General features: G+C 38.4%; 1 protein-coding gene and 1 long non-coding RNA gene across 4 annotated transcripts; one reads left to right on the forward strand and one right to left on the reverse strand.

The window, feature by feature from the left end:
• Positions 1–16995: 16995 nt before the first annotated feature.
• Positions 16996–22643, reverse strand: LOC136847126 (uncharacterized). Of its 2 annotated transcripts, XR_010855625.1 has the most exons (4): positions 22316–22616; positions 19799–21850; positions 19329–19495; positions 16996–19039 (listed from the first exon to the last, which is right to left on the reverse strand). XR_010855625.1 is itself a non-coding variant. In XM_067118483.1 (2 exons), exons 1-2 carry the CDS (start codon positions 22527–22529, stop codon positions 21297–21299), a joined length of 768 nt encoding a protein of 255 aa, XP_066974584.1. In that variant the 5' UTR covers positions 22530–22643; the 3' UTR covers positions 21164–21296. The 2 variants fall into 2 exon arrangements, 1 of the variants encoding a protein (XP_066974584.1); XM_067118483.1 differs by lacking the exons at positions 16996–19039; positions 19329–19495 and having other exon boundaries at positions 21164–21850; positions 22316–22643.
• A 17950-nt stretch (positions 22644–40593) lies between these two features.
• LOC136847127 (uncharacterized) lies at positions 40594–42958 on the forward strand. Of its 2 annotated transcripts, XR_010855627.1 has the most exons (4): positions 40594–41763; positions 41951–42002; positions 42096–42191; positions 42304–42958. It is a non-coding gene; the product is annotated as an uncharacterized lncRNA (long non-coding RNA). The 2 variants fall into 2 exon arrangements; XR_010855626.1 differs by lacking the exon at positions 41951–42002 and having other exon boundaries at positions 41438–41763.
• The last annotated feature ends 29131 nt before the right edge of the window (positions 42959–72089 follow it).

The following is a 72089-nucleotide window of genomic DNA, read 5'->3' on the forward strand; positions in this document are numbered from 1 at the left end:
ACATATAAAAATGGCGACCTGACCAGTGATTCTCGTAATGATTGCATCCCCCTCTTCCCCTTTGTTGTTTGTGTTGCAATTTGTGAAATCAGCAATTAGCTCAGCTAAGCTGGATACGAGACAGATTACGAACCTTTGAAAAGCCAGCGCAACAGGCCAAGGAAATTCTGCGTAAAGTAAACTGTGTTTATTTAGCGTAGGACGCTGTAGAAAACGTGACTAGTCCTAGGAATTTTTTTATAGTAGGGCGCATGTCCGAGGAAAACGAGAGAGAGAATCGCCGAAAACTTAGCTTTGGAAGCCTTTTGCACGCGGCTTGCATGCCATTCAATTAGGTTATACAGGTGATAAATCATTAAAGGAATAGTGCGCATATTCCTCCTGTAGAAACGAGTGATTTCGAAACCGAATCATTAGATATAGGCGCGAGATCTCGACGTCAACCACGTGTTCGAAAGTCAGATTAGCATTGCTGACGCATTTTACCCTCTCTCTCTCGTTTTAGAAATAGGAACGAAAGCGTATATTATACTCCCAGGACGAAAAGGGTCAACAACCGTGTTTACGTCGTTCATTCATTTGGCGCAGACGGCCTTGACCGTCCATTCCATGGCCCAGTTAGGAAAACATTTGTTTGTTTTTGATTTGCTTCGCTCTACCAAATTGTTTTGCATTATTGGGGTCTGACATTATATGTTCTGTGTTCTGTTTTTTTTTTGTGTGTTTGTTTTGTGCTTTTACTACGGCTGCGTGTGTTGCCTATCTGTTGTGAATGTGGGATGGCCACCCACCTAACTGTCCTTGAGAATAACACTTCTCCCATAAGTCATTAAAACTAGCGCCCTCGCTGATCAGACGTCGTTTGTGCGGAAATTCCTGGGCGCCTATATATTCTATTCTTGTCCCCAATAAATCCGTGTCGTCGGTCCGTTGGTGAGACCGATTCATTTTCCATTCAGTCCCCAAGTGAGCCCGTTTTGTCGGTAATTCGGGAGACCTAAATATATATCCCAATCTAGTCCCCAAGTAAGCCCGTTTGTCGTTACCTTGGGAGACCAATCATTGCTAATTCATCGTCCCCAATCAGCCCGCTTCGTCGGTAAATAGGGAGACCAATCATCGCTAATTCATCGTCCCCAATCAGCCCGCTTCGTCGGTAAATCGGGAGACCAATCATCGCTAATTCATCGTCCCCAATCAGCCCGTTTCGTCGGTAAATAGGGAGACCAATCATTGCTAATTCATCGTCCCCAATCAGCCCGCTTCGTCGGTAAATAGGGAGACCAATCATCGCTAATTCATCGTCCCCAATCAGCCCATTTTGTCGGTAAATCGGGAGACCAATCATCGCTAATTCATCGTCCCCAATCAGCCCGCTTCGTCGGTAAATCGGGAGACCAATCATCGCTAATTCATCGTCCCCAATCAGCCCGCTTCGTCGGTAAACCGGGAGACCAATCATTGCTAATTCATCGTCCCCAATCAGCCCGCTTCGTCGGTAAACCGGGAGACCAATCATTGCTAATTCATCGTCCCCAATCAGCCCGCTCCGTCGGTAAATAGGGAGACCAATCATCGCTAACTTATCGTCCCCAATCAGCCCATTTTGTCGGTAAATCGGGAGACCAATCATCGCTAATTTATCGTCCCCAATCAGCCCGCTTCGTCGGTAAATAGGGAGACAAATCATACGTCCTTTGAAAAAGTCTCCAAGATTCCCACAGCTCTGGGAAATTAATTCTGTGTGTTACTAGCGTCCTCTCCCGCCTGCAAAATGTCGACACGGTCTCAGCAGAGCGAGGATTTCAAGTTCTTCATGTCCTCAGGGAAGGAACTCGGCCTTTCCGGGAGAGAACTAAGAGACTGGGTACAGGAGAGGATGGACGCCATACAGGCAGAAAGACAGGCTCAGGAGAGACAAGTAGAAGCAGAAAGACAGGCTCAGGAGAGACGAGACGAAGCCGCACGGCAGGAACGAGAAGCAGAGAGACAGGAACGGGAGGCAGAGAGGCTGGCTCAGGAGAGACGGGAAGACGCAGAGAGACAAGAACGTGAGGCAGAAAGACTAGCCCAGGAGAAACGAGACGAAGCCGAGAGGGAAGAAAGGGACAAGCAGCGTGCCCATGAACTCGCAATGCTGCAACAGAGTGGCCCTTCGCCTCCACCTGCCCCCCAGGGGATGAGTGCCTTCAGCCAGGCTCTCGCCTGCATGCCGAAGTGGACGGAGGCTGAGCCCGAGTGTGGCTCGACAGCACCGAGACAGTGCTAAAGGCCTGCCCCTGAGTGCCGCCGAACTCTCCCCTGGTGTTGGGCAAGTTCCTTGGAGGAAGGCCCTGATTGCCTACAGGCCCTCCCGCCGGAGGAGCAGGAAAATTGGGAGGTCGTGCGCCAGACTATTGCCAAGGCGTGCGAGATAACCCCTGAACGCTGGAGGAGTGCGCTGGCGCCGGCTAGTGAAGGAGGCCAATCAAACCTGGGCAGACTGGGCCTACAAGTCCGAGCGTGCCCGTGCCAAATGGTTCGAGGCCGTGGGGTTTACGACCCTCAACGATGCCATCGAACAAATACAAATAGAGAACTTCCTACTCTACACCCCGCCGGCCCTCGCCACGCACATCGCCGAGAAGGAGCCCCCCACCTTAGCTGATTGCTGCCGAATAGCGGATCTATGGGACACCCATCACCCCCAGGAGAGCTCGCTGCAGCGCAAAATTACGCCACCCGCCTACCTATCGGGTGCCCCTCCGCCGAAGAATGGGCAATCACAGAAGCCCGTTGTGTGCGGGTTCTGTAAAAGGATCGGGCATGCCAAGGAGCAATGCCGCAGTAAACCACCCGAGTCTCTCTCTCCCGGACAGCCCCCTAATAAGTCGCCTGCGCCCTCTGCCGGGGCAGTGCGAAGAGATTTCAGCCAAACCTTTTGCACGGCGTGCAAGGTTTATGGCCACTCTTCCTCATGGGCAAAATGCCCTAGAAATAATAAGGCAGGAACTCCCGCCGTCGCCCTGGCAGTAACGAATCCCGAGTCCTTAGGCCCTCCTGCCGAGGGTCCCATCTATGTGGCACCTCCTCGCGGTAAATACTCAGCACGCCAGGTCAAGGCATTTGACGACTCTGGCGCGCAAATTTCCCTCATAAGGAGGGACAAAGTTCCCTATGGAGCTATAATAGACCGACGCAAGCTCGTCACCATTGAGGGCATTAACAATTTTAAAATGATCCTCCCTACGGTCCAACTGAGGGTCACCCGACCCCACAGAGCCAGGACCCTTCGTCTCGCTGCCAGCGAAAACACATTCCAGGAGACTATGACGTCCTCCTGGGCCAAGACTTTACGTCCCATTTCAAGCCACCACCATTCCGGGGTCCCCATTCCCCAATAAATCATCCAAATCCGAGTCCAGTGCCCGCACGGCATCCGTGCCAGTGCCGAGGCCTCAGCCAGATCTCCTTCAGGAGAATCTCGGCCTTCAGCTCTCTGCCAGTGCCCTTCGGCGCACTGAGCAGTGCCAGTCCCCGTCCGTCCAGACAGACGAGACCACCACCACATCGCCACCAGCGCCAGTGCCAATGTCAGTGCCTGAGCTGGTCACCCCCTGCAAGCAAGTCGACCCCGCCCCCTCCGGCCGTCCCCTCTCTCGCCGCCCCGCCGCAGATTCCTCCGCGAGTCATGATTCTGCCCCGCCTTCCTGGGCGATGAACTCTGCGATCTGCGCCGGTTAATGTCCGAGATGGCGAACAAAATTCCTGGGTCAGTTGTCGCAGCAGCTGACCCAGATGGCACCCCTTGCCGCCCTTTGGCCTCGGGCCCTCCGATTCCCCGGCCAAGGACAACGGTCCAAGGAGGAGAGGTTCGCGGCGGAGTTACCACGGGTGTGGGCGATCGCAGGTAGTCCACAAGGAGCCCCGAGCTCTTCTGGGCCCTGTGCAAACTTGGCATAGGGCCCCCTTCTTCATCTTTGAACGTCTTGGCACCTATCATCCAGGAGAGGATGCCAAGGCCTTCCGCTATCTTCTTCCTTTCCTTTGGAATTTCTATCCCTCATCCTTCTCTATCGATCTTCCCTCCACACTTTCCCTTACCACCGCAAGCGGCAGTTAACATATGGGATATCATCCCCTTTTGAAATGTATAAATAATTTTATTTTGAAGCAGTAAGAGAGACAGAGTGGGAAGTGGCACGCCCTTACGCCCGTCCTTTGGCACAAGGCAGGCGTGTCAACTCTTCCTGAAGGGGTCGCGCCCTTTGGGTTTCCTTCCCCGCCCTTGGGCTGAGAGTTAGCTCTGACCGTCGTCTGTTGGCGACGGAAGTTAGAAAAGAAGTAAATCATAAATACCTCACTCTGTTATCCTTTATTTTCTACGTATATTATTTACTTTTGCATTTAATCTTTTCTTTTTTTTACGAATCTTGAGTCACAAGACTCCTGCCCTTACGAATTTTAACGTTGCCTTTTTAATCACCGTGGTGCGGCCCGCCCTTTAGTATGAAGTAATATCCTTCGTTGTTGTTCTGTGTAGTTTCCTTTATTTTTATTTACATTTCTTTTTGTTTTAATTATCCCTGTGGAGAATGTTATCCTTGTCCATTTTCCCCTTCATTTGTTTATCCTCCCATTCATAAGTCGAGTAGTCTATTTTTAGCTTACACCCGAGTTGTAAGCTGCAGACGTAAAAATTTAGCGTCATTTAAGTTGGCGAGTTAAAACCCGCGAATAATCTCTTTGCCTCACAGCTGTCAAGTTCTTGCCCCTTCAGATTAGCGTTCGTGGGAAATATTAGTTATGCTCGTCGAGCTTGTGAACAATTGGAGGTCGATTGAAAAGAAGAATTGAATTCTATTATTACAATTTTGGTAAAGGGATATTATTTAATACCTACAGTGTATAGTCACGAATGCCGCCTCTTCAAGGCACAAGTAATAGCATGCCTGTAATTCCAGGATAGCATTAAGGAATCAGTGGGTCTACATTTGTTTCCTTTTAAATTCTGCCTTGTATGTTTTATTTTGTTGTTGTTATTTTGAAATTTTGAAGTGTTCTTTGTTTATTTTCTTTTTGAGCGCCTTATTACCCCAGTAAAGTAAATCGAATAAAGAATGGGTAGAAACAGTACCTAGGAAGTATTTGAGCAATAATTAATTTGCAAGCAAGTTTACCCTTTTATTGTATATTCTAAATTGCACTCTGCTCCTAAAGTAAATCTTCAGTTTGTTATTGATTAGTGTGGCATCAGAGTTTTACAAATAAAGTAGAGTAAAGGTTGTAGCAAAGTAAAAGATAGAATAAAGTCGAACGTTTTCTTCGCTCATTTTTGCTTTTGTCAATATTCGCACCCGTTTATAGGTGTGAATATTATCTTGCCAGGGGAGCTGTAAAGAGTAGCGCCAAAATAAGCTAGGAAACTCTTCTCCTTCCCTGCTTTGGGTTGGTTTGAACCTTTGAAGGTCGGGGAAATAAGGGCTCAGAGAAAATATAATAGTTTGGGGACAGTAAACTGGCTTTGCACTGTTTTCTTTGGTACAGGGAAAGAAAATCGTTTTCTATGATATCCGGGTCGGCGATCTGGGTCAGGACATCGCCCCCCCCCTACCCCTGTCCAGAAGCAATAAAAGGTCAGGGCCAGGATAGCTCTCCCCCACACGCGCTCGCTAGTTTAAGCCGAGAACAAGTCCAGTCTTGGGCCGTTGCCCCTGCCCTCCTCTTCCGCTCGCCGCCACGTGGATCCCATCGCCGCCCTGTGTGCCCCATGTTCCATTCCACGTGGCCTTAGAAGACTGCAAGGGGGATTGCAAGTCTTCCAAACGCGAGCTGACATTAAACGGCGGCCTTTTCATCATCCCAAGGGCGCCCTTTTCCGCCCCAATCTACGACTTGAAGAAATACCTTGGAGAGGGAGGCTACCATTTGTCCACGCTCCCACACGTGTTTCTCGGCAGAAGACGTCGTCATCCCTGCGCCCCTACAAATGTGGTAATGTACCCAAAACGAGTTGCTAGTCACGATTACTTAGCCCTTTTGCATTTATTAATCTCTGGGCCTATAACTTTGTGTTCCCTGATATTCCTTGGTTCAAGCCAGGCCCACGTGTTCACAGCTTCTTTCCTCTGAGTCACAAGTAACGCCTCAGGGGAGTCCTTGGCGCCTTCAGTGCACCCCCGAGTAATTCAATCCCAAATTCCAGCATTAGATGTGTAACGTGGGTCCAAATATCGTTTCAGAAAGACGCCTGTAGCAGAATTATCCTTGGTCCGTGTTCCTGGCATTCCCAAGCTCCCCCTTCGGGAGGACTTCTACGGCAGTAATTTACCGTATTTTCAGTTAATTTTCCTTTTGACCTTGTGTGCTATCAAATATAACTATTTTTATATCCACGTGTTTCACGCACTTCCCCTAGTGAAGAGCCCTCCGCTCCGTGTACTTCTTTTTTTGTTTGTGTTTTATATGTCCTGGGTATCTTACAAGGCCATTTTCGAGTAAAGTAATAATTGTGGAGTCATAAGATCCACCTGCACCAGGAAACATATAAAAATATATATATATATATATATATATATATATATATATTTATATATATATATATATATATATATATATATATAAATATATATATATATATATATATATATATATATATATATATATATATATATCTATATATATATATATATATATATATATATATATATATATATATATATATATATATATATATATATATATATATATATATATATATATATATATATATATATATATATATATATATATATATATATATATATATATATATATATATATATATATATATATATATATATATATATATATATATATATATATATTATATATAATCGTTCCTTTTATGCATGTTTGGTATTATGCCGTATTCTTGCTAATGGATCCTTTTTTAGCAATCAACGCTAAAATTACGAAGATACGTAATCTGGCCAGACACCCCTTTATAAGTGGGTGTGTACTGAATATTATTGCGAATCTCCTGAGGGATTAATTAACTATATATATATATATATATATATATATATATATATATATATATATATATATATATATATATATATATATATATATATATATAATATTCTGCTGTTCGCCCTCTATGCATTTTATTGTAGGAATATCATTCTGACTGTTACGGGTTCTTAATGATAAGCTGAGGGTAGTTAACATTAGTTTAATAAACAGGTTACCAATTTGTCATACAGTGTTGACAAGCCAACATTTTGGAGAGCGGGTGAGATGCGAATGCTGTTCTGGTCACGTGACTTGCCAAAACATAAACAACAGATATGACTCAAACTTAGACAGCGTACCCAAAAATATTCATACACTGATTACTTATAAAATCTAGATCACAACATTCACATATTGTTACATCTCCCTTCTTTTACATTTTCTCAACAAAATTTGGAAGAACTTTTCTTCTACATAAATGGTCCCTGCAAAATACATCTAATCCTACATACCTAGTTGGCTCTCTAAACTTATTACAAATAATCCTGAAGATATTGAGGTTTCCTTACAACACGACCACTGCTGGTTCTTTGTGATTCTAAGTTATCACCCTGAGGATGTACACAAGATTCATTTGGAACTTCATTTGTATTTACATCAGTTTCAATTTCAATATCAGAATCAATATAATTATCAGTTACTGTCTCTGATGTCTTTCTCAGAAATTTGCGATTTCTAAAATATACTTTGCCTTCTACTTCTATTTTGTATTTCCTTTTTGAAACCTCTTTTATTACCTTACCTTTCTTCCATTCGTTTTTTCCTGGAACTGGCTGTACACGGATGACATCACCTGGTTTTAATGAGACTAAATTCTTACACGGATGACATCACCTGGTTTTAATGAGACTAAATTCTTACGTGATCTATTATAATATTTAGCTTGCCTAATCAATTTCTTAGTTTGAATTTCTGGTACCCTATCAACAATCTTGGGTTTGAGTAAATTTTCTGTTATAGGCAATTGACTTCGAGTTCTTCTACCAAAAAATCTTTGAGCAGGTGAAGAGTTAAACCCTTCAGTTGGAGTATTTCTCCATTCAAGAAGTGCTAATAGTGGATCATGGCCATCCTCCTTTGATTTTTTGAACAACTGTTTCATGATTTTTACTGCATTTTCAGCTTTCCCATTTGACTGGTGGTGGTAAGGGGAAGATTTTACATGTTCAAATGACCATTTCTTTACAAAATTTTGAAATTCGATTGATGTAAATTGTGAGCCACAGTCACTTACTACTATGCCCGGTATACCATAACGTGAAAAATGACTCCTAACCTTGCTTACAACATTTGACGCTAACATGTTTTCCAATGAATTTATCTGAAAATATGACGAATAATAATCTACCAAAATCAAATAGTTACAATTACCAACACTAAAAATATCCATTCCAGTTTTAGACCAAGGCCTAGAAGGAAAATCATGTGAATTTAAGGATTCCTTGGTTTGTCTACTACCATACTTATGACACACCACACAAGACGAAACATAATTCTTTATATCTGCACCCATGCCAGGCCAGAACAATATATCTCTACCATACCGAACAGTAGCATCAATCCCATTGTGAGCATAATGAATTTGTTTCAGCATGTAAGACCTTAAACATGATGGGACAACAATGCAATTATCTCTAAAAATGATATCATTATCAACAGTAAGTTCATCCCTAAATTTAAAAAAAGAGCTTATGATTTCAGGAACCTCTTTGCAATGAGTGGGCCAACCTTTTAGAATTGTTTCTTTTAACGTTTGCAATGCAACATCACTTATGGTCTTTTGTCTAATATCCTCAAGTCTTTCATTTGTCACAGCCACATGTTCTGTCATATTTACATTACTAACCTCTTTAAATAATGCAATTACATAAGATTTTTCAGTACCCGAAAATGTATTCGACAAAAAATCTCTACTCAATGTATCTGCTATATACATTTTACTACCTGGTTTATGCTTAACATTCAAATTAAACTTCTGCAACTGCAACAACATGCTTTGTAACCTTTTAGGACATTTCAGTGAGGGTTTCTTAAAAATACTTCCCAAAGGTTTGTGGTCAGTTTCTACAATAACGTCTTTGCCATAAAGATATTGATCAAAATGTAACGCTGCAAAAACAATGGCTAACATCTCTTTTTCTATTTGTGCATATCGCTGTTCTGTTTCAGTTAACGATTTAGAAGCATAGGCCACTGAGTGGCCATTTTGCATTAGGACAGCACCTAATCCTGACATTGAAGCATCACACTGTAAAGACACATTACAATTACTGTCAAAATATTTCAAACAAGGAACTTCAACAATTAGTTTCTTAATCTTGGAGAATGCTTCATCATGAGAAGAGCTCCACTGCCATTCAACATTTTTCCTTTCCAGATTTCTTAATGGCTGAGTTATTTCTAACAACCTTGGTAAAACTTGCATTCGTCTCTGGTACTCTTCTGGTGCCGATGATATGCCAAAAGGCATTCTCTTCCATCTATATCTACCGAAAGGCGTATTAAATGTAGTCAAATAACTTGACTCTTTGTCAAGCTGCACTTGCCAAAACCCATTCTTTGCATCAAGAACTGAAAATATTTTAGCTTTACCCAATCTCGGTAAAATTTCTTCAATTGTTGGAAGTGGATAATGGGGTCTCCTGAAAGCTTTGTTCAGATCTGTTGGATCTAAACAAATCCTTAAATATGAATTAGGTTTTGTTACTAAAACCATGCTAGAAACCCAATTTGTAGGTTCCGAGACCTTTTCAATAATGGTACCTACTTAACTGCTTCTTCAATTTTTTTCTTAAGGGCAAAAGGAACTTTTCTTGGAGCATGGATCACTGGTGACACTGTATTATCAATATTTATCTTACATGGAGGTCCTAATTCTCCCAAACCTTGAAATAAATCAGGAAAATCAGAAATCATCTTCTTTTTATCTAACACTTTTGAAGAAACTTCATTTATTTCTTGCTTAGCACTAGGGTTATCATTCACAAGAATTTTTATCAATTTCAGTCTCTGTCCATCCTCATAACCTATTACAGAAGAAACATTTTCCTTCACTACATAAAATTTAAGTTTATACTGTTTTCCTTTTCTTTCACACATTAGAGTTTTAATTCCAATAGTTTTGATCACTTTATTATTAAACACTTCAGTTTGATGCTATCATAAGTATCTACCTTATCACTACCAATCAAACGCTTCAATTCTTTAACACTCAAAACATTGCATGTAGCACCCGAATCAATCTGAAAACTTATTTCTTTCTGATTTACCATCATGGTTACATAATGTTTTCTCTCATGAGACATAGAAATGTTTCCTATAGAGCCATTTATTGTGCTAATTTGCTGAAAATCACTCACTATCTTCATTCTCTTCACAAGCTTTCACTTTTTCAGAGTTCCAATTAGTTTTACACTGTTTAGCATAATGATTTCTTCTCTTACATTTGGCACACACTTGACCATATGCTGGACACATCCTAATTTTATTGGTTCTGCCACAATATCTGCAGTCTTTTATTTCTTTGGCATCATTGGACTTAGGCTTATTTTTAGGATTTGTGTACTTATTTTTCTTCTTCCCAACGACATTAACTTCCTCTTCTTCAGTATTGCTACTAGTCATTTGCTGAACTCGCATTTCATAATTTTTTACAAAATTCACAGCCCTTTCTAAGGTCATTGGTTTTGTATCCATCTGCACATGATCCAGTAATTTCTCTCTAGCCTTATCATCATGTAAATTAAAGATGAATTGATCCCTGATCATTTCTTCTTCATTATCATAATTACAAGTTTTGCATAAAATTCTTAACTGAGTTATGAATTGGTCACAACTTTCATTAGTTTCTTGTTTTCGCTTGAGAAATTTATATCTTTCCATAATTATATTTGATCTGGGACTGCATTCTGCATCAAATTTCTTCAAAACCTTATCTGTCTTATATTTATCTCCATCTTGATCCCAAGACAATATATTATATTTCTCAACCCCTAACTCTCCTATGACATGCAAGAAAGTTGCTACCCTTCGTCTGTCAGCTTCCTTGTCTAAACCTATGGCAATTTCATAGTTAGCAAAAGCTTCTTTAAATTTCTTCCATTTGAGGGCTACATTAGTACTTGCACTAAAGTACATAGGACTCGGTGGGGTTAACTGTATATTCATCTTTATGGTACAAAACTACCTTAATTATGATGAAAAGAAAAGCATTAACCCATTAGGGAAAATTATGCATGTCGGCTAACGGCTTAGCCTAGTACGTAAACAAACTGGTCCAGTAACTTGTAAGTCGTCACTTACCCTCACTTCTTCCTTAATCCAGCTTATATGTAGATAAGAACCACTCCTGACACCATGTTACGGGTTCTTAATGATAAGCTGAGGGTAGTTAACATTAGTTTAATAAACAAGTTACCAATTTGTTATACAGTGTTGACAAGCCAACATTTTGGAGAGCGGGTGAGATGCGAATGCTGTTCTGGTCACGTGACTTGCCAAAACATAAACAACAGATGTGACTCAAACTCAGACAGCGTACCCAATAATATTCATACACTGATTACTTATAAATTCTAGATCACAACATTCACATATTGTTACACTGACAAAGACGAGAAGGCGGCTTTGTATCGGCCGGGGTAGTGCAGGGATTTCAAAAGTAACGTTTTTTTTTTTGTAGTTAGCATTAAGGCCTAAACCCATAAGGAAGGTTTCACCAAGTAACCTCTATTGAAGGTGGTCTTAAGCTTCCTTTTCCCTGTTCTACATTCGGCGATGTTTTGTCAAATTTTCAGTCTGGCCCGAGGCATAAATACATACTGGGGCGCTCCCAGCACCTTGTTTTGACGGAAGGAGGTCAGAGAGATTCACGCCGCGACTGAGAATGCACGTCGTGTTCTAGGCAAAACGGTGTCCTTTGTCCCCCGTCTCTTTATTAGTGAATTGGGAAGACTGCTATTATCAAGACTTCCGATCGTCCGTTGTATGCGCAAACAACTAGTCATCCAGGGTAAGTGAAATTTTGGCAAAGTTTCGCCAATTTACTAGTATCTTCTTCTGTATTTCCAGTTGCCTTTGTTTCCTCCTTCCCCGCCATCTAGATATACCATATAAACAATTTGCTTTTATGAAGTCTAGATTAAGAATAATTTATATTGCTTAGCGACACTCAACTATTCCCGTGAAGTAACTAGGAATTAGGGAAGGTTAAACAAGTCATTTACAGTATTTAGACAGCCTTGTGTCTCGATCCCATTGTCCGGAAGAGGATAATCTTTTACCAGCGCTAACTGGGTATGCTCTAAACCGTTGTGTTACAAATATTACTGAAGCGAAGGGAAAATTGGCTGCGTCCAAAGTTGGGCGACTGTTAAAGTAAATTCCTTAGTTATCTGCACATTCTTTGTGTCGAGGGTTCTCCTTGACTGGCGACCTTATTTCATCAATAAACATCTGTCTCTGAGGTTAATTTGTAGCTTCAATTGACAGGTTACGTGTGTCCTTGGCATTCAGGGCCTTATTAATTACGTTAATCAAGTAATAAACTCATCAGCCAAGCCCCATACATATAATACATATATATATATATATATATATATATATATATATATATATATATATATATATATATATATATATATATATATATATATATATATATATATATATATATATAAACATTAAGCTACAAATATCTTTTAATATCCAGTTCACTTTACCTCGAAATAATACTGAAGGGGAATTATAAATGATAAGTGGTTCGTGGAGAACCACTTATCAGTTATAATTCCCTTACATATCATTTGTAGTGTAATGTTCATGTATAAAAATCAAGGTGATGTGATAAACATTCGTTCATACGCACACAAACACACACACATATATATAATATATATATGTATATGTATATATATATATATATATATATATATATATATATATAAATATATATATATGTATATATATATATATATATATATATATATATATATATATATATATATATATATATATATATATATATATATATATTTCTCACAACAAAACAAATTCACTGTGCATAAAGTTATTACTTCCACAGAAGACCTGAATAGTACTGGAGGTTCAAAAGTTGAGGGTTTTTTTTTATTACCAAGGTTTCAGAGGTGCGTCTACCTCCATCTTCAAGGACCCAAATATTTGGGTCCTTGAAGATGGAGAAAGACACACCTCTGAAACCTTGGAAGTAAAGAACTTACTCTTTGAACTTCATTATTATTGAGGTCCTCTGTTTTATATATATATATATATATATATATATATATATATATATATATATGTGTGTGTGTGTGTGTGTGTGTGTGTGTATATCCTGTCAAATAATGTTAACAGAAAAGTAAATTGAGTGTACATACACACACCACACACACACACACACACACACACACATATATATATATATATATATATATATATATATATATATATATATATATATATATATATATATATATATATATATATATATATGTATGCATCCTTATTTTATAATGAAATTTTCTATTAAAGTTGATTGTATATCTAACACACCTTCAATAATCATCATTTTTGCCCCCCCATTTTCTCTCTCTCTCTCTCTGCTCTTCTCTCTCTCTGGACCTGGTTGTTGTTTGTAAGAAGATAAAGAAATTATTCCCTCTAATCATTTTACTGATTATAGTAACCTTTTATTTTCCTTACCACAACGGACAGCGATTCATACTGCAAGAAAACAGAAAGATAGAGGCTAAGGAACTGACTGATTTCAGAAAGCCAGATCCTCCATCTATACGTGGATATAGATATAGCTATAGATCTCTGACATCTATATATAGACAGTAAGCAAATATTATTATTTTTATATATATTCGTGAACGATAAGCAACGGAAAGGATCAAACAGAAACAAAAGAAGTGGGATTTAGAACGAAGATTGAATATCCTCGAGATTTCAGGGGGTAAAAACGAAGGGCTATCCCCTGCTTGGGCCGGTTGCTGGGAATGGAATCAAGTAAGGAATTTTCCCCCAAAACTGAATTTTCCCTTCTCCCCTGTCTCAGTGTTCGGCTGTCGATTTCGCATATTCTGATATATACCAGAGTAATCAGGAGTTAGTGCTCTTTTCAAAGCATGTAATGTAACGAAATAATCACTTTAATTTCTTTTTCATTAAACCTTGCCGTTCTGGCAGAGAGATACTTTGTGGGGGTACCCGCGGTGAACTGGTTAATAATTCGTCCATAAAAGGAACTATTAATAGATAGTAGCATTTCGGCTGTGTTAGAAGGTTATTAGAGAGAGAGAGAGAGAGAGAGAGAGAGAGAGAGAGAGAGAGAGAGAGAGAGCTGACACGTAACGCACAAAACCACCATCGGTATGAGTAGCTGCGATGCACATAACATATACAGAATATATTTTATTTGCCTCTAATCTATTATGTTCATATTTCTTTCTTTACGTTTACATTTTCTATTTCTTCCCCTCTTGCACCATGCATTAATGACTTCTTTTCACAAGCGCTCTTTCAGTGAATAGCGTGCCGTCTCACCGTGGCTTGGAGACCACGCTGCCACACAGACCACTCTCGCTTTTGTCAAAAACGTTTTGTCTCTAGCAGAAAGGAAAGCGGATATGAACACATGTGGGTGAAGAACACAGGGGAAAGGTCCTCTTTCTTAGATCATGACCTTTCCCAGGAGCTGCTTCAAAGGCAAATTCAGACTACTACTACTAATAATACTACTACTAAGGATCGCTTCCATAGGAGCCGCTTTAAAGGCGAATCCATACTACTACAACTACTACTACTACTATTGAGACGCGCTGCTAGAGGAGCCGTTTCAAAGGCAATTCCGGACTTCTACTACTACTCTAGGTGTGGCCTGCATCTTAGTAACTTGTCAGACGTGCCTCATTTTCGCTGATAGTGAGTAGTATAGATTCTCCGTTGGCTCTCAGTGGAATCATTTACTTCATCATATACAAATTTACGAGGAAAAATTTAAAAGCCGTCAGCTAGTAAAGGGGGTGATCTACAGTAACAACGGGTCTCGGCTTCGTTTGCCTGAGCAGAGCGATACGTTTTGGCTAAAATGAAGGAGTTTGCGCTGCCCCTTGGACACTTGTCGGGATTCTTTTGCCCATCAGTGCCTTTTTTTTGGGGGGGGGGTTCACTAAGAAAAGTATCCTCAAATGTCTGAAATATCAAATTAACGAGATTCTGGTAAAAGTTAGGTTCCACTCTCAATATCTGCCATTATTTGGGGGTACCCGTGTTGAATTGGTTAATAATTTGCCGATAAAAGGAACTATTAATAGATGGCAGCATTTTGGCTGTGTTAGAAGGTCATTATAGAGAGAGAGAGAGAGAGAGAGAGAGAGAGAGAGAGAGAGAGAGAGAGAGAGCTGACGCGTAACGCACAAAACCACCATCGCTGTGAGTAGTTGCGATGCCAAATTTTCCTTCTTCTGAATGATAGCAACTTAATTAACACATGAAACTGGAAGCACATGGGTATGGCCTGCATCTTTGTAACTTGTCAGACGTGCCTCATTTTCGCTGCTAGTGAGTAGTATAGATTCTCCGTTGACTCTCAGTGGAATCATTTACTTCATCATATACAAATTTACAAGAAAACACGTCAGCAAGCAAAAGGGGGCTTTGTTTGCCTGAGCAGAGCGATACGTTTTGGCTAAAATGAAGGAGTTTGCGCTGCCCCTTGGACCACTTGTCGGGACTCTTTTGCCCATCAGTTCCCGGTGGGGGCGGTTGGTTCATTAAGAAAAGTATCCTTAAATTATGAAATATCAAATTAACCAGAATCTAGTAAAAGTTAGTTTCCACTCTCAATATCTGCCATTATTTGGGACTAATCAGATGGTCATTGTTCCGTATGTCATCCCTGTAGAATGTTGTATATATACAGGTCAGAATTGTCGTCAAAGCGGTTAAAGAATTACTGCAATCTCCAGTAGGAACATGAATTAGGAAATGAGGAGGGAATACTCTAACGATTAAGTTATAATGGCGTAAGGTATGACTTACAATAGGATCCACATACACACAAACACTCACAATATATATATATATATATATATATATATATATATATATATATATATATATATATATATATATATATATACATATACAGTACAGTATATACATATATATATGTGTGTGTGTGTGATTTTATATCACATTACTGTAACATTTTGTTTTTCACAAACATTATGCTAAAATTGTCGTTTGATATCCAATTCGCTCTACTTCGGGAATATCACCGAAGGGGAATTGTAACTGATAAACGATTCGGTAGCCGGGAGACTCGAACGCCCGACAGTACGTATCGACGACTTACTTCGACGTCGGTAACTATTTTTGACAGCCGAATGGTTACCGACGTCGACTGAAAGTCGTCGATAAGGGTTCGAGTCCCCCAGGTACCGAATAGTTTATCAACTATGATGCCCCTTGGGTGATATTCCCGAAAGTAGAAAGATTTGGGTATTAAACATATAGCCTAATGTTTGTGATATATATATATATATATATATATATATATATATATATATATATATATATATATATATATATATATCTTCTTCGTTTTAACATGCTTTTTTTCCCATTTTTGTATGGAGTAAGCACGATGCCTTCTTTTGAAGGACTTTGATTTGGCGTTGGGGTAGGCCGTAGCCTCGATCGGCTGACCTGCCTGACATCGCTTATATATATACACACACATAAATCGAATAACTTACAATATACATCTATACATACATAAATAATGTGTATACATACTTGTGGGATACGTATGCTCATAGTTTCTGACTGGTTCGTCAAAATAATCGTTAAGGAAAGGAAGGAACATTAATTTGACAGGATTGCAAACAAGATTACATTGAGATTCGGTTTGTATTCTTGAAATGATACAAAAAATTCATTGTTAAACTGTTCGTTAAGTTTATTTCAAGCATATTGTTATACCCAACCAAGGTAAACCATTAATTTTCTCTATGTGCATAAATTTTTGTAAATAAATGTTTATGTTGCAATGACACCGTACAAAAAAAAAAAAACCAATAACTTGATTTAACAAAAATATATTGAAAGATATTAGGCTTACATCAATCAGGGAAATTTTCGTTCAGATCAGTTAGCCACCTGACGTTAAATATCTTCAGCCGAAGATTACGTCTTGCTTCTTATTGGCCGATGTATGTCAGCTGTAATCTCTGATTGGAGGTCGTTAGCAAGAGAATCCTTGAATTACGATCAACTTCCGTGATATTGGTTGCGGATATTTAACGTAAGCTAAAAAAATATTGTAAATGAAAAACTTAAAGATAAAATATCGGTTGTTAAATCATTGCTATGGAGACCAGTCTGGGACAGAGCCATGACACAAATGATGCATGCTATCCTTTGTTACTTGTCTTTGTTAATGGAAATATCTACAATAACTCTCGTCGAGACACGTCATTCTTTTCAAGAGTGTTCCATTAATGTCGCTATATGGTCGCTTCATCTGGCATCTTTAACATTCGGATATTCACAGTTACTTTATTTCAGTTTACTGCCACGTGACTGAAAACATTCTCTCGGAAATTTCGTGAAGGATTGTTCTTATTTTGTGCAGTCTTTGTGATCTCCTGTGCATTCACGTTCTCATGTTGTAATAATATTTTCAGACTTTTGTGCCTAATATTCGACGTAATATGTTATATCTTTCACTCTTTTCGCAGGCTTTCCTATATAACAAACACCAAACAACACTTAAACCTTTGAAGCTCGTCTCAGTCTTGGTTATTCTTTATGAGGGCCATTAACTAACAGAGAAAGAAGGTCCCAGGGTGAATAAAGTAGGTGCAGAAATGATTGAAATTTGCTTTGGATTTAAACCCTTGGAATCAGGGGAAGGATTTACTTTAAACCCAGTGGATTCAGGGGAGGGATTTACTTTCAAGGTAAGTGAAAAAATGATTGAAATCCGCTTTGGATTTAGACATAATGGAACCAGTGGAGGGATTTACCTTCGAAGCAGGTGACAAAATGATTGAAATCCACTTTGGCTTTAAACGTAATGGGATCAGTGGAGGGATTTACATTCAAGGCAGGTGAAGAATTGATTGAAATCCGCTTTGGATTCAAACCTAATTGTATCTGTCCATGGATTTATTTTCTCCATTCTTTTGTGTGTCTGACCTCCTCCAGTGTCCTAAACCAAAACTCTCACGTTCATGGTTGCTAAAACATTTCTCGTGAGCAAACCTAGATGGCCACATTTAACACTGAAACAACAACAACATGATTGCTGTACTCGGACACTCAAATTATTTGCTGCAACACACAAGAAATTCGTTGACCTTTCCACGTCAATAAAAAGCAAAGTTTTGTATTTTTCTAAGTTGCTATTTTAAGTTTCTGGTATCAAGCATAAGGCATGGGCTTAAAATTCATTTTTGGTTTTTCAAATACAAAGGACTACCAGACCTGTATATACAAAGGAGGCTCACTGAACACAAAATCCAAACATTTATTCTTTTTCCAAACAGCTTGACATTGTTCTGTCAGTTCCTTTGTTAGATCACTGACTTTGAACTTAACACTTACTCACCGTCTTTGACACCATTTTTGTATCTACTTTGCCCTAGTGCTTTATCACAGAGAAAGGGAACGATATCTTATTTTCGCTGCACTCTTTGTTTTTTCACTTGCTGTCACTGTGTTGATTAAACAAGCAACAGTGCTCGGAAAATCTTATTCTCCATCATCTTATATCCATGCAAATGCGAAGCTTCGTCTCTTGAATCATGTAACTTCCTTCACTTACGTGTAAACATTTCAATGAGGACATTGTCCATGAGACAACGGTTGCTGGAAAAGGATTCTGGGGTGTTTCACTGCGGCATTTTCTCTTGTCGTCGTGGAGAGGAGACCAATTTTGTCACACTGTTGACGACCGCAGCCTTATTTCCTTGGTCTGTAATGGTAGAGAAGTTAGGTGGTTATCCGACAATATGTAGAAATTCTCATCAAAACGCATTAGCATGACTTTCAATTAACTTTCTAAAAACAATACATTTTCTTTAATGATAATGCTGTTTGATCACTAGATCTAATCGCATCCTTCCTTTTAATAATTAATGGATCAACGCTATCCGACCTTCAGAAACAGGAAAGGGAAGTACCAATGAACTTGGATTGAAATCTGGCTGTCGTCTTTCTTCTTGACACAAAACAACAACTGCACACATGAGTGCGTCAGCTACCTCTGAATGTCATGTGGAATGACAAGTCACGCGTTGTCAGCAACAGTCAGTGGTAAAAGCAGATCGGAGAAGCCAGGGCGGGTGAGCTGGGTCCAACTTACAGGTTTTTCCTCCTTCGAAAGGGGGGAAAAAATCTTGGCTGCCTTTCTTTGAAGGCGAGATCTCCACTGAAAGGGAATAAACAGAAACTGAAGAATATAGTGATCAGTGTGGTCACTAACCACTGCATTTTAGGTATGCATGCATACACATGCACTGAAGTCTTGAGACTACTTTATTTGTCATGAAAGAAGCATCTTGGAAATAATAATAATTATAATGATGATAATAACAAAACGAATAACAACTTTAATGCTTAGAAAATTAACAAAAACTGAAAAGGTTATGGTCATGACAGAGAGAGAGAGAGAGAGAGAGAGAGAGAGAGAAGAGAAAGTAAATTTTGAACTTCCCATTCTTACAAAACTTACCCTTTGAGAGACGCATTGCTACCAGCTAGTTAATTTCTGGCCTGGGCTGGATATGGGCATCTGGTTGCCCGTGGCATAACCCTTTGCTTCAAAAGTTAAGTATACCTTAGTTTAACCAGACCACTGAGCTGATTAACAGCTCTCCTAGGGCTGGCCCGAAGGATTAGATTTATTTTACGTGGCTAAGAACCAATTGGTTACCTAGCAACGGGACCTACAGCTTATTGTGGAATCCGAACCACATTACAGCGAGAATTTAATTTCTATCACCAGAAATAAATTCCTTTGCTTCAAAGAGTTGTAGAGAACGACGAACCGAATATCTGAATGCAACTGAAAAAGAAGCGGTGTAATATCAACCCTTCCTGTAGTTCCGTTGCTCACAAGTCCACATGAAATTCACTACTTTCCTTATATTTAATGAACAGGCTCTTTATTTAACAAAAACGAGACATTCTGGAAACTGGAAAAAGTCACATTTAGTATGAAGGCTCCCGTTGCTAGGTAACCAATTGGTCCATAACCACGTAAAATAAGTCTAATCCTGCGGACCAGCCTTAGGAGAGCTGTCAATCAGCTCAGTGGTCTGGTTAAACTAAGGTATACTTCATGTCCCCTGGGAACAGGTGGAATGTCTATTTTACCGGTTCGGTAAAGCTTTTGCATTTGATGATAAGTATGTTACTGAATGCGGAAACATGGCATATTTTCTTTAGGAACATTCCGAGGCGATTCTTAAAGATTGTTCGGCTAGATTAAGTTGCTGACAGTCCAGATTGCTGTAAGTACGGACAGCTTAGCTACCAAGTGATTCTCAGGGATCTTTAGGGTCTCGGCAAGTTCCTCTCCATATCGTGTCTTTCGAGGATAAGTTTAGAAGTAGTCATGTGACAAACTGTGCTTTGAATCGATGAATGTGGAAGTTTGTGTGCTTGGAAATTCCTCTTTTTCCTGCTATAATGAGACTGATATTCATGGTAGCCGTTTACTTCGTATTGCTTAGGAAACAGGGACGTCAAACATTATGAAGTTATGTTTTGTTAGGTGTCCATTAGTAGGCCCTTAGTAAAAGAGGGCAATAAGCTTTTTTTTTTTACTTAGTTTCAGTTTGAAAGTCTTTTGTAAATGACCAGTGTTGACATATGTAAGAAAAGAGCCAGTTTAATAACTAAGCTGTGTTCAAGGCTCATAAGATTAATCTCTTCTCAAAAAGAAACATAAATTTCCCTAACGTGTCCTATTGCTGCTCTGTCCCCTGATTCAGAAATATCTCATTTTCATTCTTTTGTGCACATGAAGTTAAAATCCTAATTAGGGAGATTTTCTCTTATGTGGTGTAAGGTAAAATTAGGCAGCCGTCTGAATGAAAGACAATATCCAAGACTGGTCCCTGGCTCATTATTTTTTTTTAAGGATCTCCTACATCAAATCTAGCATAAATCAATGTACTTGCATATCAAGAACCTCTAAAGGAGGTTCTTGATATGCCTTCAAGGAGTTAAAGACTTCCCTGAGGAAAATGTGATGTCATGTCGAGAACACGTTCCCGGAGGGTGCCCTGAAACTGTTGTAATAATTTGATGTTATCCGTTAACTTCTGCGACAGTTTGGAGAGTTCTTCTGTCTCTTTCTTAACTTCTTCTATTTGGCTGCGTAAGGACTGTATGTGCCCTTTCGTTTGGTCCCTGTGCTTCTTTGCATTGATGGCATTCTGTCGCCTTTTCTCCGTCATCTCATCCTGAAATGGCTGGGCCATCTCATACAGTTTATGCTTTTTGGGTCTACTCCCCCTGGGCAGGGAAGGATATAAAAGAGCTTCTGCTTTTGGTCTGCGACCTCTCCTCCTCCTCCTCGGCGGTTCTTCCTTAACTTCACTGGAGAGAGGAGTTTGGTGCAAGGAGCCATTAAGATCACTTTCATTTTGGTCAAACAGTAAAGTCTCTGCAGTGTAGTTGCTGGAATCATCGAGGTCATTCCAGTCTTCGAATGGCAGGTCTATCGAGCAAGTGAATGGATTATCTGAGGTCGTTCCTTGCTCAAGGAATTCGCAACCTGAGAATGAAAGGAGAGAAAGTATGTCATACACCAGTACCACTCACACTTGAGCGTCTTTAAAAAAAAAAAAAGATAACATACAGAGCACTTCTGACCTCTATTTCACATTTCTCTCGCAAATTTAGCCACGAAGCAGGTGAGAATTCCTCCACTAACTTGTACTAGAACTCAGTTAGAGGCATAGACATAAATCGAAAGTAATCCAGTTTTTTTTTATTCTGTCATTATTAACTGGATCGATCATCGCATGAAACGCAGCTATTCAAGGTCGAAGTCAGCAGAAGATCGAATAGAAATATGACCATTAACGATATGACGTCTAGCAAAGGAGTTACTTGGCTAGGTATCACCTGACGTCACAGCCTTAACGAAAACAATCACGGGTGTTGTGGGGGGTGGAGGGGCGGGGGGTTGTTGGAATCTCTATCACAATACGTTTTTGCCTCACACGAAGCTCCTTACCTTCGAACTCGATGTCCGTGGGGACGCCCAGTGACTCGACGATAACCTTGTTTTCGTCATTGTCGACGTATAGATGCGAGAGGGGGTCGATGTCAGCGTTCTGTGAATTCGTTAGTTCGAATATTGCTTCCATGTCGATGCAGACGTCTTTTTCATTCAGGGAAATACAGATAGCACTCTCAGAGGTACTCAGAATGGCCTTTAGTTTTTTCATTTAAAATGAAATAACCATATGAAACTTAATAATTGCTATACCAACTCGTGCAGACTTGTAGTCTAGAGCGGTGGCTGACGATATACTGAGAGCGCCAGAGCGGTGATTCAGTTGCCAGTTGCGCATGAGCGTTTGAGCAAGCCTGGACGTATTTCTGACGCATATAGATAATAAATAGTCGCCATGAATGTGTATGAACATTAAAGAAATGTGTCAGATATCACTATGAAAAAGTGCCGGGTATGACACCAAATTTTGCAGTAATGAAACGCACCCTTCCGACCCCAAAAAAAAAAAAAAAAAATCAACCGTGTGGCACTTCATACGTTTCTGGTAACTTCCACTTAGAGCGAAAACACTTCAAGCAGGGAAAGGAAATGCCAAGCCCGATCTTATTGTAATTTTTTGCGTGTTAGGTTGTTGGAGTCCAATAAGTATTAATATCTTTGTTATAATTCAAAATAACAACAATGATAATACTACTATCACATTGATTATGCATTATAAGCCGGCATTGCAATGCATTTTCATCTTACCATTCAAAATGTGAACATCTTTAAATATATAAAAGTTCATACACTCATAGAATAATAATTTCAGAATGAAATTTTAAGGGCTGCTCTACGAGCAAGAGCCCGCGCAAGCACAATGCTGGCTCAGGCTAAAACAAGTACTGAATGAAATATGAGAGAGAGAGAGAGAGAGAGAGAGAGAGAGAGAGAGAGAGAGAGAAACTTTCTATTGGTAGATGAGTGTATTCACGTGCTTGTTCCCACACACGTAAGACGCAGACACATGGCATGAACATTTGCAGTAAACGGTGAGAAAAAATGAAATACTTTGCACAGTAAGCTGAGGCTGAGAACTGCTCAGTATTTTTCCTTATTTATTGTGGTTTAAATAAGTTTATGTAAATTTGTTTGTACCTTCTTTTCATTAACACTGCTTCATTTCCTAAATTGCAGTAGCCAATGAATATCGTATGGTGATTTGAAATAGCCAGAATTATGGAGACCCCCATAATACCAACAGAATTTAATGATGAGAATTGAGCGTCATTACAGACTCGTGAATACGATTTTTTATATAAAAAGTTGTGTTGGCAGGCCTGGGAATTTTATGGTCAAACGTATGCCATCACGATCAGAGATTTCTACTCGTACGTATTTAGCGCTCATCGTGTTATTTTAGAATATACATATATGCGTACATAAAATAAGTACCTTCATAAATACATGGATAAAAGCGTACGTATTATGTTGTAGTTCCTATTACGTGTTGCTTTCGTATAAATAGTAAGTTACTTCGGGAAAGTTGGTAGCACTGTTCCTCTCCCACCCCAAAATCCCTGGTCTACTGCAGAAGGTTTAAGATTATCCAGCCAATAGAAAAACAGCCATACGTATAACTTGGAGCACGGTGAACGTATCTGATGACTGTTGCACCTACGTGGATACATACATACATACATACATACGTACATACATGCTTATGTATATGGCCGTTTTTTCCAAGAAAAAATGATTCAGTGAAGGCAGAAACAAATTACGAATTTTAATCACGTCCTTCTTGTTCTTCGAGTAAGAACGCTGGCGTCTTCAAAGGGTGCAAACTAAAATTGACGACACGATGCCAGCAAACTGCATGCTTATTTCTCCTTAAGGGATTTGGTCGAACTCGAGAAGGACGTGCCGTTGGTATCAGAGCAACTAAAGTAACGACAAAAACATCAACAATGAGGTTATCTGAGGTTGACGTACGTCATTATTCAACATTCAAACTTCTGAAGCAATTTCACAACGATAAACGCTGTGCCCAGAATATAAACAACCTATGTTTTAACAGAAATATTTGATAATGTAATATTTTAAAACATAACATGTTTTTTACATTAACTAATGATTAAGTGATGCAGATATACGTATGGCACACGCACTCTCACGGACAGACACACACACACACACACATACATATATATATATATATATATATATATATATATATATATATATATATATATATACTGTATATATAATATATATTTTTTTACTTTATTGTCAAAGCGTTTGACGATTTCCTTCATGCAGGACAATGATCCTTTTGAGTATCTTGTCTTCGTGTACAGTACATACATGCATACACACACACACACACACACACACACATATATATATATATATATATATATATATATATATATATATATATATATATATATATATATATATATATATATATATATATATATATATGTGAAACTTTTATCAGACCGTGATTTATATACAGTCATTAAGCTTAATGATTATATATATATACTGTATATATGTGTGTATATATGTACATTACATATATGTATATATATGTATGTATATGTGTATATGCATGTATGTGTAGTATAAGAAGACAAGATACTCAAAAGAATCAATGTCCCCCACGCGGAATATCGTCAAACGTTTTGACAGCAAGTCTGAACCCAGCCAGCCAGAGTACATTGTAACGCAGACTCCCCCCACAGCTTCAGTCAGGCTTGGTAATGCGTCACTTTACGTTCTGCGTCGAAACGAAATAGCCTTTATTGTTTACGTGGCTTAGCCAAACAACGTAATTTTCACTGACAAGGCGGATTTTTGATAACACGTTTCGCTTAAACGCCGAGACTTGGAGTCGTTAATTCCTATAGTCGCCTATGGTCATAAAGTAAAGCAATGCATATCTAGATGAGTTTCACCGTAAGATAAACTTTTTTAATTATCTAGTATCTAACTAACACACACACACTATAATTCTATATACGTATATATATATATATATATATATATATATATATATATATATATATATATATATATGTGTGTGTGTGTGTGTGTGTGTGTGTGTGTGTGTGTGTGTGTGTGTGTGTGGAATCTACTGGTCTCTTTTTTACCAGATACCTGTGTAATTGCCCTCTGAACTTCTCGAATTCACACACATATACAGTATATATGCTGTATATAGATTTATATGAGTGTGTGTGTTTGCATATGTGCGTGAGTGTTATCATCTAGATTTGCATTACGTTACTTATATGACCCGAGGCGGCTATAGGAGTTAAGGACTCCCACTCCCAGCGGTCAAGCAAAACGTATGTTATCAAAATTGCCTCTTGCTCATATCCGCCCATCGCGGATGTCAGTCAAAATCACGTTCGCTTGACGAAGCCACGCAAACAGTAAAGGCTGTTCATGAACTGAGAGTAATAAGAAAGATCCTGTATGTAGAGAACTTTTTTACTCTTACTCATTTTCAGCGAAATGCGTAAAGTGATGCAATACCACGGCTGGCTAAAGCTGTATAGGGAGTCCTCCGTTAAATTGTACTTGGCAACTCTAGCTGGGTTAGACTTGGCGATCAAAAAGTTACACGACTTTCTTCTCATGGGACAAGGATATATATATATATATATATATATATATATATATATATATATATATATATATATATATATATAAAATGTTTGTGTGTGTATATATATATATATATATATATATATATATATATATATATATATATATATATATATATATATATATATATATATATATATATATATCCCATGTGAGGTAGCGCCCCCTTGCTTCAACCCCTTTCGTTTCTTGTACTCTACCTCCGTGCACATTCTCTGTCTTCCATCTTACTTTCCACCCTCTCTTAACAATTGATTCATAGTGCAACTGCGAGGTTTTCCTCCTGTTACACCTTTCAAACCTTTTACTGTCAATTTCCGTTTCAGCGCTGAATGACTTCATAGGTCCCAGTGCTTGGCCTTTGGCCTAAATTCTGTATTCAATCAATTATATATAGAGGAATTACGCTTCGGCCAACCTGCTATTAGGTACTAGCCAAAATTATAGAAGATAAATTAGAACCTTACATAGAGACAGCATTGGGTGAATATCAATGCAGATTCAGAAAAGGAAGATCAACAACTGACCAGATTTTTACTATTAGACAGATAATAGAAAAACACTGGGAGTATAATAGAGACATGTGACAGGTTTTTGTAGACTTTAAACAAGCGTACGATAGCATCCTTAGACCATCAATGTGGAATGTTGTGAAGGAATTCGGTATACCAGAAAAGCTTATAAACTTGTTAAAAGTATGCTACAGGAATAGTAAGAGTTGTGTCCAGGTGGGAAGGAAAAAGACAGAATGTTTTGAAATTAAAACATGTTTGAGACAGGGACCCCTTCTATCTCCAATGTTATTTAATCTAATTTTAGAGAAAATAATGCGGGGTATCGAGGAAGTTGAGGGTGGGTCACCTACGGAGATATAAGTGCCAAAGTCCTTGCATTTGCAGGTGATGTTGACAAATAGGTACAGATATGCAAAATATAGAACGGTTGTATATACCAATCAAAGAAACTGCTGCCAGAGTGGGACTAGAGATCAGTGGAAGTAAAACCAAAATGGTGAGGGTGTCAAGGAACAACCAACAACAACAGCAACAACAAAATATGGGAGATACTGAGAGCGTGAGGGAATTTAAATATCTAGGAAGTATGTTAACACCCAGAAATGAGATGGAGAGAGAATTACAGCATGAACAGATGCTTTTACAGTCTACAACATCTTTTAAAGAGAAGAAACAGCACAAGGTCTACCAAATTAAGAATTTACAGCACCATTATCAGGACCCTAGTACTATATGGTTGTGAGGCCTGGACACTGACTAAACGTCAAGAACAGAAACTACTGGTTTTTGAAAATAACATTTTGCGTAGAATGACGGGTCCCATTTACGATATAAATGAAGGTGTTTGGAGAAGAAGGCACAACAGTGAAATGAAAGATTCAACCAGACAACAGCTAATAACTGGCTCTGTAAGATCGCAGAGGATACGTTGGGCTGGACATGTGGTTAGAATGGAAGAGGGCAGAATGCCTAAAGTGGAAGGGAGAAGACCGGTGGGGAGACCGAGGATGAGATGGAAAGATAATGTGTTTAGAGATCTAAGAGAATTGGGAGTGGAGGATCCTGAGAATAACTGCAGAGACACAGCTCTCAACAGAGGAGCGTGGAGAGGTCTGGTGCAAGCGGCCATGGGCCACCAAGAGGCCCGAGAGCCACCGGAGTAGAGTAGAGTAGTGTAATTATATATATATATATATATATATATATATATAAATAAAGAGATACATGTCTCGAACAGGGAAAAGATATCTTATTCTGAAGAATGCAACCAAGGTAATAAGTCTTCTTGAAGGATGACTTCAAACCAGGAAAAATATTTCCTTTATAGAAAAAAATGTAACTAGGAAAAAACTTCCTTAAACGAAAACATCCCTAATCTAAGACGTCTGACAGGGAGGAAACGTCTCTCTCTCTCTCTCTCTCTCTCTCTCTCTCTCTCTCTCTCTCTCTCTCTCTCTCTCTCTCTCTCTCTCTCTCTGAAAATAGGAAAATGAAGTCTGAGAAAATGACGCCAACCCAATGAAACTTTTATCATATGAAACGTTTTGAAGCAGTAAAACTTCAGTCTTTTCAGCCGGGGTATTAATTATCGTAACTTTTCTCCTTTAGAGATAAAATCTTAAATGTTCTCTTAGAGATAAAATCTTAATTTTTCTTTAGATAAAATCTTAAATTCTGAAAAATTCGGTGAAAATGAGGTTCCTGCCCTCAGTAAGTTTTATGAAATTTTAACCTATTCGTATCTTATCACTTCTTCAGCGACTAAAATCCTCGTATTATAACTTAGTTTCAACAAATTAAAACTTTATCTTACTCTCGCCATATTTTATAACCTTTATTTGTTTATCTATTTATTTATTAATATGAAGTCACCAGTACTTTTCCGTAAAATCTCGTCTAATACGTTTCTCTCTTTGTCCTTCATGAAACCATTGTTTTGTTCATTCGTGTGACTGACAACGCGCAGGACGTAGAGCAGTTTAGTAACTGGAGAGTTGAGACACACTCTTTATCGAAACGCTATACGTACGTTCCTCTCCCCCGCCCCAGCAGTGGTATGAACGTATGAACGTATTCGGTTGTTCCCGATGTTTCGGAAGCAGCGTCTCATGTGGGACAGCATCGGTGATTGTGATTCAGTGTGCTGCTAGCAGCTCCTCGCTGCTGTCGTCAACAGGTCACAGTGCCCGGTGAGGCTGTGTCGACACTAGTGGTAGATTTAATTTCGAACTCCAGACACCAGTCAATCTACTGTACAGGATACCAAGAGCGGGGACAATTACGCACACTGAGGATTCTGGAACAGTTCCGTCAGAAATAGCTCCACAAAGGCGACAAGGAACAGACTCGGGTGGAAGCCGCTGACAGGCATGAGGACCACGACATTTTTACGAATAAGTATCGTTTGAGAATGTGAAAAATTTTCCAATGTGATTAGTCTTCTCTTCCCGTGACTTCATCCTTTCTGTTGAGAAATCTCATCAGTGGTATATGGTAGATTCTCCTTCAGGTCCATTTATTATCTTTTTACTGTGCCATAGAATGACAAATAAGATCACTGTTTTTTTTCCATACAGAATTATTCTCTCTTCCACACAAGACATGGTGAAGGCTATAGCACTATGACTTTTTATCCATAAGTGTATATATCTGTTCCAGCAAAAAACAGTCATGAATGTTACTCCTTTATGGTTGCTTTTTACACCTCTCTCTCTCTCTCTCTCTCTCTCTCTCTCTCTCTCTCTCTCTCTCTCTCTCTTATGAACAAAATCATGCAGGTTACCCAATCTTAGTTCCTTCATTATTAATTTCATCCTCCCTCTATCTATCAAAGTTGAACATTTTATTTTCCTTCTCTTCTATAGACATTACCATGAAGCTAATGGTATCGTGGCTCCTTCTATATACGCATTACTCTCCCTCTATCTTTCACAAACAAAATTATGATGGTTGCTCCATCGTGGTTTTGTTCTTTGTACACATTATTCTCCCTCTATCTTCCGCAGACAAAATCATGAAGGATACTCCATCATGGTTTATTCTATATACACTTTATTCTCCCTCTGTCTTCCACAGACAAAATCATGAAGGTTACTCCATCATGGTTTTTTTCTATACTCATTAGTCTCCCTCTATCTTCCATAGACCAAATCATGAAGGCTATTCCAATATGGTTTTTCTATATACACTTTATTCTCCCTCTGTCTTCCACAGACAAAATCATGAAGGTTACTCCATCATGGTTTTTTCTCTATACACTTTATTCTTCCTCTATCTTCCACAGACAAAATCATGAAGGTTACTTCATCATGGCTTCTTCTGTACACACTTAATTCTCCATCTGTCTTCCAAAGACAAAACGATGAAGGTTATTCCTTCATGGTTTCTTCTTTATACACTTTATTCTCTCTCTATCTTACACAGACAAAATCATAAAGGTTACTCCACCATGATTTCTTCTCTATACACTTTATTCTCACTCTATCTTACACAGACAAAATCATGAAGGTTACTCCACCATGATTTCTTCTCTATACACTTTATTCTCACTCTATCTTACACAGACAAAATCATGAAGGTTACTCCACCATGATTTCTTCTCTATACACTTTATTCTCTCTCTATCTTACACAGACAAAATCATGAAGGTTACTCCACCATGATTTCTTCTCTATACACTTTATTCTCTCTCTATCTTACACAGACAAAATCATGAAGGTTACACCACCATGATTTCTTCTCTATACACTTTATTCTCACTCTGTCTTACACAGACAAAATCATGAAGGTTACTCCACCATGATTTCTTCTCTATACACTTTATTCTACTGTCTTCCACAGACAAAATCATGAAGGTTACTCCATCATGGTTTCTTCTCTATACACTTTATTCTCCCTCTACCTTCCGCAGACAAAATCATAAAGGTTACTTCAAGGTGGTTTTTTCTCTATACACTTTATTCTCCCTCTATCTTCCACAGACAAAATCATGAAGGTTACTTCATCATGGCTTCTTCTCTATACACTTAATTCTCCATCTGTCTTCCAGAGACAAAACCATGAAGGTTATTCCTTCATGGTTTCTCCTTTATACACTTTATTCTCTCTCTATCTTACACAGACAAAATCATGAAGGTTACTCCACCATGATTTCTTCTCTATACACTTTATTCTCTCTCTATCTTACACAGACAAAATCATGAAGGTTACTCCACCATGATTTCTTCTCTATACACTTTATTCTACTGTCTTCCACAGACAAAATCATGAAGGTTACTCCATCATGGTTTCTTCTCTATACACTTTATTCTCCCTCTGTCTTCCACAGAAAAAATCATAAAGGTTACTCCAAGGAGGTTTCTTCTGTATACACTTTATTCTCCCTCTATCTTCCACAGACAAAATCATAAAGGTTACTCCAAGGAGGTTTTTTCTCTATACACTTTATTCTCCCTCTATCTTCCACAGACAAAATCATGAAGGTTACTTCATCATGGCTTCTTGTCTATAGACCTAATTCTCCATCTGTCTTCCAAAGACAAAACCATGAAGGTTATTCCTTCATGATTTCTTCTTTATACACTTTATTCTCTCTCTATCTTACACAGACAAAATCATGAAGGTTACTCCACCATGATTTCTTCTCTATATACGTTATTCTCCTGTCTTCTACAGACAAAATCATGAAGGTTACTCCATCATGGTTTCTTCTCTATACCCTTTTTCTCCTTCTATCTTCCACAGACAAAATCATAAAGGTTACTCCAAGGTGGTTTTTTCTCTATACACTTTATTCTCCCTCTATCTTCCACAGACAAAATCATGAAGGTTACTTCATCATGGCTTCTTCTCTATACACTTAATTCTCCATCTGTCTTCCAAAGACAAAACCATGAAGGTTATTCCTTCACGGTTTCTTCTTTATACACTTTATTCTCTCTCTATCTTACACAGACAAAATCATGAAGGTTACACCACCATGATTTCTTCTCTATACACTTTATTCTCTCTCTATCTTACACAGACAAAATCATGAAGGTTACTCCACCATGATTTCTTCTCTATACACTTTATTCTACTGTCTTCCACAGACAAAATCATGAAGGTTACTCCATCATGGTTTCTTCTCTATACACTTTATTCTCCCTCTACCTTCCATTTACAAAATCATAAAGGTTACTCCAAGGTGGTTTTTTCTCTATACACTTTATTCTCCCTCTATCTTCCACAGACAAAATCATGAAGGTTGCTTCATCATGTCTTCTTCTCTATACACTTAAATCTCCATCTGTCTTCCAAAGACAAAACATGAAGGTTATTCCTTCATGGTTTCTTCTTTATACACTTTATTCTCTCTCTATCTTACACAGACAAAATCATGAAGGTTACTCCACCATGATTTCTTCTCTATACACTTTATTCTCCTGTCTTCCACAGACAAAATCATGAAGGTTACTCCATCATTGTTTCTTCTCTGTGCACTTTATTCTCCCTTTATGTTCCACTGACAAAATCATGAAGGTTACTTCATCATGGCTTCTTCTCTATACACTTAATTCTCCATCTGTCTTCCACAGACAAAACCATGAAGGTTATTCCTTCATGGTTTCTTCTTTATACACTTTATTCTCTCTCTATCTTACGCAGACAAAATCATGAAGGTTACTCCACCATGATTTCTTCTCTATACACTTCATTCTCCCTCTATCTTCCACAGACAAAACCATGAAGGTTATTCCTTCATGGTTTCTTCTTTATACACTTTATTCTCTCTCTATCTTACACAGACAAAATCATGTAGGCTACTCTACCTTGGTTTCTTCACTATACACTTTAGTCTTCCTCTGTCTTCCACAGACAAAATCATGAAGGTTACTCCATCATGGTTTCTTCTCTATACCCTTTTTCTCCTTCTATCTTCCACGGACAAAATTATGAAGATTACTCCATCATGGTCTCTTCTTTATACCCTTTTTTTCTCCCTCTATCTTTCACAGACAAAATCATGAAGGTTACTCCATCATGATTTCTTCTTTATACAATTTATTCTTCCTTTATCTATCACAGACAAAATCATGAAGGTTACTCCATCATGGTTTCTTCACTATACACTTTATTCTCCCTCTATCTTCCACAGACAAAGTCATGAAGGTTACTCCATCATGGTTTCTTTTGTATACATTTTATTCTCCTTCTATCTTCCGCAGACAAAATCATAAAGGTTACTCAATCATGGTTTCTTCTCTATACACTTTATTCTCCGTCTATCTTCCACAGACAAAATCATGAAGGTTACTCCACCATGGTTTCTTCTCTAGACACTTTATTCTTCTTCTACCTTCCACAAACAAAATCATGGAGGTTACTCCACCATGGTTTCTTCTCTTTACACTTTATTTTCCATCTATCTTTCACAGACAAAATCATGAAGGTTACTCTATCTTGGTTTTTTCTCTATACACTTTATTCTCCCTCTATCTTCCACAGACAAAGTGATGAAGCTTATTCCATCACGGTTTCGTCTTTGTACACTTTATTCTCTCTGTCTTTCACAGACAAAATCATGTAGGTTATTTTACCATGGTTTCTTCACTATGCACTTTATTCTCCCTCTGTCTTCCACAAACAAAATCATGAAGGTTACTCCAAGATGGCTTCTTCTTTATACCATTTTTCGCCTTCTATCTTCCACAGACAAAATTATGAAGGTTACTCCATCATGGTTTCTTCTTTATACACTTTATTCTCCCACTGTCTTTCACAGACAAAATCATTAAGGTTACTCCATCATGGTTTCTTTTTTATGCAATTTATTCTTCCTCTATCTATCACAGAGAAGTATTAGTAGTACTAAAGTAGTTTAACTAGACCACTGATCTGACTTTCAGCTCTTGTAGGACTTGCCTGAAGGATTAGGATAAAATACCCCATACGCTCACGTTCTCATACTGTAACACATGCACACAATGAATACATTTACTCATGCTTCCATACTAAAAAGGTATATTAAAATTCATAATAAATTAAGTAATATTAAAAAAGATTTTAAATTTAAATTCGACAAATGGTATGTTTTCGTGCTTTTATTATTTACTTATTTTTATATTTTATCTATCAAACCACAGTTCCTCATGAACAACCAAATTTCATTTATTGATTTATTCTCAAAAGTTGACAGTTGCTGTTGGTCAAACTTTGGACACTCACATAACACATGTCTAACTGTTATTATCACCCTGCACTCTGATCACTCGGGAGCCTGGCCATGTGGGCTGCTCATTAAGTGGCCATGTGTCAGACGAGTATGGCCTATTCTGAGACGTGTTAGAATTACTTGTGCGTGTCTCCTCTGATATGATGAACTCTGTCTTTTAATATTAGGTTTTATTTGTTTCAATTTATTACTTTCAGGTTCTTTATTCCATATATATTGCCATTTATTTATGATACCCATTTTTATGTCTGTTACATAATCAGTAACAGGGATATTCACATTTGATCTTGTCATGTGGGTTGCTTCTGTGGCTGCTTTGTCTGCATCTTCATTTCCTTTGATCCCTACATGGGCAGGGATCCAACTCATTTCTACATTTTTTCCATTATTACATAAGTTATGGAGATATAATTTAATTTGTTGTACTATATTATTTTTTGATTTGTAACTCTGAATAGCTTCTATAGTGCTTCTCGAGTTACTAAAAATCACAAAATTATTGAATGATGTTTCTTTAATTATTTTAATGGCTGATGCAATTCCATACAATTCTGCTGTAAATACCGAAGCATTATTAGGAAGAGAGAGCTGATAAGTTTTGTCTTGGGACACTGCAGCATATCCCACCCCGTGCCCGGATTTAGATCCATCTGTATACAGTATATTGCGTAACGTGGACCTTTTCGGCTTATATTCTCTATTGTATGTTGTCTATGGTGTTCTGGTGTATATGAGTTACTTTTTGAAAATCATGAAGGTTACTCCACCATGGTCTCTTCTTTGTACACTTTATTCTCCCTCTATCTTTCACAGACAAAATCATGAGGGTTACTCCACCGTGGTTTCTTCTCTATATATTTTATTCTCCCTCTATCTTCCACGGACAAAATCATGAAGGTTACTCCATAATGGTTTCTTCTTTATACACTTTATTCTCCCCCTATCTTCCACAGACAAAATCATGAAGGTTACTCCACCATGGTTTCTTCACTATACACTTTATTCTCCCTCTATCTTCCACAGACAAAATCATGAAGGTTACTCCACCATGGTTTCTTCACTATACACTTTATTCTCCCTCTATCTTCCACAGACAAAATCATGAAGGTTACTCCACCATGGTTTCTTCACTATAAACTTTATTTTCAATCTATCTTCCACAGACAAAATCATGAAGGTTACTCCATCATGGTTTCTTCTTTATACACTTTATTCTCCCCCTATCTTCCACAGACAAAATCATGAAGGTTACTCCATCATGGTTTTTTCTTTATACACTTTATTCTCCCTCTATCTTCCAGAGACAAAATCATGAAGGTTACTCCACCATGGTTTCTTCACTATACACTTTATTCTCCATCTATCTTCCACAGACAAAATCGTGAAGGTTACTCCATCACGGTTTCTTCTCTATACCATTTTCTCCATCTATCTTCCACAGACAAAATCATGAAGGTTACTCCACCATGGTTTCTTCACTATACACTTTATTTTCAATCTATCTTCCACAGACAGAATCATGAATGTTACTCCATCATATTTTCTTCTCTATACCCTTTTCTCCCTCTATCTTCCACAGACAAAATCATGAAGGTTACTCCACCATGGTTTCTTCACTATAAACTTTAATCTCCCTCTATCTTCCACAGACAAAATCATGAAGGTTACTCCACCATGGTTTCTTCACTATACACTTTATTCTCCCCCTGTCTTCCACAGACAAAATCATGAAGGTTACTCCACCATGGTTTCTTCACTATACACTTTATTCTCCCCCTATCTTCCACAGACAAAATCATGAAGGTTACTCCACCATGGTTTCTTCACTATACACTTTATTCTCCCTCTATCTTCCACAGACAAAATCATGAAGGTTACTCCAATATGGTTTCTTCACTATACACTTTATTCTCCCTCTATCTTCCACAGACAAAATCATGAAGGTTACTCCACCATGGTTTCTTCACTATACACTTTATTCTCCCTCTATCTTCCACAGACAAAATCATGAAGGTTACTCCACCATGGTTTCTTCACTATACACTTTATTCTCCCTCTATCTTCCACAGACAAAATCATGAAGGTTACTCCACCATGGTTTCTTCACTATACACTTAATTCTCCCTCTATCTTCCACAGACAAAATCATGAAGGTTACTCCACCATGGTTACTTCTTTATACACTTTATCATCCCTCTATCTTCCACAGACAAAATCATGAAGGTTACTCCATCATGGTTTCTTCTTTATACACTTTATTCTCCCTCTATCTTCCACAGGCAAAATCATGAAGGTTACTCCATCATGGTTTCTTCTTTATACACTTTATTCTCCCTCTATCTTCCACAGACAAAATCATGAAGGTTACACCACCATGGTTTCTTCACTATACACTTTATTCTCCCCCTATCTTCCTCAGACAAAATCATGAAGGTTACTCCATCATGGTTTCTTCTCTATACCCTTTTCTCCGTCTATCTTCCACAGACAAAATCATGAAGGTTACTCCAATATGGTTTCTACACTATACACTTTATTTTCCCTCTATCTTCAACAGACAGAATCATGAATGTTACTCCATCATATTTTCTTCTCTATACCCTTTTCTTCCTCTATCTTCCACAGATAAAATCATGAAGGTTACTCCACCATGGTTACTTCACTATACACTTTATTCTCCCTCTATCTTCAACAGACAAAATCATGAAGGTTACTCCACCATGGTTTCTTCACTATACACTTTATTCTCCCTCTATCTTCCACAGACAAAATCATGAAGGTGACTCCACCATGGTTTCTTCATTATACAATTTATTCTCCCTCTGTCTTCCATAGACAAAATCATGAAGGTTACTCCAATATGGTTTCTTCACTATACACTTTATTCTCCCTCTATCTTCCACAGACAAAATCATGAAGGTTACTCCACCATGGTTTCTTAAACTATACATTTGCTTCTCCCTCTATCTTCCAGAGACAAAATCGTGAAGGTTACTCCACCATGGTTTCTTCTTTATACACTTTATTCTCCCTCTATCTTCCACACACAAAATCACGAAGGTTACTCCACCATGGTTTCTTCACTATACACTTTATTCTCCCCCTATCTTCCGCAGACAAAATCATGAAGGTTACGCCACCATGGTTTCTTCACTATACACTTTATTCTCCCTCTATCTTCCACAGACAAAATCATGAAGGTTTCTCCACCATGGTTTCTTCACTATACACTTTATTCTCCCTCTATCTTCCACAGACAAAATCATGAAGGTTACTCCACCATGGTTTCTTCACTATACACTTTCGCCTCCCTCTATCTTCAACAGACAAAATCATGAAGGTTACTCCACCATGGTTTCTTCACTATACACTTTAACACTTTATTCTCCCTCTATCTTCCACACACAAAATCATGAAGGTTACTCCACCATGGTTTCTTCACTATACACTTTATTCTCCCTCTATCTTCTATAGACAAAATCATGAAGGTTACTCCACCATGGTTTCTTTATACACTTTATTCTCCCTCTATCTTCCACAGACAAAATCATGAAGGTTACTCCACCATGGTTTCTTTACTATACACTTTATTCTCCCTCTATCTTCCACAGACAAAATCATGAAGGTTACTCTATCATGGTTTCTTTTCTATACCCTTTTCTCCCTCTATCTTCCACACACAAAATCATGAAGGTTACTCCACCATGGTTTCTTCTTTATACACTTTATTCTCCCTCTATCTTCCACAGACAAAATCATGAAGGTTATTCCATCGTGGTTTCTTCTTTTTACACTTCATTCTAGCTCCATCTTTCACAGACTAAACCATGAAGGTTACTCCATCATGGTTTCTTGTTTATACACTTTATTCTCTCTGTCTTTCACAGACAAAATCATGAAGGTTACACCACCATGGTTTCTTCACTATGCACTTTATTCTACCTCTATCTTCCACAAACAAAATTATGAAGGTTACTCCATCATGGTTTCTTCTTTATACACTTTATTCTCCCTCTATCTTCCACAGACAAAATCATGAAGGTTACTCCATCATGGTTTCTTCTCTATACCCCTTTTCTCCTTCTATCTTCCACAGACAAAATTATGAAGGTTACTCCATCACGGTTTCTTCTTTGTACACCTTATTCTCCCTCTATCTTTCACAGACAAAATCATGAATGTATTCCGCCTGTGTTTCTTCTCTGCACACTTTATTCTCTCTTTATCTTTCATGTGCAAATTTATGAAGGTTACTCCGTCATGGATGTTTGTTTATGTACTTTAGTCTCCTGTTCCATAGATAAAAAGATGAACCTTGCTCCACCGTTGTCTCTTTTATATGCATATTATATTCCCGCTATCTTCCATAGACAAAAATCTTGAAGGTTACTCCATCGTGGATTCTTCTTTTTTATGCAGTTATTCTCCCTGTATCGTCCACACTTATATACATTATTCTCTCTTTATTTCATGGAGAAAATCATGAAGGTTATTTCAAAATGCTTTTTAGATGCGAAAGAAAATAAATATCGTGAAATATAGACATAATAAAAGTGAACAACTCAACATTCTGAGATCAAGTCGCGAAAAAATAAGCATGGTTATGCTGCCCATGTCTGTATTTGTCATCTGGGCAAACGGTCACCGCGTCCCCCGCCCCCCTTTTTTTGTTGGTTTTTCTGGAGTAAGATAAAAACGTCTCCTCTCCTGTCTTGGAAATGACGAGGTAACCTGTTCGATGTAGCCTGCTGCAGCAATATCTGACGTCCATCTAACATTTGAATATATGTCGTGTTTATCGAAGAACTGATTCTCAAGTAGAGTGAGAGAGAGAAAAAAAAAGACCAGGTGAGCTTTCGTCTTAGAAGCTGATCAATCTTTATAAAAGATCTTTTCAGGAAGAAGAAGAAGTATTCCCAAGAGTCACGAGAGCCTCTTCGATGGGCAACGCTAAACTGGAAGGCTTCAAACGCCCCTCCAGAGGCCACAGCTCCAGCCCAGCCTTGCAGTTCGCCTTCGAGACGAACCAGTCTTCGAAGTCTTCGTATACTTTGTATTGGTAAAAGTCCGGGTCGTACAATCGGGAACACATGTGGCACATAACCCTCTCTCCGCCGATGGTGGACGGTTGGTAATACTTCCTCCATTCCAGGTGTTTCTCGTACTCCTGTCAAAAAGCATTGAGATAAATTCAGGTTGTAAGCCTCATTGTGGGTTACTTAGGGACCCAAAGATACAGAAAATGCCATCTGCTTTTTACAAATCATGTTTTCTGTTCATGCTATATTGCCTGAATGATGTTCCTGGCAGATTCAAGGGCATGTTTTCATACTACTAATTGAGTTATCTAGTTACCCTATATTTCGAAGACAAGAATTCCTTTGGTGCTTAAAACATTATCACGCAGGATTAAGATATTTTAGAGTTTGCGCAGAATAAAATTGTTAAATCGTATCATTTAGGAAAAAAATATTTTTCTCACAATTTGCAAGATTCGACTTAACACATTCTAATACCTAGTTTTGACGAGATGTGAATCTCACCAGTGCCAAAAACAACGTTTTATATCATATTAAGAGTATGATGACCTTAAAATATCCTTTATCATACCACTTTGATTTAATGGCATTCCTCTCTTTGATCATGAATACGCTTAGCAATTCCGCATAAATGTATAGCACTAGATGACCAGGATGAGAACGCGAAAGTTCCAAAACGCCGCCTATGTTAAGGCAGCAACGGCTTTACCCCCCCCCACCTCCCAAATGCTTGAATATCAACATACATTTTCACATATTTTTTCCTCAATGTCAACTCGCATTTCATATGAACAAATCAAATCAAATCAAATCAAAACTTTATTTCCATTATACAATGGTTAGTCTACATGCCATATTTTGAAAATATATACAACGTCTATTGACTTATAAGATACCAGATACATATAATTTATATGAAAGTCAAACGCGTCCAGGTACAAATAATTTTTAAAAAGTTAAAAGATCATAAAAACCAACTGCTTTAACATTTGAGGTTTTAATATAAATAAACTAAATATGTGGTCTCTATAAATTTATGAAAAAAATAGTTCATGTTACTAGACTAGCAAAACCCTCTTGCCAACAACATCTGAGTCATACTAAAACATTATCCTATGTGTTAGTGTTGTCACAAGTGCAAGGTATGCTTATAAAAGAAAGCTTACAACATACAGTCAGAAAAAATGCAAAATGATTCAATTACTGATAAACTGTTGGTTCTTAGAACATCTCATCAAGTCAGCCACGCATAGCTCGCCCTTCTCTAGGGAATACTTTTAATTAGAACCTGAAATCTAAAACATTTGAATGCATAAGCATTGCCGTTTTAAAGTAATAAGTTAGCGAAAACCATAACTGTGTAAACACATATTTAGAACATTGAATTGCCTAAGTACGAAAATGAAAATAAGAATGAGATGACTGTTAATGTCACTTACAAGCTATGTAAAAACTTAAGGATAGCACACAACTCGTTATATCTACCTAACACCAAATTAGCTTTATCTCCAGTAGTTAAGATCACCAATTAAGACTGACTTAAAATGCAAACACGCTTTCAAAATAAAATCACACATTCAATAAAAGTACAACATAATAAAACTGCAAACAAAAGCTTTCGACCAAGACTAACAACTTACGAGGAAGGCAAGCCACTTATTATTGAATTTCTGTTTATCTCCCTATACTATCATTTATTTTCGAGAAAATATGATTTTAATTTCTTTTTGAAAACCCTGATTAAAGGTGCAGTCTTAATACTAGCTGGGGTGGTGTTCCAGACTCTTAAGGGTCCCCTTAATGGATATTGTGTTACAATGCTGTAGCTCCCATGTCAGTAGTTGTCTGTCTTACAACAAAGGTCAAAAGTTATAATAGTTTCAATATTCATCCACTCTAACTCTTTCAAAATTGGTGTAACACGATCATATTCTCTAGCCCCGCCATAAGCTATTTTAGCTGCGAAATTTTGGGCTTTCTGAAGCCGGTCTTGTGTACTTTAGTTGTCATTCCCCATATTCTGCTGCAGTAGTTGATTATGCTCAAGGCCAACGACTCTATTAATATTAAGCGAGATTCTTATCTAACCCATCTTTTATGGGTTTAGGAAAGAGTAAAACACCATGTACTTTTTTTTTATGTGGCAGATGTGGTAATCAAATAACATGTGTTGATCCATAAGAACGCCAAGGTTCTTTACTGTTTGTGATGGCCTGATAGTTGTCTCATCAAAAAGTATTGTTACATTTCTGGGCATTCTAGATATTACCTAGCGTGATCCTATAAATATACACTGGTTTTTTTCCTCTAACATTGAAGCCATTCACTTGAAAATCCTTTTCTGCTTTTTTCAGAGCAACTTCAGCTTGATTTGCAAGTCACATTCAGCCTAAATCTTATTTTGTTCCTAATTTCTACACACGATTAATGATGAAATTTATTTGTTAAAATCTGGCTTTGCAGCAGAAGCGGAACAAGGAGTCAAGAAAAGATGAACAATATTGAAAAAATAATAAATGACAACAGGGAATACAATGGAAGACTATTACAATAACAAAATCATTTCAATCCTCTCATTAACCTGAAGACTTTACATTCGAGTTCTGGAAAATGTACATACTTCCTGTTAGTACAAAGCAGTTGATTTAAGCAAAAAACGGGAAATCACATATCAATAAGAAAAAAAGGCTTTGAAAGAATATTCTTAGTTTCCCCTTAAAAGAAAGAGGAAGCATGTATTTGTCTCTGGTGTGTAGCGTCCATGTCTTGACAACGCTGACTTAACCATCCTTGATGGTGACGTCAAGGAAAGCCTCTTGTTACCTAAACGTGCCAATTCTTCCCCTTTACCGCTTCGGTTGTAACGAAGCCCAGACTACATAGTGGTGGTTACTTCGTTGGTTGGGGAGGGACATGTAGTGGTAGTTACTTCGTTGGTTGGGGAGGGAGCTGCTGGCGTCAGGACTGTTATCGTCTATCGACGGTGGAGGATTAAACCCCTTGTGTGGGGTTCATTGTATTCTGGTAAAGTTCTAGTGGTTTGCCTTTATGCTAAAGCTGATTCTTTTCTTTATTTTTGCACTTAATGATTATAAGTAATGACCGTACTTCTACAGTTTATTTTTGGCACTGGATAATTGCAAATATACATGCAAGCCTTTTTTTTAAAATGTCTTTACTGTACAACTGTAAATATTATTTTTAATTGCAGCTATGGATAGCAGAATCTTGGATAATACATATATGGAAACAAGCACTAAGAGGTGGTTATTTTTGATTCTGAAACTATCATAATTGCCCGTTAACGAGCCAGGGACACTATTCGGTTACTAATGTCGAACTTTCACTTTTTTCAGGACTGGCGAAGACAACTGTGAGGTTAATCCGCACCGCCACGCTATCTTGTGGATTTGGTTTTTTAGTCTTCAAAAGGAGCTTTTAGTTCTACTGAGGTTAGTAATTAGCCTGCTGCTTTTGTAAAAGTTAGACCTTATCTCTCATCTGGCATATTGTTAAATAACTTTATAATTCTGAATACTATTTCTAATCCAAAACTACTTTCAGATGCACGTGACTTGAAGCCTAACATACTAACTTCACGGAAATATTTTCAAGAGTTATCGTGAGGAATTTGAATACCGACGTCTCCATTCTGAGATCTCCAAGTTGTCTTCAGCCAAAACCACTTTTTTTTTTCCTCCACCCCTACAGGGGCGGTGCCCCTTGTAGGGGTGGAGGCTCTCCCTATCCCTGTTCGTAGGTCTTAGGACCTACGAACAGGTTCGTGGGAGGGATGGGACGGGGGGTGGGGGGTTGGGTTCAAACTAACTTTTTTCCTATCACGTGGTAAGTGCACAAGTCATTTTTATAAGTTAACATACATCCAGTTAAAATGCTTTCGGTTTAGTTGTTAAAAGTAACTTTACTAAACTTAAAAGTCGTGCTTTCGTTTTTGTAAGTTTTTGTATTTAATCTTAACTGCTAAAAAAAAAACTTTCTGCTTAGTTTTTGTTAATGTAACTAAAGTGTCTTGATGCCAATATTTGTCATTTTTAGCTTTTACGTTTGTATTGTAAGTTTTCAGTTTTATTCTTACCTTTAGAGTAAATTAACTTTTGATATTTTTAGGACAGAAATAAGTATATTAAGACTTTAATTTTGTTGTGTAATGTATGTGACGAATGATTTTAAGATAAAATTAAAATAAAATTAATTTGAATGTGTTTTGTCAATTTTATGCCGAATACAGAATACAACGAACAAGCCTTGTTTTTAGTGTAGTGAAGGTATCAACAATGAGCTAGCCATTTTCTGTAGCTGTACTATGAGCAAACCTATTTGCGGCAGTTATATAATGAGCAATGGCAGTAATATGAGCAAACCTATTACTTCTGGCAGCAATATGAGCAGTGGCAGTAATGAGCTATGTTAGCTACGGCAGAAATGAGCAACCCTATTATAGTGCATAGGCATTGAGCAAATCTAGACTGACAATGTTTTCATGTCACTGTCTAGAAAGTTTATGCCAGATTTAACTGGCCCTTTGTTTAGCAGCTCTGGCCGCAAGACTTGTCATAGGTTCGGACCCCAGGTGATTTAATTGTATGGTGTACAGTACCACAGACAACTTGACCTGTTACCACAGTTCAAAAGTTTTACAGGTGGTTGGTTTGTCAAGCTGGGATTTTTTAAGTTGATGGAAACCAGGCCTTTTCCCCCAAAGGTCCTTGTAAAACAGTTGAATTCCCTTGGAACTGAGGTATTCAAGATTATGGTTACAGAATACTACTTTTGATACCATGCTAGATACTTCTCTTAAATACATGTAAGACTGGTCCACTTCCATTCATAATTGATTTATACCATGGGGTACCATGCTAGATACTTCCTCCTAAATGCATGTAAGACTGGTCCACTTCCATTCATGATCTTTTAAGCTCGCTGTTCCAACACCTGGGTTCTCTAGAGCTTAATTTTAATCTCCCTAATAATTTGCTTTCTACTTTTCTTTGCACAAGAACGCTTTCAAACTACTACTCCAGTTTCTACGGCTTTTCATTACGATCAATAATGTTGTCTGCCAATCTCGACTCTTCAGCAATTCAGTGTTTACAGATCTGACCCTAAAAACTCTTTACTTGGTATCATGGCCACTTTATCAGTATTACGTATCTGGCCGTAGAAATATTCAAAAGCCATGGAAGCTCTCCTCCATTGTCTGAAATCCACTTAAACATCAAACCTGTCGCTCTTCAAACCCTAAACTTGTCACCCTTGTAACTAAATAAAATGCAGCCAGTCTCAGCAAGGTACCTTTTGTGCAGTATGTCCTCGGGACCCTTCCAAGTCTTTTAAAATTGTCCCATGTCCTCGGGACCCTTCCAAGTGTCTTAAAATTGTCCCAAGTTTTAGCTAGACTGTGATTGCTGCCTACAGCTGTTCCTTGACTGACTTCTTGTACAACTTCATACACTGTGGTCTTGTCCTTGTTTTGCTTTTACCCTCCCATTGATGCCAAGTATGTTAGGCCCTGGTTATTTTTACAGTTCATCAGTATCATATATTAACCCATAAACAGTTCCCCATCTAGACAAACATTACACACCCTGATATGTCGGTCACAATCATACTGCAACATATCCCATGTAACACCAGCAGTTAGTTGTGCCCTTCAATTTCTTCACCTCTTTTCCTCAGTTATATCACTAATACAAACCTATTCAGTTCCATAACTGAGGTTTTTATACCTTGCATTAATCTCTGAAAGGCTCTACACTCAGCTTTTCAAAATGCCAACTCTGTCGCTGAATTGCAGTCGTGAATATTAGCATTGTTTCCAGATAGCACACAGCTTCGCTCTTTAAATTTTTGTCTTCATTTAATGAAATTATTTTGCTCAGAATTGCCATCAAATTATCATTGCATCCATCTGGTTTCACACATTGTCCCTCACTACCTTATTCACTCTTTTCAATGGCTTTGGACATTATTCTGTTAAATTGCACCGTGTCCCACATACGTGGATCCACCACATTTCAGAGGCCAACATCGTACATAAACATCAACTTGAGCATGGTTCTGGACCCTTTTGATATATGGACGTTTAGACTCGGCTATACAATAGGAAATAAATGCTACTGCAAACTTTCTTGGGAGATTTATCTCCATTACTGGAGGATGAACTATGATCTGGGGAGTAAGTGGGATTCGTTTTTGTGGACAATAAATCCATAGTGGACCGTTATGTCAGCATCTTGACGATGAGTCATCGTTCGGTTGAATAGTCCTTTGTAGTTTCCATATCTTTGTATATATTGAGTGTGGTAGTTTCGAAAGTCTGCATCACCCAAGGCTGACGAGACTCACGGGGTGACAATTTCTTCATGGTAGTGTGGGAATCCTCTGCACCTCGCATGATGATGGTAATGGCATTTGCAGTATTCCTCTGGAATGTAATTGGTGTGGTTTAATAACGGGTTTAGGAAAGGCAAGGGAAATCCCTAGGGGAATATAAAAGCTGCTAGTAGAAGGAAATGGGTCATGGGTCAGTAGTATTAGTTAATTACCTTTTCCCCCCTCGTAGATCACCTCACAGTGTAGAGGGCACTGACCTTGATCAACAAGGGAGAACACTGCTTGCCAGTAGGCAATGAGGAGGGGTACTGACCAAAGAAATACACGGGGTACAGAACCAGTCCGAAATCTGTATTATTGTATAACAAATCTGTAACACTGGGATGATTGTGGATTCGTGGAACAAATACGGGGCTAAGGGGGTTTTCATGACTGAAAAGTGGAATTCCAAAGCTAAACGGAAGATTCGGAAACATTTCTGGAAAATGCCCAGTTAGGAGAAAAAGATTAGTGTTTCTGGTGGCTCACGAGTCCAGATGTTCACACCAAGCCTCTCATTACATTGCAACACCATACCACATTGATGAACCACCTTGGTACACTGAAGAGCAGCCATTGTTTATGACAGTCCAAGAGGCAAAGTGTAGAAATACCTTGTCAATCCTGGAACCAGCTGTCCCGCAGCTTTCTTCCGGAAGAGCTCTATCTTAGAAGCGTAAGCTACATCTCGAAAAGCATTTAATGACGGAGGAAGGAAAGCTGAAATAACGATGGAAGCAATACTATAAAGAAACAGCAGCCCTGGGGTACGAAAGCAAATTCACTTGGTAATTAATTCAGACTACGGGGTTGATTTTCAGCAGCTCTTGCAAGAAAGGGGTCAAGATAGAGGGAAGTATGAACAGTAAATGGAGGAAGAACGAAATAAAATTGATGAATGTTGGCAGGAAAAAAGTAAAAAAATAGAAAATTATAGATAATGACTAATATGTATAATAACAGAAGTAGATACTTAAAAAAAACTGCGACAGAACTACAGTAGCTTTTAATTTGATGCAAAACGTTTCCAGCTCAAGTGAACTAAAAATTCTGTATTTATTCTTATAGGATAATTTACTGGCAAATTACAGTAACATCCTCGATGAAACGGAAGAGCCAAATTGAACGTCCCAGTGAGAAGAGAAGACGGTAAGAAACAGGCAGTGGCGCAACATCAGAAATTTGCACGTGAATGGCGACTTACCACTTGGTACTGGGCTGCAGCAAAGTGTCCCGAAAGTTCCAGAACTGAAGTAAACATTTAATCCACAGAGTCCTGATAACAATATGAAGGCTATGAGGTGTTTCTTTTTGGCTGCTTTGTTCTCCAGGTTGTGACTTAGAACCTGTAAATGAGGTGTTAGTAACCGTAAAATTGTAGCTTACACTAAACTTGCCCTTAATCACATTTTGATTTTGGTTTTCTTGCCTCTGTATTAAGTAGGAAAACAACATGGATTTTCAGACTGGTAGAAAAAGAACTCTTGCAGACAGATGGACTTGAAAGTCTTAAAATCGATTATTTTTAAAAGTGCAGCTTGTAACAGCACCTAAAATTGTTAGGTTATAAATATTGCAGAAATTGTACTTGTGATAACTGTCGTATATTATATCATTAAATTATGGAATGTAACTTACTCAGAATTTAGGGATTATAATGCTACCAGTGTTGAGAAGAATATTTTTTTATTTATTAAGCAGTGATGTACGTAAACATATTGTACATAAATTCAAGAATATGGATAAAATGTAATAAAAATGGTTAATAATAATAAAAAAAAAACGTTGAAACCACACCTTTTCCAGGCCATCTTGGCAGTCCGAGAGAATACAGGTCATTTGCGGCCACGTCTCTCTAAAATTTCCCACATTATAGTTTACATATTTAAATACTTTACTGTCGGTCCGGCGCTTGGTCTTCAAGACCTAAATTTCATAATCAATCAATCAACAAGCAAGAATATTAATTGCTGATATGCTATAGTTCAAAAACCTTGCTGCCGTAAGTGTTTCGACTATCCAGTGATGCTGAAGATAGTGTTTGCTTGTAAAAGTGTCAGAAGTTTTTGGTCCTGTTTAATCCTCTGTCAAGGTCATTAAGTGACCCGAGGGCAAGGACAGCCACACACCTCATACATTCATGAGGTCCCCTCCAAGCAATTCAGCACAGCGTTCTTCATCCGTAGCCTAAGGAAATTGCCCTAAGTTGCTGAGAAGTTTTTAAATAACTGTGAATGAAAAATGAATCGAGTTAAAAAAAAGTAGAGCTCTCTCTCTCTCTCTCTCTCTCTCCCTCTCTCGTGTAGTAAAAAACTTAAGAAAAAGATGCAGTTATATGCTGAATCGGGGAAGAAAAAAATTAAGGTACATAATAAAAGAAAAAGTCCAGTAAGAAAAAAATGGGGTAGATAGTTAACTATAAATAAGTAATAACAGAGAAACCCATCGCTATGATACAAAGTATAATATAGGACTAAAGTGAATCACCTTAACCAAAAAGTATTAGCACATTGCAGAAGCAGTAAGTGCGTGTATGTGTCTTCATAATGATTTAAAAATGAATTGTTCAGGTATCGCCGCGATGGTGGACAAAATAAACCGACTTTGTTGATGTTAGTCGCATGGGCTCTAAAGGGTATAACAAGCAGTTAGGCAGAAGTTGGTTAATATTCCTCGCGAGACTAAAGAGATGAACCTGGTTTTTAAATAAGACAACGCAGTGACCGAGAAAACCGCCTAAAAGGCTTGGCAGAGGTATAGTAGCATATAAAAATAAAAATTGAAAGAAATGAACTTGCAGAGGTTATGAAAGTAATAGTTAGGATGAAGGATTTACAATAAGTAACTGCTAGAAATGTCATTTAGCGTTGATGAGAAGCGTCGCTATAATCACTTCTAAAATTCGAAGGTATGCGAAAGTATTTAACTGTATGAATCTGAAATTCTTGGTGTTCAGGATCCAGTGCTTTGCGAGATAAAGTTCATAAACCTCCTTGAAGTAAACTTAAGGTGACGGAAATGGTGTGTAAGATTAGAGCTGGTCAGTTGTCCTGCCTTATGGCCTGCCCACAGTAGCGGGCATGCCCGTCGGGCACTTCCAGCTGTTTATATTTTCTCTCGCTTTTGAAACAGTGTTACCAGACAATAGCATCCTTCTGGCTCCATACTCGGTCGGTCAGTATAGTGGAACGGGTTATGGGAACAGTGTTTGCCCGTCGGGCAGTGCCCGATTGTGTGGACAGGAGTTTAGGGTGTGTCTGATATCCTTCAGATATACTCTGAGGACCTTGGTTCCGTCTACACAGCCTGGTAGTGTCCTACAGGCATACTCGCTTGTGACATCACAGGCAAGTCATTTTTGCAGTGTTACCAGATCTGAAAAGTCGTATCTATTACACCGCCACAAGCTGGCGGACAAATTTCACTAACAACGTTGACGAACATTTCGTCTGTTCGTCGGTCACGTTCCGTGTGGGGATTATGGTAACTTTGTCCTGCAGAGTGCGGACACTGTCTGATCATGTAGACGCGCCCTTAGGCAGGAAAGTCCTGCTTTTGGGCAATCTATCCTCTGTCTTGCCCCACCCCAAGCAGGACGTTAGTTTAGGTAGTATATGTAAATTACTTTCATATACAGAAACAGTGCAAACTGAAGTGTGGGCTCAGTCATAGCAGTGCTTCAAATCTGCAACAGTTTCCCTGAAGTCCCATGTACAAAAAATTCCTGTCCCTTAGAAAGCTCTTGGATAAGGCAATTACTGGAAAGAGGCAAAATACAAAAGTGGAAAGTAAGTCGGGTGTTTTAGTTTGTGAATTAGCATACAGAATGTTGTTCCAGGAAGAGTTAAATGAATATTTAACTCAGTTCTTTATTTATACCGTATGAATGCATGTATTCTGTATGTACCTTGTTTAGTTCATGTAAAAAAATGAAATTTTAGAAAAATGACAAAATAGCCCGCATTACAATATAGTTACAATATAGTGATATTGGACAAATCAATCATTCCAAGAATACTTGTATATTTTGTACAGCTTTATGTTTCAACTATCACCAATCATGTTTAGTTTAGGATAGCGTAAATCTAAATTTGGGAGATGCGTCTAATATTGGAAGGAGAATGAAAGAATGAGAGAGAGAAAAAAAATAAAACGAAACATCGATTATGAGCTGTCACAAATAAGTCTTGAATGAGCATTAGTGAAAATATGAAAATGAAACACCGAGTCAATGTCTGTTTCATGTCGAGGCCAAGACCATTTTTATCCTTATTTTTCAAGACTGAATTTTGATGCTTATTTAATGCGGAGTTCAGACATATTTTGCTCGGGTTTCCATTTCATATGGGGTTCAGGGTTGCCTTTTAGTTTTGTGTAAAAGATAACTATTGAGATGGCTTTGTCTGTCCGTACGCACTTTTCTGTCCGCCCTCAGATAATAAAAACCACTGAGGCTAGAGGGCTGCAAATTGTTATGTTGATCATCCAACCTCCAATCATCAAACACCAAATTGCAGCCCTCTAGCCTCAGTAGTTTTTTTTATTTTATTTTATTTAAGGTTTAAGTTAGCTATAATCGTGCGTCTGGCAACGCTGTAGGACAGGCCACCACGGGCCGTGGTTGAAAGTTTCATGGGCCGCAGCTCATACAGCATTATATCGAGACCACCGACTGATAGATCTGTTTTCGGTGACCTTGATTATACGCTGTAGCGGCTGTACAGAAAACTCGATTGCGCCGAAGAAACTTCGGCGCATTTTTTACTTGTTTACTTGTTATATTACGTCACCCATTTAATGTAGGTTTCTGGATTGCAGTTTGTCACGTGCCCTCGTTACTATAGCATTCAGGATTTTTCATTTAATTTCTCATATAATATGAAGCTTGGGAACAGGTTTTTGCCAAGTATTCCATTTACCAAGGAGGTCAGGATTGCGCATTTGTCATGTTTCCTACCTAGGGTGGATTTCACTTTTGTGACCGTCTCCTGAATGCTGGTAAACTACTTGAGATCTTGCGTCACATTGAGGATTATTTTTCCATATTTATGAGATCTATATCTAAATGAAAATAAGTCATGCACCGAAGTGCCTCATAAGGTATTCATTTCCAAGCAGTTTGGTACGAAAAAAGTACCTTACTCAGAGTTTGTTGACTGAAGAAGATACAAAAGTTTGACTTACGTCTCCAGTGACGTCTGCAATCGAGCAGTGGCAATCGCCGAGAATAACACTGATTTACCTAAAGAAATACCTGCTTTTTTTTTTCCAAAAACCCCTCAGGGGTGGACTAACATTTTTAGGTACATAATTCACTGCTTAGTTCGACAGAGGCTTAGGGGAAACACCAATATATTCCATAGTTTATTGTTTCGGGAACCAAACGCAGACCCCTTAGCTTATGAGTTGAGAACGCTACCACTACACCACGAGGAGAGAGAGAGAGAGAGAGAGAGAGAGAGAGAGAGAGAGAGAGAGAGAGAGAGAGAGAGAGAGAGAGAGAGAGAGAGAGAGAGAGAGAGGTTAGCTGCCAAAGTAAAATAATAAATCATGGAAATGTCTTTAACAATGAATAAATGATAGAAAATTGTAACAAATACAGCAGCATTGTCCTCCTGTCAAAGACAAAGGGTAAGAGAGAGAGAGAGAGAGAGAGAGAGAGAGAGAGAGAGAGAGAGAGAGAGAGAGAGAGAGTAGCTGTTCAATCTCCAATCACAGTTTTACATGGACAACTTTACCAGCCAATTCCCTGTAAGTGCCCATTGTAACTCAAATGGTGCTCTGTAGGTATTACTAAAGGGTGTTTGCTGCGTCCCTTGGGACCCTAGATGCAGCCACTTTTTAGCCTTTCACATTACTTCTGTTCCCGTTCCCTTTCATCAGTCCTGCTGTCCAACCTTTCTACTGACTGTTACCTGTGGGGTTGTCTCACAGTTCTGCTTTTAGATCCTTGTACTTTGTTGTCGGAATCTCTTTATTTTGCTGTCCAACCACTCCAACTCCCTCTTTTCACTGTCTTTAGCCTGAATGGTCGAAAGTGCCACAGTGCTTAGCGTGAAAGCCCAAACTTGATAAAATCAAATCAGCCACTGGCCAGTTATAAAGAGAAATTTTCCTCCAATTTTTTTCTGTCACCTGCCGAAGAAGGTTGGAAGATCAGCTGACCTGCCGCAGACTGAGAATTCAGTGAGTAAATGAATTTAACTGAACTGCAGGAGCATAAAGTTTTATACTCGGACTTTAAAAAAATGAAAATTTTACAAATTCATTAAACCGGGAATAACTTTAATTTTATATATATATATATATATATTTGTGTATATTATATATATATATATATATATATATATATATATATATATATATATATATATATATATATATATATATATATATATATATATATATATATTGTTATAAACTGGGTCCTTGGTTGAGGAGAGAATTGGAACTATTTTTTAGTGACTGCCTACCTACCAAGCGGGTCCCAAGTTTATGAACAAAAGGAGAAACTACAGGAAACTCACCTTAGAAACTTCCTGGATTTACGTAAATAATGAAAGGTCGCCATTTGGAATTAGAATTCTTTTACAATTTAAAAAGGGGTTTATTTACAGAGAATGGGGCAAATATGCAAGACCAAAAAGAATGTAAAATGCAAAACAATTACAACCACATAAATTACATACGATAAAGCAATAATGCAGTAATTTGCAAATAAGCAATGTAAATAGGAGGGGCTACAGATGCAACAGTCCCCATTATAACAAATGACTCTGTTATGGTAACATTACATCAGGTCATAGACTGTAATACATTGGAAAGGGTGGATTCCAGGGTAATGGTAATCAGTTAATTAAGGTGATTGCTGTGGGGACAACGGATTCTTGCGATCAGGCTGCAACCAGGAATGGTTGCGAAATTTGGATGGCAGTCAGAACTAGTGGGGCATAGATTTGCGGACTGGGCAAGATATGATGGCACCTGGAAAAGAAGGCCGGAGTTAGTACAACACGGAAGAGCAAGGAAATTTCCCCTGCTATCCACTAAACCATAAATCTCCGCACGGGGGGAGGAAACACCCTTATATCACTTAGACTAATTTGCCCTTAATTCGCACTGTGGAAGGGATATTTGAATACTTATCACTGAATCATATTAAGATGATTTCAAGCGAGTCATGGGGCGATTTGCGGCTGCTCGAAGCAGGGTGACTTAACAAAGGGAATGCGTTTGTGGAGGAAGAAATTTAAGTTTGAAGGAATGGAAAAATCAAGGAATTTCAGGGGGGAGGGAAAGGACTGGCTTACTGGTTACTTGCGATCAATGTACCTGGCCTGCAGATGTGTGTGCTAAACATGATAGACTTGGTCGGTTACCGAAGTTAGCATTCACCAGCGTAGAAGGAAGGAAGCGCTGGACATGTGTCCAGATGGGAGTCTGGAGGCCTCTGGTTGCTTCCCGGGGAACAGTGCGCGCCTTCCATGGTGGTTTGTTTCAAAATGTAGGCCTGCCGTCAATCTGCAAAAGTCATGCAGCCAGCAAAGGAGTAGAGGAAAAGTGGCTTTATGATTGAGTACTTGGAGGTTAAGGTCCTATCTATCTCACAGCCTGGCTATGTCCCCCATGCCCGCAATGCCTAGCTACTCCCACATCACGTGATGGGGGTGAAAGGGGGGTCCTCATTGTCTATCCCAGGTCAGCTGAGTTGGGAGCCTACCCCTACATGAGTGAAACACTGGCTTTAACTGCTTTTCTCTGGTTCAAAATATGCTTGATTCTATCGCAACCGCCATGTTTTCTTGGTCCTATAGTCAAATGAAAGGAAAAAATACATCAAAGGATAAATGACACACTGGCTGCTAAATGAGGGAGGGATAAATTCTTAAGAATGTATATATATATATATATATATATATATATATATATATATATATATATATATATATATATATATATATATATATATATATATATATATATATATATATATATATATATATATACATATATAATATATATATATATATATATATATGTATATATATATATATATATATATATATATATATATATATATATATATATATATATATATATATATATATATATATATATATATATATATATATATATATATATATATATATATATATATATATATATATATATATATATATATATATATATATATATATATATATATATATATATATATATATATATATATATATATATATATATATATATATATATATATATATATATATATATATATATATATATATATATATATATATATATATATATATATATATAATATATATATATATATATATATATATATATATATATATATATATATATATATATATATATATTTTATATATATATATATATATATATATATATATATATATATATATATATATATATAATATATATTATATATATATATATATACAGTATATATACATATATATATATATATATATATATATATATATATATATAATATATATATATAATATATATATATAATATATATATATAATATATATATATATATATATATATATATATATATATATATATATATATATAAATAATATATATATATATATATATATATATATATATATATATATATATATATATATATATATATATATATATATATTATTTCAGTTGTATACAAGTATATGTTTGTGTGTGGGTGATTTTAGATGTGTTTTGAATGATTGTATATACATCGGTATATAAATCCGTGTATATGTGCAGGTGGTCTAAATGGATCTCTGAGTGTAAATGTTTGTATATATAAATGTTCTTTTGACTATCTGTATTTACTTCAGCAGTTTGGTTATGTATATTGTCATAAACTGAGGCCTTCAGCCACTCCACAATTCTTTTTAATATTTTCTTTTGTTATTTTCACCTTAACTGATGGTACCTCCTGGGAGCCTACCCAATCTTCCTTGTACCGTTCCTTGAGCAGCTGATAGGTGGCAGAAGACTGTTTAGCAGATACCTGAGACTTGGTAAAGGCGCACCGATACAAGCTCCACCTACCAGAGGGTCGCAAGAGAAGGCGACCACTTAAGCCCCGCCCTGATTGGAGCAGATGAGAGCAGACAGAGGAGATGCTCTGCCTTCTACACTGTGACCTCACTTTGAGCGGATGTCTAGCAACCCATCTCCTGCCTGCTTCCCGCGCCCTTACCTGTGGGGCCCAAAGCAGACTGTGTCTCCAAGGGTGTGTAGCATACACGAGGTCGATTGAGTATGCTAAGGTGGGTGTCTGTGAACAGTGGCCTGCCTCTCAGCCCTAACCATCCCCCTCAAACCTACAGCTTTTCCTCAACTTACCAGTTCCTTTTATCCTTCGTTCCCGTCCTCATTCCTTTGTCCATCCATCCTCCTCGGGAATACCATGTTGAATTAATTCCAATGTGTGATTTGCATCTGTGTATATCTTTTTCATCCTTAGACCCTCGTTTGCTTGGGCCTCATTAATTGATTCAATAACTCATGGATGCCCCTAATCACTAGTAATTCTGGCATCGTTCCTTTTACAGTAAGGTGTTTGTGTTGTGTTTACAATTTCATTGCTTGCCTGACGCTCCCATGAAATTAACAGTCAGGCCCAAATCACTGTCTGATCGAGCCAGCTAAGTTTACCTCATACTGTGTGTGCTGATTAGTCGTGTTCTTTATTTATTCCATTGATTTGATTCTTATTTAATTTTTGAGTTGATTTGTCTCGTGTTTCCCAGTTAATTTAAAATACACTAATGTTATTTAACCTTTAGTGTTAATGCTAACCTTTTCCCCTTTATCTCTTCCCCTTAATTATATTGCTAATTGAGGTCCCCAATTAGCACCTTGGCTATTTAGTTTTGAACTAAAATTCTAGTAATTTTGATTTTATCGGACCTTGATCTGTAACATTGGTGACCTTGCCAGGATGTCACAAAGAGGTAGTTTTCTTGGTAACTTTAACATAATTTCGTAAAAATTAAGATTTACGTGAATTTCCCATTCTGTCTCGGTGATTAAGACGAACCTTAAAAAGTAAGCACATTCAGGCAGAAGCTTCGGAAAGGTGAATGAACCAGGATTGTAATTAATGTCCGAAAATTCGTGTCCGTGCATTTGTAATTCTCACTAGAAGTTGTTTTTTTCTAGCTAGATAGGTTTTTTCACTAGGAAATAGCGTAGGCTGACGATTTTTGCTCCAAAATATCTAGCCAGTGATTGCATGATTGCATGTTTGAGGAACCACATGCTGATTAACAGATGATAAGGAGAAAGATAGTGCATAATTTACATAAAAAGGCAACCATATGTGCCTTTGTCCTGTTAGAGTTTCCAGCTAAAGTGGTGAAAGTCTTAGTGAGTGCGCTTGTATGTAAGCTGAACGCGTGAGATTTGAGATTTGTTTTGACTAGGGAAAGTGCAGGTGTAGGACGAAGTAAGTCTCATGCTTAGGGTGTTATTAGCATTTCTTAGAGTTGTTGTTTCTTTTATTATATTATATAAAATGAGTGTTTTCAAATATAAATTTTTCTTTTGAAGCAAATTTCACAGTAATTTGAGTCCACTTGCATTCGTTTGTGTATGCGCTATTGCTCAGCCAAGTGGTGTTGTTTGTTTGGAGTTAAAGTGACACAAATTCCTCTCCCACTCGCTCTCAGGTGCTGAGAATCCATTCTGTCACTTGTGCTAACCTCATTATTAAGAACTCTTTTCGTCTCTCACAGAGAACCATGTTTTAGCCTAATTCAGATATTTTTGTTAGTTTTCACATTTCTTTGTGAATGTAGGACTTATTTCCACATGACTGTGTCATTCGACATGTTTTCTATTAGTTAGGTGATGGTGGGCTACATTATTCGCGCAAATCGCTGTTCAAATTGTTCGTGATTTCCTTATCTTTTTGTCTTAGTGGACGTGCATGCTAATTTTTGGGTAAGAATCAATTCAAACCTTTTATATTAATTCGTTTAAACTTTTGAGGTAAAAGAATTTCATAAATTCTATTTCATTAGTCCTTTTCTTTAGCTGTGGGCAGAAGCCTTACTGGAAAAAATCCATTCTGAATGACATAACGTTTTCAGTTGTAGTCTAGCAACACTCGTAAGTCATTTAACCTTTCGAGAGGAAAATTTTCAACCTTTTTACCTTACTTGATCTTTCTTTAACATAAGACACCACATCTGTCTAAACCATTTTAGTGAGAAACTTACTTTTCCATTTATTTAACTTTATCAATTACATCATTGCAAGTCAGTCCTATACAAGTGCAAGTTGTGCATAGTAGCCTTGGAGTATTACAAGGTCCTGTATATCAGCCTTTCATTTTTGCAAACCCGTTAATCACCTTGTTCACCTGAACAGCCTTGCACTTATGTGTCCATTTAATTATTGCATTCTTCAGAACCAAGCCTTGCACTTGTTCCCCTGAACAGCTGTGTACGCAGTTATCCCATATCATAGGGGGACCCATGGCTGCGTAGTTCCTCACAGTCCAATTTAATTATTGTGTTCCTTGGAACAGCCAGCACTACATGCCCATTTACCAAATTAATTACCATGTAACCCTCTGTAATACACTCAGTGCCACCTCCCACAGGGGCGCAGTCATACTATGTAATTCTGCACAGTACCACCTTTTACCTTTACTTCTGTGCATATTCTGCACAGGCCAGAGTACCATTTCCTTCCCGTGCAGTGGCTCGCATGGCCCACATCCTGTTACGAGTTCCGAGTGGGGTTAATCTCTGCCTTCTGGAATGCCAGCAAAATGAACACCGCTGAGATAGCTGCCATCATTGCTAATGGACAGGCGATAGGCTATACCGCCGAGAGGTTAGAAGTGTATGTAGCAGCCACTAAGAAGGAGAGTGAAGACAAAGCCAGGGAGCTGTGGGTGGAGCAGACAAAGAAAGAAAAATAAGACTGAGAGCATGAGCTAGGACTGGAATGGCTGAGACAAGAAGAGAAGGAAAAGGAGTGTCAGCACGCATTAGAACTGGCTCAGCAACGAGCCAACACTCCTCCTCCTCCACCACCCATGCTAGCACACAATATCATCCCCATCATCAACTTGCTCATCCCAAAAGGGGATGACTTAGATCCTACATGATGGGTTGATGATGTCGGGGTCATCTTCGACAAGTACCACCCAGTGCCCCAAGAGAAAGCCCTGATCCTATCTGCGCACATGCTGGGAAAAGGAAAGGACGCCTCCCATGCTCTGTAGAATAGAAAAAGAGAAGGCCTCGCTGAAGTCAGAAGAGCCTTAGCTGCAACTTTCAAGCTCAGCCTGAAAATTGGCATTAGTGCTGGCATGGTCTTCCCAAAGTCACTGGTCAAACCTGGTCCGACTGGTCCTTCAAGAAGGACCAAGCTTGTACCAACTGGCTAGAATGCATGGAGTGTACAGAGCTTGAAGATCTGAAAAACAGAATCATGATCGAGGACTTCCGGAATTACGCCCATGACCCACTAGCCCTTTACATTAGTGAGAAGAAGCCTACCACTTTCCAGGAGTGCTGCCAGATAGCTGACGAGTGTGAGCTCCAGCATCCTTATTCAGTCTCCAGGCATATAACTCCCTCGAGGCCCTCCTCTACATCGGTTAGGCCCAAACAGCCTCCTCCTCCACTAGTTGTCTGCATCTTTTGCAACAAAACCGGCCACTCGGAAGCAGACTGCCAGAGCTAGAATGCAGTGCAGATGGCTGCCCCATCCAAACAGAGCCCTCTGCCTAACCCAAGGGTTATGGTGCCTTAGAGGAACTGGAGCCAGGCATTCTGCCAGGCATGCCAATCATACAGGCACACTTAGAACTATAAGAATTGCCCTAACTGGTCCTCTCCAGCCATTGTTGCTCTAGCATCCACTATAAACTTTGCCTTAGGACTCCCAGCTGAAGCTCCTATCACTGTCGTGCCTCCCAGAGGTTGCTCTAGACCCCAAAGGGTCATTGTCTTTGAAGACACTGGTGCCCAAGTATTCCCTCATCAAGTGAGATAAGTGCCCACCTGTGCCAGAATTGAAGAATACAAATCCTTGACCATTCAAGGTATCAATGACTCCAGGCTAACTCTCCTAACTGTCTGTTTGAGGATAACAGCACCCCCACAAAGTAGGATCAGTACACTTGGAGTAGCCGAAACCCTTCCTGGAGGCTATGACCTTCTCTTAAGTCAGGACTCCCAGTATAAGTAAACTTCAAAATGAACAAGGGCTTTTACTAAACATTAGGCTTCCTTCTCTATGGTTGAGTACCTCCGCTTTGCTGGTAACAACTTCTTTGAGTAATGCACCACAGGATGAGTAGTTCCATTGGGAAGCCTCTGAAGGACAGCACCTAAAACGTATCACTTGCATCTGTCACCAAACAAAATAGGGAGAGAAAAGTCCGGTGAACGTAATAATGGGAAACTTATCAAAGAAGCTTTTATCTTTTCAAACAATTCCTGATGCTGGTTATCCCAAATAAATTTTATGTTTTTCTTCAAAAGATTAGCTAAGGGATGAGCAATGTTGGAAAAGTTTTTCACAAACCTGCGGTAATAACCTACCATGCCCAGAAAACGTCTTATTCCTCTCTTATTTTGAGATGCTGGAAAGTATGAAATTGCTTCCACATTTGCTTTCTTAGGATCGATTTTACCCAGGCCTACCTCGTGCCCAAGATAAATTACCTTGACCAGAGTAAAATCACTTCCTTAAGTTAAACACCAAACCAGCCTTTCTTAGAACCTCAGATATAGCTCTCATTCTCTTTAGATGAGTCTGTAAGAGCCTGACGCCATCTCTTCCAAACACGTGTGTGTGCATGTGCTCGTCGTCCGTCGGAGTGGACAAGACAACAAGAGCATCTCGTTTTCTTTCTCTAAAGGATCGCGATTTCAACCATACAATATTTCCGTCTGTTTCTCCCTAACCATTGTTGTCTTGATGTATGTACAATCACCACTACTTGCATTGCCATGCAAGCATTCTAATCATGTACTCATAATGTTCCAACGAATCTTCTGTATCAAACTGTATGTATGTTTCTGTTTGTGAAGACGACAAACGTCTCGCCATTTCACATATATTATGCTACTGCATTGTATTCATTAATCTGTCTCGAATGTCATGCAATTGGCCATATGTAGAATTTCCTGGCCTTTCCATTGATGTATGTTTTAACACCGTACGTTTATTATGTGTCTCATTATCACCATCTGTTTGTCTGCCGACAAACACAGATGTCTGAATCTTTTATCTCTGTTTTGCTCTGTCTGTATGGAGTACATGCTACGTTGCAGTCCGCACACGTCAATAACATCTCTGCAGATTCTGTACATTTAGTCTCAGTAAGGAACTACCAATAAACCAGTTAACACCCAGGCAGTATGTCATTCAATACCCAGTCCTTACACTGGTGACCGCGGAGTGACCCGAATGACCTGGCCGACCCAAGATGACAACCCACCCGCCGACAGACCCTTTGCCGCCTCGCTGCTTCCCGCCGTTCCTGAGTTCTCATTAGAAGTCTGACCCTCCGAGATGACCCACCCCACCACTGGAGCCCTGGATGCCTCCTCCAGGAAACCTGAAGCTGCCCTCGCACTCGTACTGGACGAGCTGACCAATGAAGGACCAGCCAGCGTCATCCTTCAGCCTGCTGCCGCCCCTCTCGTGCTGGCTACCAAGGATCAGCCGCCGTCATCCTTCAGCCCTCGAGCTGGCCACCGAAGGATCATCCAACGTCACCCTTCAACCAGCTCCCGTCCCCCTCGAGCTCCTGCCAGCCGGCGCCGCCCTTCAGCCTCCTATCTGCCCCTAGCCCAAGCCCTTCGAGCCAACTACAATTGTCAGCAAGACAATTTCTGCATCGATGCCTTGCTTGTGGGGGGGAGTATTGTAAGAGCCTGTCGCCCCGACGCCGTCTCTTCCAAACATAACCGCACCGCACCCTCTGCCTGAGCAGTCGTCTCCACAGCTGGGCCGATTAATCAGACGTTACCCACGTCTTTGGGGAGAGTATTTGTAAGAGCCTGATGCCGTCTCTTCCAAACACAACCGCACCGCACCCTCTGCCTGAGCAGTTGTCTCCGCAGCTGGGCTGATTAATCAGACGTTACCCACATCTTTGGGGGAGAGTATTTGTAAGAGCCTGACACCGTCTCTTCCAAACACGTGTGTGTGCATGTGTTCGTCGTCCATCGGAGTGGACAAGACAACAAGAGCATCTCGTTTTCTTTCTCTAAAGGAATGCGATTTCAACCATACAATATTTCCGTCTGTTTCTCCCTAACCATTGTTGTCTTGATGTATGTACAATCACCACTACTTGCATTGCCATGCAAGCATTCTAATCATGTACTCATAATGTTCCAACAAATCTTCTGTATCAAACTGTATGTATGTTTCTGTTTGTGAAGACAACAAACGTCTCGCCATTTCACATATATTATGCTACTGCATTGTATTCATTAATCTGTCTCGAATGCTATGCAATTGGCCATATGTAGAATTTCCTGGCCTTTCCATTGATGTATGTTTTAACACCGTACGTTTATTATGTGTCTCATTATCGCCATCTGTTTGTCTGCCGACAAACACAGATGTCTGAATCTTTTATCTCTGTTTAACTCTGTCTGTATGTAGATGCTACGTTGCGGTCCGCACACGTCAGTAACATCTCTGCAGATTCTGTACGTTTAGTCTCAGTAAGGAACTACCAATAAACCAGTTAACACCCAGGCAGTATGTCACTCAATACCCAGTCCTTACACTGGTGACCCTCGAGTGACCCGAAGGACCTGGCCGACCCAAGATGACAACCCACACGCCGACAGACCCTTTGCCGCCTCGCTGCTTCCCGCCGTTCCTGAGTTCTCATTAGAAGTCTGACCCTCTGAGATGACCCACCCCACCACTGGAGCCCTGGATGCCTCCTCCAGGAAACCTGAAGCTGCCCCCGCACTCGTACTGGACGAGCTGACCAATGAAGGACCAGCCAACGTCATCCTTCAGCCTGCTGCCGCCCCTCTCGTGCTGGCTACCAAGGATCAGCCGCCGTCATCCTTCAGCCCTCGAGCCGGCCACCGAAGGATCACCCAACGTCACCCTTCGACCTGCTCCCGTCCCCCTCAAGCTCCTGCCAGCCGGCGCCGCCCTTCAACCTCCTATCTGCCCCTAGCCCAAGCCCTTCGAGCCAACTACAACTGTTGGCAAGACAATTTCCGCATCGATGCCTCGCTTTTGGGGGGGAGTATTGTAAGAGCCTGTCGCCCCAATGCCGTCTCTTCCAAACAGTCGTCCCCACAGCTGGGCCGATTAATCAGACGTTACCCACATCTTTGGGGAGAGTATTTGTAAGAGCCTGACGACGTCTCTTCCAAACACAACCGCACCGCACCCTCTGCCTGAGCAGTCATCTCCGCAGCCAGGCTGATTAATCAGACATTACCCACGTCTTGGGGGAGAGTATTTGTAAGAGCCTGACGCCGTCTCTGCCGACAAACACAGATGTCTGAATCTTTTATCTCTGTTTTGCTCTGACTGTATTTAGATGCTACGTTGCGGTTCGCACAGGTCAATAACATCTCCTCAGATTCTGTATATTTAGTCTCAGTAAGGAACTACCAATAAACCAGTTAACACCCAGCCAGTATGTCACTCAATACCCAGTCCTTACACTGAGAAAGAAAATGAGATGCTCTTGTTGTCTTGTCCACTCCGATGGACGACAAACACACACACACACACGTGTTTGGAAGAGACGGCTTCAGGCTCTTACAAATACTCTCCCCCAAGACGTGGGTAACGTCTGATTTATCGGCCCGGCTGCGGAGACGACTGCTCAGGCAGAGGGTGCGGTGTGGTTGTGTTTGGAAGAGATGGCGTCAGGCTCTTACAAGTCTCCCAATCGTCGCTATAAATTATGAATAGTGTCAAAGCATAATTTATGAAATTATCATTTGCTGCTCTATACCTCCCCAAGCACCGTTTTCTGTTTCAGTTTCGATAAAAAAATGACAAAAATTGTCATTTTCTCATATGCTCTACATTCATCAACAAAGTATGTCAATTTTGTACATTAGAAGTTTTATTGATTTGAAATTTCATTTGTTTTTCTAAGAGAGATTTTATATGATATAGATTTTTTCGACATATTCACAGACTGCCCAAGTTGGTCAGGGTTACGTAACTACAGTAACATTGCAGAGATAAGGCTCTGAATGTTCTAGTAAGGGCTGAAGATATATATATATATATATATATATATATATATATATATATATATATATATATATATATTTATATATATATATATATATATATATATATATATATATATATATATATATTATATATATATATATATATATATATATATATATATATATATATATATATATATATATATATATATATATATATATATATATATATATATATATATATTTATATATATATATACACATATATACATTATATATATGCACATATACATATATATACACATATATATACATATACTATATATATATATATATATATATATATATATATATATATATATATATATATATATATATATACATATAAACCTACACCTACATATGCTTTGTATGTATACTCCTGTAACATTTCATCTGTCCATATTTTACCAGTGAACAGGGGCACAGACGGAAGTGCTCGAAATATATGGTTGCAATGTTCAAATAAGTGTTTTATGGGCCTCCTCATATTCACATATAAACCTGTTCAGTCCACCCTGCTAGAGCAATATTGGATGTCAGGCTAACGTTTGGTTATGTCGTGTTTATCAAAGAAGGATCTCTTCAGGATGAAGAAGTGTTCACTAGAGTTTACAGAGCCTCTTCGATGGGCAACGCTAAACTGGAAGGCTTCAAACGCCCCTCCAGAGGTCACAGCTCCAGCCCAGCCTTGCAGTTCGCCTTCGAGACGAACCAGTCTTCGAAGTCTTCGTATACTTTGTATTGGTAAAAGTCCGGGTCGTACAATCGGGAACACATGTGGCACATAACCCTCTCTCCGCCGATGGTGGACGGTTGGTAATACTTCCTCCATTCCAGGTATTTCTCGTATTCCTGTCAAAAAGTAACAATATAAATTCAGGTTGTAAGCATCACTGTAGATGATGAAATGCGTATTTACAGTTTTTTTTTTTGCATCTATATGTGTGAAAGTATGATTTTTTCATAAGATATAGACACTCATGCCATTACGGCTTAAAGCTGAATGCCATCAAAGATGAGTATTATAATATATATATATATATATATATATATATATATATATATATATATATATATATATATATTTATATATATATATATATATATATATATATTATATATATATATATATATATATATATATATATATATATATATATATATATTTATTTATTTATATATAAATATATATATATATATATATATATATATATATATATATATATATATATATATATATATAAATATATATATATATATATATATATATATATATATATATAAATATATATATATATATATATATATATATATATATATATATATACAGTATATATATATATATATATATATATATATATATATATATATATATTATATATATATATATATATATATATATATATATATATATATATATATATATATATATATATATATATATATATATATATATATATATATATATATATATATATATATATATATATATATATATATATATATATATATATATATATATATATATATATATATATATATATATATATATAAATAATATAAAATATATATATATATATATATATATAAATATATATATATATATATATATATATATATATATATATATATAAATATATAAATATATATATATATATATATATAATATATATATATATATATATATATATATATATATGTATATATATATATATATATATATATATATATATATGTATGTATATATATATATATATATATATATATATATATATATATATATATATATATATATATATATATATATATATATATATATATATATATATATATATATATATATATATATATATATATGTATATATATATATATATATATATATATATATATATATATATATATATATGTATATATATATATATATTTATAATCAGTTATGATCTTTCGTGCCTGTAACTTACGTAATGTCACCTGCTCCATATACGTACAGAAAAGGCTCATAAGCAGTGTATCACCTTCCTAAATACACTTTACCCGTTAGTCAGCCTTATATATAACCTCATGATTCCTGCAGATTAAGATCCTTCCATTCTAATACTTCTTACACACCACCTAAGTTAGTACTTTTTCTGCGAAGTCTTTTAAATTATACAATCTCTCCTCATGACCAAACCATTCCAACACCCTCTGATCCTTCTTTTCAGTGACCTCGAGGAGCCTTACCCATGGGTCGTGATCTGCTAATAAATTGCCTAACCACTGAGCAGGTTGCTGAGGCATTTTGAATAATAATAATAATAATAATAATAATAATAATAATAATAATAATAATAATAGTAACAGCACTCTGTTTGCTGTTGAGCTTATATTTCGCCTTCTCATCATGGTGTAAAAGTTTTTTCGTTTCACAGGTAAATTATAAAGCAGCTGTCCGACGTATATTTATTATTCAGCTTGTTGGTTGTCACTTGGTACCATTGATGGAGGTGAATGGCACCAGCAGTACATGCAGGGATTATTTATACACGAAAACAGGTTTATAAAAGAATGTTGGGCGATTTTTCATTGGTCGGTCATATTCTGGGAGCTCTCGTAATGGCTGTGAGCCTGGCTGACCGATGTGGGTGCTGATTAGTTGGTGCTAGGGTACTCTGCTCATGGTTTAAGGAAGAGGGTGGTTGTATCATTTTATCAAGGGCATTCCTCATTGTTCTCCTGATGTGGTCAGCAGGAGGAGGGTAGGTTTTCACTGTATAGTGTTGCCATCGAGGATTCTGGTATTTCTTACAATCTGTTGGTGTTTGGGAGTGTTGCCATGTTCCCTCATGCAGTTTTGGTACACGGCCATTTCATGCAGATGGATGGGGATCCTCTTAGAAAGGGGAGTCGTCATACTAATGTCAGAATGGTGGCGTCCATTCTCGGGCACATTATTGGTAGACAATTCCTCTCCTATTCTGGATCACTGTTGATGGAGGGGCTGTTCTTCCTGAGGTACTGGGCAGTCCTCCGATCCTTGTGATAGATTGTAAGGTCGACCGCTGTGTCACTTTGGCAGGGGTTACATGAGCCCAAATGATGTTCTTCAGGGCTGCCTCATCCTTCTTGTACTCATATTCATGTATCTCCTGTGGAATAATTTTATGGTCCTTGCACCCTCACGAGGAGCATGGTTCTCCCACTGTTACCAGCTGGTAACACCGTTCCCCAATACCTTACTGCTTGGTGGTAAGATTATCCGTTGTTAACTAGTGACTGGGCAACATGTTCAAGTTCGTTGGAGGTGGCACTATAGGAAGAGCAATGGGAGAGGGCACAGCCAATGTAGGCATTTGTTACCGAAGTTTTGAATTTATCTGTGCACTCTCCATTGGCGTTGAGGCAGAGCCTGATGCCATATGGTTTCCTGTAGACCTTCGTCATGAAGCTGTGGGGAGTGGTGGTAACAAGGACGTCCGAGAAGGAGATGGTACTATCAGTAACTCTTTAGCACATGAAATGGAGGACTGATTCTTCTTCAAAAGTCCGATGAGACTTCTCCAGCTCGACCTAGTTGGTAATGTTGACAAAGGTATTGTCTATGTGTCTTACATAAAGGGCAGGCTTTGGGATCCTGCTGAAGACGTGATGCTCAGTAACTCCCACGTAGAAGTTGGCGAACAGCGCACCAAGGAGAGAACCCATGGCAAGTCTGTTGAGTCCACAGTCTTCCTCGTTGATTGAAAAATAGAGATTACTTTGTTAAAATCTCCAGCACATGGTGGAGAGACTCTTACAGGATGTCTAAGTTGGGGATGATTTGTCCCTGTAGGCCTTGTCGAGGATCATCTGTATGGTGTTGTTGATGGGCATGTTGGTGAAGAAACTCTCTACATCCAACGATGTGATGATACTTGGGATGGCATGGTGCATAGCCTGTCAAGAAAATCTACAGAAGCAATACAAAGTTCATTTGGGATGTAAGGTGCTAGAATTTTATTTAAAGTCTCAGCCATACAGATGATCCTTGACAAGGTCTACAGGGATGAAACATTAAAAAATTTAAATATTCTGGAAGAGTTCCTCTGCCGCCTGCTGGACATTTGTGTAAAAGATGTCTATTCTGTGAGCAGTGGGGAAAACTATGGACTCAGATTGATGGAGTTGCCATGAGAGTTATTGAGCAGCTCATCTTCAGGAGGATCCCAAAGACTATCCTGTACATAACATACATAGATGATACCTTCGTCAATGTTGCCAGTGGGATCGAGTGGGAGACACTGTGTTGAAGATTTGAAGAAGAATCAGTCCTCCATTTCATGTGCAAGAGAGCTACTGATAGTACCATCTCCTTGGACGTCCGTGTTACCACCAATCCCCACAGCTTCATGACGAAGGTTTACAAGAAACCATCTGACATCAGGTTCTGCCTCAGTGGCAATGGGGAGTGCCAGATAAATTCAAAACATCAGTAATATTCCTACTGTCAAGTAATGAGGATATCGAGGATCGGCGTCAACATTTGGTATCAGCGGGAGAGCCTTGCCCCTCTTGAAGGCCAAGGACCATAGAAGGGCAAGGCAGCCCTGAAGAACATTATTTGGGCCTGTGTAACCCCTGCCAAAGTAGACACAATGGTCTACCTTACAATCTATTATAAGGATCAGAGGACTGCCCATACCTCAGTAAGACCAGCCTCTCCATCAGCAGTGATCCCATGAAGAGGAGAGTTCGTTTACCAAATACTGTGCCAAGAATGGATGCCACCATTCTCACATTGGTTTGACAACGACTCGCCTCTCTATGAGGATCGCCGTCCATCTGCATGAAGAGGCAGTGTACCAACACTGCATGAGGGAACATGCCAACACTCCACAACGCCAACAGATCGTAAGGAATACCAGAATCCTCGATGGCAACATGGACCACTGCCACCTCTGCTATAAGGAGGCCCTCGCCATTCTACAGTGAAAACCTACGCTAAATATTACTCAGGAAACCCTCCTCCTGCTGACCACATCAGGAGAACAATTTGGAGGTGCACCCCTGATACAACGATACAACAGCCCTCTTCCTCCTTGAACCACAAGTAGAGCCCCCTGTCACCAACCAATCAGCGCCCTTGTCGGTCATCCAGACTCGCAGCCATTAGGAGAACTCCCAGAATATGACAGACCAATGAAAAATCTCCGCCATTCTTTTGTAAACCTGCTTTTGTGTATAAATACTCCCTGCATGTACCCCGGGTGCCATTCAAATCTTTCAATGGCAGCAAGAGACTACCGACGTGCCGGACAATAAATAAACTTTAGACAGCTGCTTTATAATTTACCTGCTGAAACGAAACAATTTATACGCCATGTTGAGAAGGCAAAATATAAGCTCAAATGTGCTATTATTATTAATATTATTATTGTTATGTCCGGTATATGGTTCTTGATTAATTTTGCTACATTATCGGCTAGTAGTAGTTTCTCTCTATCCACAGCAAATGTCTTCAGCATGAATAACTGCATGTCATTACTTTTGTTTACAGTTGCGTTTCCCATCCATGCACTGGGAAGGCGGGAAATGCGTGTTGCTTTTCATAAATAATGTTTTATGTTCATGTCATAGTGCCTGAATGATAATGCTAGCCGTTTAGAGTATGTTCATACTAGTAACTGAACAGTCTTGTTATCCTTTATTTTGAAATATAGGTAAAAATCTTTTTTTTTTTTTTTTTTTGTAAATTCGACTTGGTATCTTAAAGACGTTTTAAAACTCACCAGTGCCAAAACCAAGGTTATTTATCAATTGAAGAAAAATATGTTAACTATTATTTAATTTTTTGATTTTATTTTGATTTACTGTTATTCATTTTTAGGGTTTGAACTTTGAATACTCTTAGTAATTGTGTACACATGTACAACATTCCCTGAACACGACGAGAATGCTTATGTTGCAGCCGCCTCCTACGTAAAAACAAGAGCTGCTCCTCCTCCCCTACACGTAGGTATTTTTTCCATAAATTGTTTCATAGTAAAACTGCTACGTTTTCCTCCTTTACACCTTTAAAACCATTTATTCAATTTCCTTTGTAGCACTGAGTAACCTCACACATCCCATTCCATTCCATACATCTTACATCCAGAATGTTTACTCCATCGCTGTATAACTGCATTAGCAGATACTAACATTCTTTTCATATAGCGTCTCTCTTTGGTCATTAACCTTTATGTTTGCAGTTATTCATCTTTTTTCAGCAACCGCCCCCCCCTCCCTTTGTCATTCGCTACTTTAACATTCGTTTTTCTGTCACACTACACTTCAAACAACTCGTTTTTTTCATTCACCAAATCTCTTCGTATTCCACCATTCAGCAAGTCTTCATTGGACGGGTGGGTACCGTTCTCAGCTAGTACTCCGCTGGCCCCGCGTTCGATTCTCCGACCAGCTAGTGAAGAATTAGAGGAATTTATTTCTGGTGATAGAAATTCATTTCTTGCTATCATGTGGTTCGGATTCCACAATAAGCTGTAGGTCCCGTTGCTAGGTAACCAATTGGTTCTTAACTACGTAAAATAAATCTAATCCTTCAGGCCAGCTCTAGGAGAGCTGTCAATCAGCTCAGTGGTCTGGTTAAACTAAGGTATACTTATCTTTCCACCATTCACTGGCTCTACACCTTCTTCCAATATGCCTGTATTCACAGTCCTTAAGGCTGATACAGTAATATAATTTTCCAGTTTGGCTTTCTATAATCTATATAAGTAAAAATGAAGAAATATGAAACTGCTTTTACCTTGGGATGATCTTTCAGATAAAGTAATCTCTCTGCCAGCTCCTTAGGCGAATAATTGTTGGCGTCGATGTAGGAATTCGGGGGAAGAAGTGCTGAGTAATTCGCTGATCCTCGAACCACTGGAACGATTGGATAATATAGCAGATTGTAGATTTTCTCCGTAATGTATTCTCTGCAGAAATTGTTCTCAAAAGCGAAGTAGAAGAGATAGCCTTCACCAGCAATCTTCAAACATGGGTCTGTTGTTACATTGTAACGGTGTTCCACATACATGGAATCACCACATTTCAGAAGCCCACATCGTCCAACAACATCCACTTGAGCATATTTCTGGACCCTTTTGATGTATTGCAGACGGTTGGACTCTGCTTTACAGTTGGATATAAATGCCACTGCTAGCTTTCTCGAGAGGTTTCTTGCCTCCATTACTGGAGGGACGACCCAAGATCTGGGGAGTAAGTGAGATTCATTTCTGTGAACAATAAATCCATGGTGAACCATTATGTCGGCATCTTGACGGTATGTCATTGTTCGGTTGAATAGTCCGTTGTAGTTTTCATATCTGACTTTGTATATGTTGTTTGAGTATAGTGGTGTTTCAAAGGTTAGTATGACCCAAGGCTGACGAGGGTCACGGGGTGATAATTTCTTCATGATAGTCTTAGAATCTTGTGCACCTCTCATGTAGATGATAATGGCATCTGCAGTATTCCTCTGGAATGAAATTGGTGTGCAATGAATTAATGATATGTTCAGGATGCTCTAGAGTTAGATATTTGATACCTCATGCAACAACAGGAAGTGATACTCTAAGAAAAAGGCAAAGGAACCCGCACGTGATAATAAAAAAAGCTACTGTAAGACGAATATGGGTCATGGGTAAATAGTTTCAAGATAATTACCTTTTTTACCTCATAGATCACTTCACAGTACAGAGGGCATTGACCTTTGTCAACATGGGAGAACACTGCCCTCCATTTAGCACTGAGGAGGGGCACTGACCAAAGAAACAGGCGGGGTACAGCACCGGATCTAAATCTGAGTTAAAAGAAATCTGTGTTATTGTATAAAAATACATCTGTAATACAGCGATAATTGTGAACTCTAGGAACAAATATAAGAATGAAGGGGTTATCATGGCTGGAAAATGAGTATCCAAAGCTAACTGGAAAATTCAGAAACATTTCTGGAAAATGCCTATCTATAAAAAAGATAATATTCTTTGTTGGTTCACGAGTGCTGAAGTCCATAGCAAGCCTCTTATTTCCCTTGTGACATCAAACTACACAAATGGGCCCTCTTTGGTACACTGGAGAGTAGTCATTTGATGTTCCATGAGGCAGAGCTTAGAAATACCTTGTAAGTCCTGGAACCAGATGTCCCGCAGCTTTCTTCCGGAAGAGCTCCATCATAGGGGCGTAAACTTCATCTCGAAAGGCATTTGATGACTGAGGTAGGGAAACTGAAACAATAATAAAAGGAGACAGGAGAAGTGTAGTAAGGAAATACCACTTAGTATTATACAGATAATGGGATTGACTCTCAACCCCTCTCAAGAGAGAATGGTATGAACAGGAAATATTATGAGATTAAAATAAAATTGATGAATTATGTCAGGAAGTAGATATTAGTATCTAATATGTTGCTGAAGTAATTTCAGCTAAATTGAACTAACCATGTATGTACCGTTGCAGGGTAATTTCTTGTCAAAGTAAGGCCAACATGTAGTAAAATCCTCAAGGAAATCATAGAGGAAAAAATAGACGTTCTATTAAGGAACAGGTAAGGGCACAACATCTGTTGTTAACGCATGATTGGCAACTTACCACTTGATAATGGACTACTGCAATAAGTCCCAAGAGTGTGAAAACGCGAAGCTTTTCCAGAACTGAAGTAAACATTCAGTCCACCCAGTCCAGATAACAGTGTGAGAACTATGAAGAGTTTGTATTTGGGCCGCTTTCCTCTCATGGTTGTGTGGTGGAACCTGGAAATGAGATGACATTCATTGTAAAATTTTAGCCTACAAAAAAAATTGACCTTTAATGACATTTGATTTTAGTTTTCATGCCCATGAATTTGGTATGTGATGGATTTTAATTCCTAAAAGTAGTTATTTTCAATAAGGCAATATGTAACAGCACCTAAAATTGATGAAATAATAAGATAAAGACAGATATTGAGAGTATAAGAGATGAATTTGTAGTGTATAAAAGTAACGGCCAAGATGAAGGATTTACCATAAGTAACTGCTACAAATGTCATCTACTACTGATATGCATACACTAAAATCACATAAAAAATTTTCAAAGGGATGTGAAGGTATTTTATTCTAAGAATCTATATGATATTCTTGTTCTTCAGGATCCAGTACTTTGGAGAATAAGTTATAAACCCTCTTGAAAGTAAGGAACCCTGGTGATAGTTATAGAGAAATACTGAGTCAGAAGTCTAAGAAGATTCGGCTGGTCTGACATCGTGCGTTAGGCAGGACATTACAGTCTGCTTTAGGCAGGACACTACAATCCTGCTCTTGAGTGCCCTGTCCTCTGTCCTGCGCCACCTCAAGCAGGACATTAATTTGTCCTTCTTTGTATGATTTGTCCAAAGCAAAAAAAATACTTATATACATTACCTTATGTATAGTAAAATAGTGTGAACTGCAGGCCACCAACACCATTATGGATGCCTGTTTTTGAAGTGAGTTCATTTGGATTGCATACGGAATGTTGTTCAAGCAAGAGGTAAATGAGTATTAGTGTCCTTCAGTTCTTCAATTATACTGTTGGCATGCATATATCTTGTAATTATTATGCACAGCGTGAATTTAGAAATTTAGATTTTAGAAAATAACAAAATAGTCCTCATTTCATAGTAGTGATATAAGCTGAATTTCCCTAATTAAACCCTTCATTCTGAA

This window comes from Macrobrachium rosenbergii, chromosome 16, assembly GCF_040412425.1.
Source record: "Macrobrachium rosenbergii isolate ZJJX-2024 chromosome 16, ASM4041242v1, whole genome shotgun sequence".
Classification (NCBI taxonomy): domain Eukaryota; kingdom Metazoa; phylum Arthropoda; class Malacostraca; order Decapoda; family Palaemonidae; genus Macrobrachium; species Macrobrachium rosenbergii.

Coding starts and splice junctions, on each gene's coding strand:
- LOC136847126 (XM_067118483.1), bottom strand. CDS start 22,529: ATGAAAAAACTAAAGGCCATTCTGAGTACCTCTGAGAGTGCTATCTGT. Junction 21,851..22,315: donor CACGGACATCGAGTTCGAAG/GTAAGGAGCTTC, acceptor TTTCATTCTCAG/GTTGCGAATTCCTTGAGCAA.